We start from the raw sequence: 72,089 nt of genomic DNA, 5'->3' as shown, positions 1-72,089 counted from the left end.
GCAGAACAGTTAACACAAGAAAAGCCGTGTGTCGGCTCTCAACATATATCGCGCTGTTAAGATTGTTCTGAGTCCTTCCATTCCATCGTTAATTGATTCTTTCATATTTATAGTTATGCTGAGTACGATTCTGTTGCGATTCCCCTCTGGCGGCGTGTCTTGTACTATCGATCTTCGAGTCGTTGCTTCCTATTAGCCTTGTGTAAGGGAATAAGATCTTTGGGGGGATGGCCGGTTGGTTGCCTAGCGGCGACGAGTCGGTCGGTCGGTTTTTAAAATCGGGAATTGGAGAATGACGTACAATGACACCGCGGCGTGGCGTGGCAGTGGAGAGTTGGCTGTTGTTCCGAGAAGCTGCGTGGTCCATCCTGGCAGTGCGAGACGTGTGGGACGAGTTGCGAGACAAGTCTGTAAGCTCTTCCTGTGAACACCCGGGGGCCACGGCTGTGGTTTCGAGTCACTACTAGGTGGGAGCGGCAACGGGTGTATTTAAATTTTCCGTGTGGAGCCTGGAATGATGGACTAGTAACTCGCCTAACCTGAGGAGTGGTATTTCGGCGCCGTGAGTGCAGAGAAGACGAGGGCTCGGGTGACAGAGCGCGTGGCTGCGTGACTATGCCCAGTTGGGTACGCTGGCGACATGTACACGGTCGGGTGTGAGGAACCTTTGCATCGGAGTTCACCTGCTGTTACTCTGATAAACTGCAGGTTAAGTTGGTTAAAGGTTTAGATGTTAATTGAGGAATTTTGGTTTGTGCCACCAGCGTCTTTTCTGCCTTGTGGCCTCCTGCGTTCGGGTTTCCTGTCCCTGTCGCCGGTGTATTTATAGACAGTGATATTTTCCGCTTCTTATTAGTACTGCCCGGTAGGAAGTGTATTTTTGGGCAGGGATTATTGTTTTAGATTACATTTTTTCTGCCTTGTGGCCTCCTGCGTTCGGGTTTCCTGTCCCTGTCTCCGGTGTATTTATAGACAGTGATCTGCCTGAGAGGAAGTGTATTTTGGGCAGGTATTATGGTTCCTGATTTGATTCCTCCTCCTCCCATGGCGTCGCGTGAGGTCGATGTGATTGCTGAATGTGAGGCGTTGTGGGTCTGTTAGTCCGCTTCTAGCCTGAGCATCCTTCGGGAGACAATTGTGGCCGCCCTTACACCCGGTCGGTTAATTATTTCTATCCCAGGACAATTTGGTGGCAGGACATGGTATTAAAGTTGTTAGTTATTGTAAAATGTTAAATGGTTGTAATTTACTCTATTTGATTAAAAAGGTTAAGTTTGCCTTTCATTGGTGGTTTTTTAAAAATTACGTGGCTTTAAAATTGTTAGTCATTGTAAAAGGTTGTAACCTCCCCGCAATATTTTAATAAATGTTTATTTGAAATGGAGCCATGTGTAACCTCCCAACAAAAATAATATTTAAAAATAATGCAAAATGGAGCCAAGTGTAACCTCTCCACACGTAATTTTGTTAAATAAATATTGTGAAATGGAGCCAAGCTTAAACTCCCCACAAAAATTAAGGAATGAAAATTGTCCATGAACCACACAATAATATTAATTGAATAATGAACCATGAACGAAATGTAACCTCCTAATAGAAATAATAACATCTGGTAAATTTTATAAGGACAGCAGCGCTGACCTTCGGCCCTGTATTCTGAACAACAAAAGCAAAAATTCTTAGCTCAATAAAAACTGCAACTATATCTGCTCTTATTTATCGACACAGCTTCGTGCAATGCTGGCTTATATATACATATATTTTTTGTTCTTGGAAGGAATGCATAGGAAAAATTCTTTAAATTGAAATGATTACTTTTCTTTAAAAGAGTTACTTTATAAAAAAAATTATTATTGGGACATTTTTTCTGAACAAATTAAATTACAATTAACATACATTATTAAATATGCGCAAGGCTGCTTCTTTACCTTCTACAAAAATACTCATCCTCCAGAACCCTGACCTGAGTCGCGCGCAGAGCACACAGCCGACGCATGCCGACTCCCGCCGACTACTCCTGTCCACTCGCTACTAAAGCCGACCGACTACTACCACTGACTACCACTGCAGACTCGCGCAGAGAAGCGCAGACAGACTACAAGCGACAACTAACAATAAACTACTCTCTGGTCAGAGATTCTGTCATGCCTCGCCCATCGCCGGCGAAGCATACACCTTACAAGGTGAATGACTGTATCTTTACTTTTATTCTTTTAATATACTTGGCATCCTTTGAAAATGATAGTTCTGCCTCCCTGTTAGCGAGCCATTGTAATTTAATATCTTGCTGTGGCAAAATTTTAAAGAAGTGGCTCCCTACATGTTCGGTAGCGAAATTGTATGAAAATTGGTGTTTTTGTTTCATTACTTGGAAAGTTTTAATTTTGTTATTAAATGCTTTATCAAAGCGGGTTTTAAGTAAAATGGCTAGGCCGTTAACTGTAAAGTAAATTGTTTTGAAAAGGCACTCATGGCTGCTAGCTTTTTTGGATCTGTCCCTGGTCAAGTGGTAAAGAAATGACTTTTAATGGTTGAAGTAATCAATAAAGAAACTGTAAATTGCAACTCGACAGTAAACAAATAATTTTGGCCCCGTTTCCCAACTGGGAGTTTTCCTTGATTAATCGTAACACCCGTCTCAGTCGAAGCTGCTGAACAGTTGACACTTCAAAATACCCAACATTAGAATGTGTCAAGAACGTTACAAGTATGCCGAGGAAGGCGGAAGTAAAACGTGATTGAGAACAAGGCGACATCAGAAGGTTTATATTTGCCGCCCTCCTGTCACATACTTTCCTCTCGACAAGGGCAGTTCCTGTAATCGGCTCCTCAAATGGCTGCTCACGGAAGGCAGCCGGCCAGCCAGCCGCTGCCCACCGCCACCCTCAGCCCTAATCGCGCAGCCGTCAGCCGCTGAGACAACTGGCGGCGCCGGAAGGCGGCAGGTAACCTCGTTTGCCCGCCACCCGAATTAGCGAAGTCTCCTCGAGGAGCGCTTGGGCCCCGTAATTTGACAACAGGAAGCTTTGACACGCGCCGCCGAACTTTGACCCGCTTTATTGAATCCAGCGCAGCACCTGTTAGGTGGAGTTGGGAAGCAGGCAGGCAGGCATCTGGTCGCTGCCCAGGGCCCGTCCGTCAGCTCCGCAGGAAGCGTTCAGGAGAACTGGCGCGGATGGGCTCCGCGACGGGAAGACAGCTGGGCCCGGCTGTCTGTCCCTCGATCAGCTCCTAATTGGCCTGTTCGTGGCACGGGAAGCGAAGGGAAGGCGTGCGTGCTCCTCCGTTAGGAAGGACCGCTGTTGTCTCTCTGTTCAAGACAGCAGTTTCTTTGGGTCTTTCTTGAAAGTTCGTAACTCTTGATGGTGACGTTACACGACATCTTTTGTCACATGGTTCATATGGCTCTGAGCAGTATTTAAACCTAACTAACCAAGGACATCACACACATCCATGCCGGAGGCAGGATTCGAACCTGCGACCGTAGCGGTCGCGCGGTTCCAGATGAAGCGCCTAGAACCGCTCGGCCACTCCTGCCGGCAGCTTTTGTCAAAACTGCCACGTACCGCAGTCATACTCCATTAAATTAATACACTCTGCCACTCTAAATTAATTTCCAGCTAGAAATGAGAGTACAAGCATGGTTCCAGTTAACGTCAGTGACTGACGTATGTAACTAGCAAATTTTCCTACTAATTACTTACTGTGGAAGATAATTGAACTTCACAATTGGGAATCCTACCGACTGCATGTTGAGCAGAGGCAAGCCGAACGGCGAAGAGTGAGTCAGTGTCTGGCTATCAGGGGGCCCCGCTTTGCCCTTCAAAGGACAGACACCGCCCCTACGGCATTGGAAGGAGAATCCACATACAAGTTGGGAGCAGTATCTTTTTCAGATAAAACTTCTAGTTAATAGGTCGGGGAAGATGTATAAAACTACTACCTGGTGTTTCGTCTCGAACTGCAGTAGCCATTACACTTCAGAAGATGTCTCCTGCAGTTAGAGACGAAACGCCAGGAATCAGTTCAATACATCGACCATGGGGTCTCAGTAGCAGTTTTATACATCGACCATGGCCTCTCAGTAGCAGTTCTATACATGGGCCATGGCCTCTCAGTAGCCGTTTCACTTCGGAAGACGTGTCCCGCAGTTGGGGAGGAAACGCCAGGAAAGCAGTTTTTAAACATCGACCACGGCCTCTCAGTAGCAGTTTATACGTCGACCACGGCCTCTCAGTAGCCGTTTTACATCGGAAGATGCCTCCCACAGTTGGAGAGGAAACGCCACAGAGCAGTTTTATACACTGAACATGGCCTTTCAGTAGCAGTTTCATACATCGATCATGGGCTCCCAAGAGCCATTTTGCATCGAAAGCTGTCTGCTGCAGTCGGAGACGAAGCACCAGAAAGCAGTTTTATACATCGACCACGGCCTCTCAGCCCGGAAGTTTTAACTGAAGACGACGACCGTGAAAGTCTACATAGTGTGATTGGTACAAATATACTATATGCAGGTCAAGCTCCGCTGCGAAGGGGCCATCCTTTTTTGCACCCAAAATGACAGAATCCGACTGTGCACTGTTTTCAAAGTGGGAAGTCCATTGACACCAAGGAGACACCTCGCGAGCTAACAGCGAAGGGCAGCGCAGTAGCGCAATGCCCCGTCCCCTGTGGTAAGTCTGCCTTCTGGAAACTGCTAGGCTCAGGATGCTGCAAAAATGAGGTCTCTGAAGTGAGACAAGATCATCTGGCTCTTGTGCGCTTAGGAGCACGGCACCTTTAGCCGCCACATTCTACATCTACAACTACATGATTACTCCACAAGTCACAATTAAGTGCCAGGCTGAGGATTCACCTAACCACCGTCACAATAATTCTCTTTTATTCCACTCTCGTATCCGATTTCCCTTTTTTGTTATGATGGTCGTTTCTCCCTTTGTAGGTCGACCTCAACACAATATTTTCGCATTCGGGGGAGAAAGTTGGTGATTGAAATTTCGTGAGAAGATCCCGTTGCAACGAAAAACACCTCAAATCTGTATCATATTCTTGACACACTCTTCCCTGTTTCTCGGTAATACAAACGTTTGCTCATCTTTGAACTTTCTCGACGTAATCCGTTAATCCTATCTCGCAAGGATCCCATACCGCGCAGCAGTACTCGAAAAGAGGACAGACAAGTTCAGTGTAGGCGGTCTCTTTAGTAGATCTGTTGCTTCTTCTAAGTGTTCTGCCAGTAGAACACAGTCTTTGGATCGCCTTCTCCACAACATTTTCTGTGTCTTCTTTCCAATCTGAGTTGTTCGTTATCGTGATTATAAGGTGTTTAGTTGAATTTATGGCCTTCAAATTTTATTGATTTATCGTGTAACCGAAGTTTAACGTATTCCTTTTAGCACTCATATGGATGACCTCACATTTTTCATTTTTTAGGGTCAACTGCCAGTTTGAGCACCATGCAGGTATCTTATTTAAATTGTTTTGCAAATGATTTTGAGCTTTTGATGACTTTACTAAATGATAAACGACAGCGTCATCTGCAAATAACCTAAGATGTCAGCTCAGAATGTCTCCTAAATCGTTTATATACATAAACAACAGCTGACGCCTTATAACAGTAACTTAGGGAACGCCAGATATCACTTCTGCTTTACTCGATGACTTTCCGTCAAGTACTACGAAACTGTGACGTCACTGTATACAGGGTGGTCCATTGGTCGTGACCGGGTCTAATATCTCACGAAATAAGCCTCAAACGAAAAAACTACAAAGAACGAAACTTGTCTAGCTTGAAGGGGGAAACCAGGTGGCGCTGTGGTTGGCCCGCTAGGTGGCGCTGCCATTGATCAAACGGATATCAACTGCGTTTTTTTTTTAGATAGGATCCCCCATTTTTATTACATATTCGTGTAGTACGTAAAGAAATATGAATGTTTTAGTTGGACCACTTTTTCGCTTTGTGATAGATGGTGCTGTAATAGTCACAAACATATGGCTCACAATTTTAGACAAACATTTGGTAACAGGTTGTTGTTGTTGTGGTCTTCAGTCCTGAGACTGATTTGATGCAGCAATTTCTTCGTCATCTGCAGAGCTAGTTGGTATATAAACTTGTACCACTGTAGTAGGTGCGGGCTTCGTATCTATCTTTGCCACAATAATGCGTTCACTATGCTGTTTGTAGTAGCTTACCCGCATTCCTATTTTCCTATTCATTATTAAATCTACTCCTGCATTACTCCTATTTGATTTTGTGTTTATAACCCTGTAGTCACCTGACCAGAAGTCTTGTTCCTCCTGCCACCGAACTTCACTAATTCCCACTATATCTAACTTTAACCTATTAATTTCCCTTTTTAAATTTTCTAACCTACCTGCCCGATTAAGGGATCTGACATTCCACGCTCCGATCCGTAAAACGCCAGTTTTCTTTCTCCTGATAACGACATCCTCTTGAGTAGTCCCCGCCTGGAGATCCGAATGGGGGACTATTTTACCTCCGGAATATTTTACCCAAGAGGACGCCATCATCATTTAATCATACAGTAAAGCTGCATGCCCTCGGGAAAAATTACGGCCGTAGTTTCCCCTTGCTTTCAGCCGTTCGCAGTACCAGCACAGCAAGGCCATTTTGGTTATTGTTACAAGGCCAGATCAGTCAATCATCTGGACTGTTGCCCTTGCAACTACTGAAAAGGCTGCTGCCCCTCTTCAGGAACCACACGTTATTCTTGCCTCTCAACAGATACCCCTCCGTTGTGGTTGCACCTACGGTACAGCCATCTGTATCGCTGAGGCACGCAAGCCTCCCCACCAACGGTAAGGTCCATGGTTCATGGGGGGGGGGGGGGGGGGGGGGTAACAGGTAGGTTTTTTAAATTAAAATACAGAAGGTAGATACGTTTGAACATTTTATTTCGGTTGCGATACATGTACCTTTGTGAACTTATCTTTTCTGAGAACGCATGCTGTTACCTGTGAATACCACATTAACGCAATAAATTCTCAACCTCAATGCATTTGGCAATATGTGTAACGACATTCCTCTCAACAGCGAGTAGTTCGCCATCCGTAATGTTCGCACATGCATTGACAATGCGCTGACGCATGTTGTCAGGCGTTGTCGGTGGATCACGACAGCAAATATCCTTCAACTTTCACCACAGAAAGAAATCCGGGGACGTCAGGTCCGGTGGACGTGCGGGCCATGGTATGGTGCTTAGACGACCAATCCACCTGTCATAAAATATGTTATTCGATACCGCTTCATATGCTTCAAATGGCTCTGAGCACTATGGGACTTAACATCTATGGTCATCAGTTCCCTGGAACGTAGAACTACTTAAACCTAACTAACCTAAGGACAGCACACAACACCCAGTCATCACGAGGCAGAGAAAATCCCTGACCCCGCCGGAATATCGCTTCAACAATTTTGAAGTGAATGCCACGAAGTGGTTCCTTCATCTTCGGAATCAAATAAAAGTCACAGTGACTTAAGTCCGGGGAGTATGGTGGATGGTACAGTACTTCCCAGTCCCATCGACAGAACAGAGCAGCCACACCTTGTGCTGCATGGCCCGCTCACTGTCGTGCAAAATGATGGGTGGGTTGCGCAAAAAGTGTCACCGCTTCTTTCGCAAAGCTGGTCGCAGGTGATGCTCCAAAAACGAACGGTAATACTGTGCACTGACTGTGGCATTCGCTTCAGAGCTGTTCCAGAGATTCGGCAGGCAGCAGACCGCTCCATCCGCACCATCAACAGAACAGGCTCGGCTAACGGTATACTACGCCTTCCACATCGCTGGCAACAAGTTCTACACAACCCTGGTGAGTACTTTGTAGGACAATAACAGATGCAAGCACGTAACTTTTTAGTATCGGTTGTGAATAAATAGTTGCCACTATTTCAGTTCCAACCCTCTTATAACTTCAGTGTATACTCTGAAAAACATCTGTAAAGTTGATGGGCCTCGTAATTCTCATCAAATAATATGGTCTGACGCGACCAGTATCATTGCGTCAGTCAGATACTGATGGAATTCAAAGACTGACGTACACACAGTTTAGAACACATGTCATTTACTCAACTACAACGGTCTCCGACGTCCTTTTCTGGCTGTCCGATTGTCGAGTTGCCATCTGTCCTCAAGCTGTCTCCAACCCTTTTCAAACCTACACTATATTATTCCTACTTCATTCCTTACCTGCTAACATAAAGTTATAAGTTTTTCTTAGACTATGCTTCCCAAGTATGTCCATAAACCTCTCGACAGGTATCTGATATGTCAGTAGGTCTGGAGAATTGAAACTTCTACTTCTGAGACAAAAGTACAGTATGCAGAATGCTATCAGAAACACAGCAAGACTTGTGGCTGGAACGTCTACAGTTGCCAATGTTGACACCACTTCTCTTGGTACTGTTGACTGCGTCAGTACATTTGTCAAATGGAAATTTTCCGCTGCTGAGTTGCTGTTAGTGTTTCCAAAGAGTATATGAGGCCAGGAATTAGGGTAGCGTTAAAATGGGTTAGATTTTGTGCTCGCAGTAATTTCAACATCTTCTCGACCAATACAACGCCATGAGTGTAGCTGGGAGGTAGAAGATCGTTCCAGCTATCTCACCGGTTGTGCTGTTCACCAAAATACTACTATTACATGACTCGATCTTCGCCACGCCCTTAAGTTTCTTATTCTGAAAGCAATTGGTGATCAGAGTTCCCAGTTCAAAAACTGAGTAGATTCAGTGTGGTCTTACCTTATGAAAATGAAATTATTTGGTCAATATTTCCTTCTGACATTCCATTGCTTCTGCTTTCCCTAGAAACTGTTGCGCTTACCAAATCTGCTTATCAGTCTGCTTTCTCTGGCTGGACGAATGGTGATGTTTTTCTTCAGACACTCCTATAGGTAACCTAGTAACATAAGAGTGTGTGTGTCTCCACGCTCAGCAGTTATTAATACCTCTCGTGTCTGCCGGCCGCGGTGGTCTAGCGGTTCTAGGCGCTCAGTCCGGAGCCGCGCGACTGCTACGGTCGCAGGTTCGAATCCTGCCTCGGGCATGGATGTGTGTGATGTCCTTAGGTTAGTTAGGTTTAAGTAGTTCTACGTTCTAGGGGACTGATGACCATAGATGTTAAGTCCCATAGTGCTCAGAGCCATTTGAACCATTTTGAACCTCTCGTGTCTTCAGTTGTACCCGTTTACCCATTGGCTACTGTTGTTGTTGTTGTTGCTGTGGTCTTCAGTCCTGAGACTGGTTTGATGCAGCTCTCCATGCTACTCGATCCTGTGCAAGCTTCTTCATCTCCCAGTACCTACTGCAACCTACATCCTTCTGAATCTGCTTAGTGTATTGATCTCTTGGTCTCCCTCTACGATTTTTACCCTCCACGCTGCCCTCCAATGCTAAATTTGTGATCCCTTGATGCCTCAAAACATGTCCTACCAACCGATCCCTTCTTCTAGTCAAGTTGTGCCACAAACTTCTCTTCTCCCCAATCCTATTCAATACGTCCTCATTAGTTACATGATCTACCCACCTTATCTTCAGCATTCTTCTGTAGCACCACATTTCGAAAGCTTCTATTCTCTTCTTGTCCAAACTGGTTATCGTCCATGTTTCACTTCCATACATGGCTACACTCCATACAAATACTTTCAGAAACGACTTCCTGACACTTAAATCTATACTCGATGTTAACAAATTTCTCTTCTTCAGAAACGATTTCCTTGCCATTGCCTGTCTACATTTTATATCCTCTCTACTTCGACCATCATCAGTTATTTTACTCCCTAAATAGCAAAACTCCTTTACTACTTTAAGTATCTCATTTCCTAATCTAATCCCCTCAGCATCACCCGATTTAATTTGACTACAATCCATTATCCTCGTTTTGCTTTTGTTGATGTTCATCTTATATCCTCCTTTCAAGACACTGTCCATTCCGTTCAACTGCTCTTCCAAGTCCTTTGCTGTCTCTGACAGAATTACAATATCATTGGCGAACCTCAAAGTTTTTACTTCTTCTCCATGAATTTTAATACCTACTCCGAATTTTTCTTTTGTTTCCTTTACTGCTTGCTCAATATACAGATTGAATAACATCGGGGAGAGGCTACAACCCTGTCTCACTCCTTTCCCAACCCCCGCTTCCCTTTCATGCCCCTCGACTCTTATAACTGCCATCTGGTTTCTGTACAAATTGTAAATAGCCTTTCGCTCCCTGTATTTTATCCCTGCCACCTTCAGAATTTGAAAGAGAGTATTCTAGTTAACGTTGTCAAAAGCTTTCTCTAAGTCTACAAATGCTAGAAACGTAGGTTTGGCTTTTCTTAATCTTTCTTCTAAGATAAGTCGTAAGGTTAGTATTGCCTCACGTGTTCCAACATTTCTACGGAATCCAAACTGATCTTCCCCGACGTCCGCTTCAACCAGTTTTTCCATTCGTCTGTAAAGAATTCGCGTTAGTACTTTGCAGCTGTGACTTATTAAACTGATAGTACGGTAATTTTCACATCTGTCAACACCTGCTTTCTTTGGGATTGGAATTATTATATTCTTCTTGAAGTCTGTGGGTATTTCGCCTGTCTCATACATCTTGCTCACCAGATGGTAGAGTTTTGTCATGACTGGCTCTCCCAAGGCCATCAGTAGTTCTAATGGAATGTTGTCTACTCCCGGGGCCTTGTTTGGACTCAGGTCTTTCAGTGCTCTGTCAAACTCTTCACGCAGTATCTTATCTCCCATTTCTTCTTCATCTACATCCTCTTCCATTTCCATAATATTGTCCTCAAGTACATCGCCCTTGTATAAACCCTCTATATAGTCCTTCCACCTTTCTGCCTTCACTTCTTGGCTTGGAACTGGTTTGCCATCTGAGCTCTTGATATTCATACAAGTGGTTCTCTTTTCTCCAAAGATCTCTTTAATTTTCCTGTAGGCAGTATCTAACTTACCCCTAGTGAGATAAGCCTCTACATCCTTACATTTGTCCTCTAGCCATCCCTGCTTAGCCATTTTGCACTTCCTGTCGATCTCATATTTGAGACGTTTGTATTCCTTTTTGCCTGCTTCATTTACTGCATTTATATATTTTCTCCTTTCGTCAATTAAATTCAATATTTCCTCTGTTACCCAAGTATTTCTATTAGCCCTCATCTTTTTACCTACTTGATCCTCTGCTGCCTTCACTACTTCATCCCTCAAAGCTACCCATTCTTCTTCTACTGTATTTCTTTTCCCCATTCCTGTCAATTGTTCCCTTATGCTCTCCCTGAAACTCTCTATAACCTCTGGTTCTTTCAGTTTATCCAGGTCCCATCTCCTTAAATTCCCGCCTTTTTGCAGTTTCTTCAGTTTCAATCTGCAGTTCATAACCAATAGATTGTGGTCAGAATCCACATCTGTCCCTGGAAATGTCTTACAATTTAAAACCTGGTTCCTAAATCTCTGTCTTACCATTATGTAATCTATCAGATACCTTTTAGTATCTCCAGGATTCTTCCAGGTGTACAACCTCCTTTCATGATTCTTGAACCAAGTGTTAGCTATGATTAAGTTATGCTCTGTGCAAAATTCTACAAGGCGGCTTCCTCTTTCATTTCTTCCCCCCAATCCATATTCAGCTACTATGTTTCCTTCTCTCCCTTTTCCTACTGACGAATTCCAGCCGCCCATGACTATTAAATTTTCGTCTCCCTTCACTACCCGAATAATTTCTTTTATCTCGTCATACATTTCATCAATTTCTTCATCATCTGCAGAGCTAGTTGGCATATAAACTTGTACTACTGTAGTAGGCATGGGCTTTGTGTCTATCTTGGCCACAATAATGCGTTCACTATGCTGTTTTTAGTAGCTTACCCGCACTCCTATTTTTTTATTCATTATTAAACCTACTCCTGCATTACCCCTATTTGATTTTGTATTTATAACCCTGTAATCACCTGACCAAAAGTCTTGTTCCTCCTGCCACCGAACTTCACTAATTCCCACTATATCTAACTTTAACCTATCCATTTCCCTTTTTAAATTTTCTAACCTACCTGCCCGATTAAGGGATCTGACATTCCACGCTCCGATCCGTAGAATGCCAATTTTCTTTCTCCTGATAACGACGTCCTCTTGAGTAGTCCCTGCCCGGAGATCCGAATGGGGGACTATTTTACCTCCGGAATATTTTACCCAAGAGGACGCCATCATCATTTAATCATACAGTAAAGCTGCATGTCCTCGGGAAAAATTACGGCTGTAGTTTCCCCTTGCTTTCAGCCGTTCGCAGTACCAGCACAGCAAGGCCGTTTTGGTTAATGTTACAAGGCCAGATCAGTCAATTATCCAGACTGTTGCCCCTGCAACTACTGGAAAGGCTGCTGCCCCTCTTCAGGAACCACATGTTTGTCTGGCCTCTCAACAGATACCCCTCCGTTGTGGTTGCACCTACGGTACGGCCATCTGTATCGCTGAGGCACGCAAGCCTCCTCAGCAACGGCAAGGTCCATGGTTCATGGGGGGAGGCTCCTATCTTACTGGAAAAGGGCGGATCAACTAACACCGGTGCTGCATTCATTCCTTCAACTACACTCCTGGAAATGGAAAAAAGAACACATTGACACCGGTGTGTCAGACCCACCATACTTGCTCCGGACACTGCGAGAGGGCTGTACAAGCAATGATCACACGCACGGCACAGCGGACACACCAGGAACCGCGGTGTTGGCCGTCGAATGGCGCTAGCTGCGCAGCATTTGTGCACCGCCGCCGTCAGTGTCAGCCAGTTTGCCGTGGCATACGGAGCTCCATCGCAGTCTTTAACACTGGTAGCATGCCGCGACAGCGTGGACGTGAACCGTATGTGCAGTTGACGGACTTTGAGCGAGGGCGTATAGTGGGCATGCGGAAGTCCGGGTGGACGTACCGCCGAATTGCTCAACACGTGGGGCGTGAGGTCTCCACAGTACATCGATGTTGTCACCAGTGGTCGGCGGAAGGTGCACGTGCCCGTCGACCTGGGACCGGACCGCAGCGACGCATGGATGCACGCCAAGACCGTAGGATCCTACGCAGTGCCGTAGGGGACCGCACCGCCACTTCCCAGCTAATTAGGGACACTGTTGCTCCTGGGGTATCGGCGAGGACCATTCGCAACCGTCTCCATGAAGCTGGGCTACGGACCCGCACACCGTTAGGCCGTCTTCCGCTCACGCCCCAACATCGTGCAGCCCGCCTCCAGTGGTGTCGCGACAGACGTGAATGGAGGGACGAATGGAGACGTGTCGTCTTCAGCGATGAGAGTCGCTTCTGCCTTGGTGCCAATGATGGTCGTATGCGTGTTTGGCGCCGTGCAGGTGAGCGCCACAATCAGGACTGCATACGACCGAGGCACACAGGGCCAACACCCGGCATCATGGTGTGGGGAGCGATCTCCTACACTGGCCGTACACCACTGGTGATCGTCGAGGGGACACTGAATAGTGCACGGTACATCCAAACCGTCATCGAACCCATCGTTCTACCATTCCTAGACCGGCAAGGGAACTTGCTGTTCCAACAGGACAATGCACGTCCGCATGTATCCCGTGCCACCCAACGTGCTCTAGAAGGTGTAAGTCAACTACCCTGGCCAGCAAGATCTCCGGATCTGTCCCCCATTGAGCATATTTGGGACTGGATGAAGCGTCGTCTCACGCGGTCTGCACGTCCAGCACGAACGCTGGTCCAACTGAGGCGCCAGGTGGAAATGGCATGGCAAGCCGTTCCACAGGACTATATCCAGCATCTCTACGATCGTCTCCATGGGAGAATAGCAGCCTGCATTGCTGCGAAAGGTGGATATACACTGTACTAGTGCCGACATTGTGCATGCTCTGTTGCCTGTGTCTATGTGCCTGTGGTTCTGTCAGTGTGATCATGTGATGTATCTGACCCCAGGAATGTGTCAATAAAGTTTCCCCATTCCTGGGACAATGAATTCACGGTGTTCTTATTTCAATTTCCAGGAGTGTAGTAGTCAGACCAATGTACACAATGTTGTTAGTACACATTTATTTCTAGTGGTTGTCCTACCGAATGCTCTAAAGACATCAATTCCAATCATCTGAAAGGCTTAGATGCGTCTGATATTCTTCGCAAATGGATTTTTTTATGACTAAGATCAGCACTTGGTACACAAGGTACACAGGCCTTCACGTACTGCTCGACACCACGCATTCTTGTTCTTCGCCAGAACCTTTCCACTATGTGACTGTCCATCTTTCTGCATCATCTGTGACTTGACAACCTGATCATGCACCTGTCACAATACTTTGACCCTGAGCGCCGTCAGAACCACAATGCATAGCCTGCAGTTCATCGTTCTGCAGGGTATGTCCTCTTGCATCACGAACTGTGGTTGTGACCTGAATGCCTGACAGCCTTTGTTGACCACTTGTGCTCTGTGCCACTAAATTACACTTTTCCCTAGCCTATTCAACACTGGAAACTTCCTACTCAATGTATCTGCATTTGTATGTTTCCTATCTGGTTTATGGGTCACTTCATATTCAGACTCACCGAATTTGACTCGCAGCTCAGTAAACTACTCAACGGGTCTTTCGATCGCAACGGCCATATTAAATATATGTGGTCTCTTACAAGTCGAAACTTCCAGCCCTATAAAAAACAACGAAAGCGTACAGTCCTATATATAACTGCTAGCGTTTCCTTACTTGTAGTGGAGTAAGCCTTGAGGCATATACTAGTGGATGTTCCTGCACATCGATATTCTTGTTCAAAATATAACCAATCACACCATTTCAGAAGTCACTTGAGAAGATAGATTCTTTCTTAAAATCTGAAAAATGAGCACTGGAACAGGTATTAATCCTGTCTTTTATGTTTCAAATGCTGTTTGAAATTCTGGCGACCATTGGAATTTCACATACTTTCTTAACAGTCAATTCAAAGTTTCTGCAATATGTGCAAAATTCTTTACAAATTTGTGATAATAATTTCATAAATCGAGAAAGGACTGTATTTGTTTTGTGGTTTGTGGCATTGTGAAGTTCCAGATTGGCTCTGGTAGGTGAGAACCGGTTTGGACACCTTTGCTGCTAATCCCATATCCATGATAGAATACCTGGGTCTATGAAAAGTGGCACTTATCTATGTTAAGCATTATATTTGCTGATTGTAGCCTGCTGAATATGTCATCCAAGTGTTTTACACTCTCTGGCTTATGCTTTGAGAATACGATGATTTTGTCCAAATACACCATGCAAGTGTCCAGCCTTTAACTTCGCGGCACGCTGTCTAATAACCTCTGAAACGTGGCTGGCGCGTTTCTAAACCTGAACAGCATCCTCCTACACTGGAAATGTCACCATGGGACCGTGAAAGAAACGTTTGGTCTATTTTCTGGGCCTACCTGTACTTTATGATATCCGCTTCTAAAAGCAATAGTTCTATAGTACTTGCACTGTCGTAAATAGTCTAACTTTTCTTTAATATTGGGAATGGAATACACAGCAGGGACAGTTTTAGCATTAAGGTAATGGTAATCACAACAGAATCTGTACTTCTTTCCATCTGCTAACTTTTACGGAAAATTAATGATGTTTGCTCTCATGATCTATCACTGTACTCTGTTATAACTTTTGCCAACTGGAGATAGATAAATTTCTCCATTGCGGGTTGCAGATGTTTCACTCAAAAATGGTTCAAATGGCTCTGAGCACTATGGGACTTAACATCTATGGTCATCAGTCCCCTAGAACTTAGAACTACTTAAACCTAACTAACCTAAGGACAGCACACAACACCCAGCCATCACGAGGCAGAGAAAATCCCTGACCCCGCCGGGAATCGAACCCGGGAACCCGGGCGTGGGAAGCAAGAACGCTACCGCACGACCACGAGATGCGGGGTAGATGTTTCACTGTGCGGTACGGCTTCTGTAATCGGGCGCTATATTACCTCTAGGCATGTGGTGCTGGGCCACAAGTCTTGCTGGTAAAGGACTCTTTGTGTTAAATAAATCCGTGAACCGTAGCAGCGAAGCTCCAATTGCCTGCCAATCACTCTAAAGTGGCAATCATTAAACCCTTCAAACGACTAATCGTGTCCATAATGAAGTAACCAAGCTTATAAAAATCACAAATTAACCATTAATACTACTCACAAGCACTACGCTTCTGGACACAAAACATGCATTTTGTCTAACTCTTCATTTTCTACCAATGGCTCTACCACTTATACTGCTTCTCCTGCTGAATCAGTATCAACGGAAACCCACACTTACTTCCAAGTACCTGCTGGTACCTTATAATTTGAACCAATCTTTGGCATACGTGTTCACAGTTTACTCGGAAACACCTTCATGGAGGGTGTGCCTTGCGAAGTTGTCTCGCTTGAAGCTATATCTCCCAAAGTAAACAAAGTCCCATTGAGTTCTATTGCGAAAGGTCGATCTTGGTACGATGGTCGTCGAGAAAATCTAGCTCAAGAATTGCTGAATATCCTTGACCCACTTAGATAACACTTTCATATGCTCACGAAAACTCTTATTTCTGATGCAAAACGGATTAGCACCTTACCTGACGACTCTATGGTATTGTCATTACCTCCTCGTAGATTGTAACCTGGAGACCAAGTCTCCTCCTGCCTATGACGTTCACACTGAAGAGTGACAAGTGCGCACCTGTGTCCACCAGACATTTTATGTCCCTCGCCTCCCACAAATCCTGCCAAGCAGTATTGCATCTGTGTACGTGTTTGAGCAGTGTTACATCCTATTAGGAATGCCTTCTGATGGTTGAAGCACTTCCGCTTGCATTTAATGGCTGTTTACAGTGGTGTTGTTTTCAATTCCTGTGATTACCACAATCCTGTGCTCATTGACCAGCTCGTCCACACTCATAGCATTCTGGTTGAAAACATTGCTTTATACCACATCTATAACATTTAACCGAAGAAGACAACGCGGTCCATACATACTCTTGTGGCAATGTCATATTTTTTCTGACTGCTTAGTGACCTGAAGAGCCACAGTCAAGTGGCCAAAATTTTCCATATTCTTCCAATGTGACATCATAGCAAGGATACTGCATGCAAAAACATTTAAACCCCATTTTCGGTGTCCTGTAGCAAAGCTCGATCAGCTTCTATATTTTGCGTCAGTTGGTATGTCTGTGCACTGATCTTCTCGATCCTATCTGGTAAAGTCTCCACTGACACCTTATGCTTCTGCGTTGTGGCACTCAATTTTTCTCAGAAGAACCTTGTGCTATTTTACTTCTGATAATGCTGTCGTAAACCGTCAGCTAACTGTTGGAATTCCTCCACTTCACCAGCTGCTTTGTGGTACATCACAGAAGTTTTAGCTTCACTCATCAGTCGTAAATTAATCAAGCAAAAAGAAGTCTCTTCTAACCAACCACTCATTGTCTTGGTACAATTAACATTGTCAGTGAATTCAGTTACGTCCTCTGTTGATTTGGCAGAGAAAGGCATTATCAAGGTAAACCTTCAAGGTGCTATTGATATCTCTGCGACTCACATGGGTCCAACTAGTTACACCCACGTACTAAAAAGGGCGAGAACAAAGTAAATGGTCACGCACCACACCACAAGTTGCTGGTATTACCAGATGATGGTTGATGCTGTAGACACGGTTCTACTGTCACCGACGTCCTGAGGTGAAGCCACTATTGATGCCATCGTTGCGACCCGTCGAGCTGGGATCGCCTTGTGCGCAGGAGGCCAAGCATAGAACGTTGGAGAGTAATCAGGAGCACGCCAGAAGGCATTTGTCTGGCACCAGTATCTGTAAAATCATTTATTTCCCAGAATGAGATTGCAGAGTTGTAGTGTGGGTCAGTGCGTCGGATGGCGGCCTTGCATCAGCATCAGGCATGACGAACGGTTGGTGTGGCTCGTGAGCGAGTTGTGATGCTGGAGTACAGGTCAATGACCGACGACGTGTATTGTGCAGCAATGGATACGGACAAGTGACACTCTCCCGCAAAGTTTCTGCAGCACAGGGTGGTCCTCACACCTCAGCACTCTGGTAGACAGCCCACTGCATGCCCATGTAAGGATAGTCAACTATGTGGTCCAGAGTCTGGTGTAGTGAAGACTAGGCCCTGGTTATTCACCATGGATTTCCCAAGACCGCAGCAGATGTTCACGAGTCAGCCGGGGGCTGGGGGACCACGCCACACCTGGGCGGTGTGAGGATAACAGCTTGCAACTCATTTGCGGCTGACCCTCAGTAGTGGAGGGTTGGCAGCACATCAATGTCCCCTCATCCGTGACGTCCCAGTAGGCAGCAATGGCAGACCACGGTCGTGGCTTGTTTCAGGTTGACTGCGTTTCGGCACTGAAATCAGCAAGCTGGTAGCAGGTGGACCACCATCTGTCAGCTTGTCACGGTTTCACTGAAACTCAACAGACAGTCTTTGTCACGGACAGAATAATGGAGTGACTCAATGTGTCTCAGAACTCCGAAACCCTCGACTTTTAAAGAGCTGAACCTGCGCCTATAACACACTGGCTCTGGGTGCATGATCGAATTTGCCCTCGTTTATTGTTGTCGTCAACACTCCTTGCCCTGCCATGGTTGTTCAATAATTATTCTGCGTCGATGAACTCGGTTCTTCCCTGAATGGTTGACTACTGAACTCTGACGCTTGAAGTTACAGAGTGTTTCTACACACTAACCTGTTATTTATCGCTGAAGTATTTGCACCTTTGCTTCTTTCACTCGGAGGCTGCGTGAAAATGCTCGCCTGACGCTTTGTCTTCCGCCACATCGGTGGTACATTGTGTTGACATTGCGAATGACGCACCGATCCTTACCTGGCCTCCTTGGATCTTAGCTCACAGCACACAACTGTAAAACATTTTTATTTATATTTGATGATAGTCTACAGTTTCAAATACTGAAATTCTCATCTGAAAAAAACTGTAATGGGTATAGATTAATAATTGATAATTAATAATCTGTGGAAAGAAATCGATAGATACGTGACAAATAGATGTCTGGGTCGCTTCGGGGAGTGTGCTCAGATAGCCTAAGTAATAAAGGAGCCACTGCCGATAAGTGGGAAACCCGGATTAGAGTCCCGGCCACTGCCGATAAGTGGGAAACCCGGATTAGAGTCCCGGTCTGGCACCAATATTCATGTGTTGCCTTAGGTAGTACATCTGTGCCAATTACAGTCAAGTTGAGTTTCCGGAATAAATTTCAGTATTAAGAAATTAAGGCACGAGAAGCGAAATTATCCTGCAGTGTAATCTATCTACAGAGATGACATTCCTTTATCATATAATGCTATTTTCATAAATTTGAGGTCGCCTGCAACCAGCTAAGTTACTCCATACTGCAAATCGATTACTTCGCATCAAAACTGCTTTGTTCATTATAACCTAAATTCTACTTAATAAAAGTTGGTTCTGATGTAACACAATATTCACTTCTGGTCACTACGCATAATTGTTTGAAACTGTCTGTCCCTTCCCATATCGATCGTTTCAAATGGTTCTGAGCACTATGGGACTTAACATCTATGGTCATCAGTCCCCTAGAACTTAGAACTACTTAAACCTAACTAACCTAAGGACATCACACAACACCCAGTCATCACGAGGCAGAGAAAATCCCTGGCCCCGCCGGGAATCGAACCCGGGAACCCGGGCGTGGGAAGCGAGAACGCTACCGCACGACCACGAGCTGCGAACCGATCGTTTCATTTGAATTTACTTAACCGTTTTGGGGCCTTGAGCTGAGTTTACAATACTTCCACTTACCTGTTGCAAGCAGCGTCTGTATTCCTTCCTGTATAGAAATTGCTTCTTTTCTGCATCCTAACTAAGCTCGCATAAGAAAAATTTTAATCACCATATCCCACAGTTACGGAAATACCGCAGTGTGAGTTTCGTATCGTTCGGTCAGTGTACGAAATTTATCCATGAAATTTTTCTGGCTTACGTTTTACTTATTGTTTAGGGTCCCCTTCGAAACACTTTTCTCCACAATTGATACACCATTCCGAACGCCGATTCCACTTCCGGAAGCATTTTTGGTATTCCTCTTGCTGGATCGCGCGAAGTGCCATCTGCCAATTTTCTTTTCTCTCGTTTATCGTTGCAAATCTTCGTCCGTTCATCGTGGTTTCAACTTTGGAAATTAAAAACAGGTCCACAGGTGCCAGATCTGTAGAACACGGAGGATGAGACAGCACAGTGATTTCGTTTCTCGTGCAGTAGTTACGCACCAACAAGGATGAATGTGCGGGTGCGTTATCGCGATTCAAGAGTCATTAACTGTCTCGCCACATTTCAGGCCGATTCCTTTTCACATTTTCTCACAGGCGTCACAACACGTCCAGATAGGACCATCGATTGTCTTTGTAGCACGAATTCATAATGAACTAATCCATCAAAGTAAAACTGTCAGCATGGCTCTGACATTTAGCCTGACCTGACGAGCTTTCTTTTGTGTTGAACAGTCTTTCCCGGCCCTGGTGTAAACATCATAACCGTAGACCCAAGTCTCATCACCAGTTATGATCCTCTTAAAGAACATCTCATTCTCATTTAGGCGATGCAACTTTTGAGGCGTGGGACGAATTTGGCGTCAGTACGATGCATTCCAAGAAGCTATTTCAGGAAAGTATTTGTATGGAGTGTAGCCATGTATGGAAGTGAAACATGGACGATAAATAGCTTAGATAAGAAGAGAATAGAAGCTTTCGAAATGTGGTGCTACAGAAGAATGCTGAAGATTAGATGGGTAGATCACATAACTAATGAGGAGGTGCTGAATAGGATTGGGGAGAAGAGAAGTTTGTGGCACAACTTGACTAGAAGAAGGGATTGGTTGGTAGGACATGTTCTGAGGCATCAAGGGATCACCAATTTAGTATTGGAGGGTAGCGTGGAGGGTAAAAATCGTAGAGGGAGACCAAGGGATGAATACACCAAGCAGATTCAGAAGGATGTAGGTTGCAGTAGGTACTGGGAGATGAAGAAGCTTGCACAGGATAGAGTAGCATGGAGAGCAGCACCAAACCAGTCTCAGGACTGAAGACCACAACAACAACAACTTGTCAGGATTTCATGACGTAATCCAACTGAATTGTTAGATTCTTCTTCAATCCTTCTGACAGTCAGTCTCCGATTGGCACGCACAATTTCGCTATCGTTAATGACATGCGCGTCGTCGATAGACGTCGAAAGGCGTCATGAAGGAGCGTCACATTTAACTTTCGTGCGACCACTTTTAAACGGTGTGAACCCTTCGTAACACCTAGAATGGCTTAAGCACTCATCACGGTAGACTTCCTGCATCACCTGGTGAGTCTCTGTAAAGGTTTTCTTGAGTTAAACACACAGCTTTGTGGAGAGGCGTTGCTCCTCTAACTCTGCCATCTTGAAATTCGCAAACTGTACGACACAACGTTCTACTCAACACAGCACTGCACAATAACTAACAGATATACAACAATGAAATTTCCGGCCATTACACGTTAAACACAGGCGTGTACAGGGATGCCCACCGCATTTCGCTCCAACGTTACCACTGGCGCGAAATTACGAATGAACAGCCCTCATATGTTTGGTGTAGCACTCTCCATTTCCGTCAGTTTAGTCCACCCAAGACAGACCAATTGTATTTCGTCTAGACTACCTGAAAAGTGCTCATAGTTGGGCGAGCAGCATGGGGCGCACCGGCGCGCAGGTTCCCACGGCTCCTCCGCCAGTGGACGCATTGTGCCCGGACGGTATTGTGGCGACCCGCCCGGCGCCAGGCGTCGTCGCACCGCCATCGCCGCCGCCGCCGCCGCCGCTGCCCATTTTCGGCTTCATTGCGTCCGTCCGTCCACTGTGGCCGCGGCTGTGAACCGCCGCGACACACAAAAACACTCGCCGCAGCGCTGCGCCGGATTCCGCCGCCGTTCTCCGACAAATAATCTAATTTCATGCCGGGTCAGATCTTCCGGCCGCACTCTCAAGACGTAATCCCTACGTTTTAATTACTTGCAGTATTTCCCGTCGCAACAAAAGAGTTTACCGAGTCGGTGGATTCCAGAGAGGAGCGGTATCCGACCAGTAGCTGGGAACACGTTTTCTCTTCACTTGCGCGTTACAGTCGACGAAGTCTCTCTGAAAATGGAGGAAAAATAAAAGACTGCTTGTCTTTAATCTTCTTTAACTTGGAGCTGATTGTATATGGTTTTGTGAGAGACTTAGCCAGAGGATTAATCTTAGTAATTACTTGGATTGTGTTCACCCGCAATAGAACACTGTGTTATGCGCTGTTGAAGCGTCGCTTTACGGCGTAATAGAAACTGGTGTGATTCCAAGTCACTTGCTACTAGCGAAGGAAGTGATAACGCGCAAAGTTGTGCTGCTTTAAGGCCGGCCGGTGCGGCCGTGCGGTTCTAGGCGCTTCAGTTTGGAACCGCGTGACCGCTACGGTCGCAGGTTCGAATCCTGCCTCGGGCATGGATGTGTGTGATGTCCTTAGGTTAGTTAAGTTTAAGTAGTTCAAAGTTCTAGGGGACTGATGACCTCAGATGTTGTCCCATAGTGCTCAGAGCCATTTGAACCATTTTGTTCTGCTTTAAAATTTTTCGCCGTCTTTGGCTATCAGCATCAGTACAGTCAGTAACATAAGGTGTTCGACATCCAAATAGTCCCTTTTGTTAAACTTAAATAGTTTCCAACTTTATTTGTATCTTTAAATTGTAAAATACGCACGAATATATGCTACTCGCTACCAGCGTTACGCACCATATTCTTACATACATTTTATACTGTGCAAGGTACGTAACCTTCTTACGTGAAATAATACGTTTCATTACTTTTGGCTAGTTTATTTTCACCTTCACAACTACAATGTTCGCCATTACAACTGCAGCACTATGAAGACGGCATGCAACATAAGAGTGGAATGAAGTGTATACTACATCCTTGAATATGCAAGTGAACAGCAAATCAGCACAATCGCGCGATTAATCCCATCTGCATTCTGTGTGTAAAGAAAGATGACACTATGGCATTCCCATTCAGAAATTGCATTTGAATGTGTATGGTTTGTGTGAAGATGGTGTTATGCCTCGCGTGGGAAGGAGAATTGTCTGACAGTGCCTGTCAGAGTTCCACTGCAGAAGGTTCACGGCCTCAAGACTGTGGTCCATCATTTCGTGATACTGTTGCGCGCACTGGGCAAGACCCCTTGACGTAATGCAAATGCGGAATCAGTGGGTTGAAGGGGGGTATATTCAACAACTTGCAGGATTTCAACAACCCCACACGTCTAGCGCCCGAGAGGACACATGTATTGTTCACTCGGCCATGCAGGATCGTATAGCCGTCCAAGACACGTATCTTGAGTTAGGGAATGAACTTGTTTACCTCTGCCCATCTCCCTTTTCTTCTTCTTCGTCTTCTTGCTCTTCTTTATTATTTTGTTCCTATCCCAGCATGTCTTTATCTTACTTTAACTTACTCTGTTTTCAGTATCTTCAAGTGTACTAATTTTTCTTCTCCCTTTCTCTCCATTTTTCCTATACTGCTGTATCAGTGCAGCTGAACTTACTCGGGAGGACAACGGTTGAAACCCGCATACGGCCATCCATGTTTATGTATTCTTTGACGTCGCTAAGTCGCTTATGACAAATTCCGGGATGGTTCCTTCGAATTGGTACGGAGGTCAGCCTTCTCCATCCTTCGCTAATCCGAGCTCGTGCTCCGTCTCTAATGACCTCGTTGTCGACGGGACGTTAAACACTAATCTCCTCTTCCTCCTGCCGATCTTACGCAGTGATTTGGTCTTCCATTGGCGTGAAGAAAGTCGACCCTCAGACTAAATCCAGAGTTGAAAGCATGCAGCTGACGTGTACTTCTTCGATGATCCCCTTCATCTAGTTGATAATGATTAATATTACGTTCAAGTAGAGTCTGGTGGCAACGGTTTACGGTAGTCGAGTGATGGTATGTTTGATTTTCAGGAATTTGCTTTCAGTTCTGTCTGATGCATCACACAGGCCAAAAGAAGGTAGGGATCTACGGCAGTAGGTGAGGGGGATCACTTGGAGCCACGAACGGCCCTCGGACAAACCATCGTACCCCAAGCGAGTGTTATAGACGTCTTTTCACCGAGTATTTAGCCTAAATTATGTAGTGGATAACGTCGGAAATTCCACAAGGTTTTTCGAGGACGATTATACAGAGGTCTTTGTTGATCCATTATGGACTGTGGGACAATGGCTGGTACGTATTTCTTGATGCAATAATTTACCAACAGCCATATGAATTGTAGAAATTTATTTTATGAACTTATGTGCTACCAGTTTCGGCATGACATTGATGCCATCTTCAGGCCCCACACGCCATAGTCGTAAAATCTCTATACACGAAAGGAGCCATATAACTGGATCCGTGAATCAAATTGCTATGGAACAGCTCTTGGTGGCCAGGCGACATAGCGATTTTACGACTATGACGTGTGGGGCCTGAAGATGGCATAAATGTCATGCTGAAACTGGTTACACATAAGAAGTTCATGAAATAAATTTCTACAATACATATGGCTGTTGGTAAATTACTGCATCAAGAAATTATACAGAGAAGTCGCAAGACTAGAAAATTGCATCGAAATCTATGAAGAACTGCATACGATTCACAATTGTAATGGATCATTTACAGACTGCGACCGTCGGTGAATGCTGGGCGCTCTTGCAAGTGACAGCGCCGGTTTCCGAGTGACCTGGTAACGGTGAGCATTCTCCAGCCAGAAGATAATGGGTTGCATTCCTCTAATCGGGCTGGCTGGAATAGATGGTCTTCAGAGGACAATGCGTTTCCCACCGAATGGTCGGCGTTTCCCGGTACTCGTTGGGGACCATACTGCTGAAAGTGTAGTCAGGCAACAATACTTTACGATAGTACGATGAGCGTTAACAGGATGTGACCAATCGCCTGCTCTCTGCCCTGGAGGCTGATTGGTCAAAGCGTCCGTCCGCATATGAAAAGAATGTTGTGCAGCTGTGAACAACCTCTCGAAATCGTGGAGCCGGTCAGTGGTGGCGGTAGGATGCAGGAGGCTATATAAGTCCTTTAGGACGGAGGTGGTGTGGGCGTACTTCAGAAGTTAGTAGTCGTGGAGTAGTAAGGTTATTCTCTAGATATGGAAAGTCCAGAAGTATTGAGAAGTGTGTTCTCTTTAGCTCGCGTTCCTGGTTGTTGAGGTGGGTATATATATTAGCAAGCATACTTGTACACGGACTGTTTAGGAAGAGGCCGCCTAGCAGATGTGGAGCCACTGGCTAGTTGGAGGCGTTGTGTGTTGTGTAATGAACGAAGTGGACTTGGCGAGGGTTATAAGAGTAAGAATCAATTGAGTTTTGGTCCAATAGACATTTGAAGTATGGAGTACTTGTGTATGTCGTTCCCCTGTTTGACTTTAGACTGTGTTCATGTGTTCCCGACAGAACAGGTGGGAGAAACTGGTTGGTGACGGTGTAGTGACTGATTGCAGTGTTAGTTGTCCACTCGAGTGATGGACCTGGGAGCTTTTGAAGGTAGTCAGTTGACTTCAGGGTACTGAATAGTGGTATAGAGAAAGGGACTGTTTTAAGCCCGTCTCGCTTGTCTAAGTGAGGCTGGCAGCCGTTATTCGGCTTTGTAGCGTAGGTTTACCAGAGCCTAGAAACCATCCAGGTCCGCCAACAAATGTTTGGGAGGGGGTCTACGGAACAATACGTGGCGTGATTTGCCTCGTGCAGCCCACGGCGGTAAGAGTTCTTGGACTCTGGCCACGGCCACAGTTGGACCTCATCAGACGTTATGGGAACTATGGGTTGAAGACATGTGAAGGAGACTTTCAGCTTGTAGGGATTGGCAGTTGACTCTGAAGATAAACAAATGAACAGTACTGCGCATAAATAGGCAGGAAGGCCGATTTTATACGATTATGCCATTGCAGAATATTCTCTGGAAGCAGTCATATCCGTTAAACATCTAGGAGCATGCGTACGGAGCGAACTGAAGTGGCAGGACCACATACAACGATTCGCAGGTAAGGCAGAGGGCAGGGTGAGACTCATTGGAGGAATCGCCTAGTAGTGTAGTTCACACACAGATCAGGTAGCCTGCAAAATCCTCGTTCTACAAATACTTGAATATAGCTTGTCATCTAGTAAACAAACCAGGTAGCGTTGATATAGGAAATACAGAATATGCAAAGAAGAGCAGCACCTTTCCTCAGAGTTTTATTTAGTAAGCGCGAAAGAGTCACGGAGATAGTGGCCCAATCTGGTGTTGTTTAATTTTAAGTCTCGAAGGCGTACTTTTCTACAAGAGTCAATCAATATATGGCTTCCTCCGCCGTACATCTCACGGAAAAGCCTATGGAAGAACATGAGAAGATGAGCTCACACTCAGGCTTACTAATATTTGCGACTGTGAGGGGAAAGGGGAGAACTGACAGTGGTACACGAAGTACCCTTTGCCACTTACCGTAAGGTGGCTTCCGTAGAAAGCCGTTTAGATGTATATGAAGATAACCCCGCAACATTTCAACCTAAAAATAGGTGGCCAGCTGGGTTTTCGTAGAGCTCCTGTCCTGAATGTGGACCAACTGTCTTAAGTAGCATGCCAATATAGTAGGTAAACTCAACAATGAGGTAGGCATATCAGGCCTGTGGTGTTTTCTAAGGAACCATCCTTGTATTGGACTAAAATTATTTATGGAAACAATCAGAACCAAAATCTGGACGGCTAGGAGAGTTTTTAGATGCCGCTGTTCCGAATGTTGGTCCAATGCCTTGTTCAGAGTTTGGCTGTAGCGTTTCGTAGAGAACCATCCCGTCATTTGGCTAAAATATTTTGTGGAGACCAGCAAAACCAAAATCTGTATGCACAGACGCGTTTCGGAGTGCTGCTGTCCCGAATGTGGGTCAAAGCCTTGAACATGGCATGACTGTGGTGTTTCCGAAGGAACCGTCCTGACATTTGGCTAAAATATTTTGTAGGCACCACCAAAAGCAAAATCTGGACAGCTAAGCGCGATTCGAGATGCCACTGACCTGCATGCGGGTCCTATGCCTTGTACTCAGCATGGCTGTGGTGTCTCCTAAGGAACCATCCCAGCATTCTGCTAAAGTGATTTGTGGAAACGGTCAAACTCAAAATCAGGATGGCTAGGTGCGGTTCGGGATGCCGTTGTCACGAATACTGGTCCAATGCCTTGTACGCGGTATGGCTGTGGTATTTGCGAAGGGACCATTTTTACATTTGGCTAAAATATTTTGTGGACGCCACCAAAACCAAAATCTGGGGCGGCTAGCCACGTTTGAGACGCCACTGTCCCGAATGTGGGTCCAGTACGCGGTATGCTTGTGGAGTTTCTGAAGGAACCATTCTAACATTTGCCTAAAATGTTTTCTGGAAGCGACCAAAACGACAATCTCGATGGCTAGGCGCGTTTCGGGACTCCACTGTCCCAAATTTTTGTCCAATGCTTTCTATGCAACATGGCTGTGATGTTTTCGAAGGAACCATTCTGAAATTTGGCTAAAGTATTTAGTATGAAGCACCAAAACCAAAATCTGGATGGCTAGGCACGTTAGAGGTCCAGCTGACCCAAATGTGGATGCTACGCTTTGTACGCAGTATGGCTGTGGTGTCTTCTAAGGAACCATCCCAGCATTTGGCTAAAGTGATTTATGGAAACGGTCAAACTCAGAATCTGTATGGCTAGACGCGGTTCGGGATGCTGCTGTCGTGAATATGCCTTGAACATGGCAAGGCTGTGCTGTTTCCGAAGGGACCATCCCGTCATTCGGCTAAAGTATATTCTAGACACTTTTTTTCACTAGCTGCTTGTTTTTTATGACCCACGGTCTAATTTCTTATGGTGGGTCGTATGTTGGCACTTAGCCGCTGTGACTGGGTCCGGGGTCCGGTGTGACTGAAGGTAACACCACCCTGGCCACCGTCCCCACTCACATCGTTGCCCGTGTCTCGCCACGTGGAGGCGGGCTCTGTTTGTTTACATCCATTTGATATCTTTTTTTTGCGCAGCATTAGAAAAACTTATAACTAATACAAAATCAAGTGAGATATTAATAAACAAAAACGGAATTAAATGTTTGGAAAGAAGGAAGGAAGAGAAATTAATAGAGTAGAGATAGGTATAATATTGCCCGTCACCTGGTTGTGGGCGGCGGCCCGGGTCTTCGAATGACCCTCAAGACGCTGGCCATCGCTCACCATGCCTTTAACATCAACCATCCTAAAAACTAACTTAACTAGAAGAGATTAGGGTACGTTAAAGCTACAAACTAAGACTAAGACCTCCATGTCCAGCCTGCTAAACTATTTACGATATACAATAGAGAGGTAACTGATTTTGTGCTTGGCTCAAAGTTGCTAATGAAAGGGTTCTTGTGGTAATAGTAATAAAGGTAATGTCGCTAACGGTAAGTGTTGAGCCTACAAGGCTCCTAGTAGAGTACATCAGGCGCAAGCACCTCCCGGCCCCGCCGACAACACGACCTGAACGGCGGTTTTCCCCGATCTACCATAGGTATCCGTCGGATTGGGCTCAAAAGAGAGGAACCACAAATAAGATCCTTCCATCCAGGCCGTGCGCCGCCTCTTACCAGGAGGCGTAGGTCCCTTAAAGAGGTGCCTAACTTTAAGCTTGCAGATCAGAAGTCACTAGTGTAGTGGAGGTTGAGGTATAGGCTGTGTATGTTGGTTGTACAAACAATTCATGCCGAGCCAATGAGACTTATAATGATACGTGGTAGGGCAGTTAGCGGCTTCCGGCCCCGCCAGCAACGTAGCCTGAACGGTGGTTTTCCCCGATCTACCATAGGTATCCGTCGGGTTGGGCTCAAAAGAGAGGGACCACAATTAAGATCCTTCCATCCAGACTGTGCGCTGCCTCTTAACGGAAGGCTTAGGTCCTTTGAGCTTTAAGCTCTTATTAGACGTGGAGGTACTGTTCACTATTTACATGTAAGGTGCAATCTGTTTTTAGGATTGTGTGTGACTTGTGCACCTCTTGTCGTTTGTTCCAGACCGTTCTTTGAAGTGGACTTGGTTGACACTATGGATCATCCGCGCTGGACGCTTCAATATCTGTGTTGGTGCCCTGGTCTGTATCTGTTTCTTCTTCATCACTCGTGGTGCTAATCAGATGCGTGTCCCCCTGGGCATCATGACGTCTGTTTGGGCCGACTTGACTTCGGTAGGGTTTGTTGCGCAAGTATTCTATTTGTTGGACCTTCGAGATTTCGTCAGTTAGTTTGTTGAGTTCAGTCCAACTTCCCGGTCGCGTATTATGGCATGTAGCTCGTTCTGTGTGTTCAGGCGACTTATGTGTACTGTGTGTCTTGTGTTCGTGCGTTGTCCGCAGAAGAAGACAGTGTGTTCAGGGGAACCTTCTTCCCCACATGTGCATCTATTAGTCTGCTGCAGACTCACGCGGTACAGACACCAGCAAAACGACTCACGCGGTACATACACTTTTTTTTCACTAGCTGCTTAATTTTTATGACCCACCGTCTAATTTCTTATGGTGTGTCATATGTTGCCACTTAGCCACTGTGACTGCGTCCGGGGTCTGGTGTGACTGAAGGTAACAAACACCACACCGCCTCCCGTCCCCACTCACACCGTTGCCTGTGTCCCGCCACGTGGAGGCGGGCTCTATTTGTTTACATCCATTTGATATCGAAACGAAAATCTGGAAAGGCTAGGCGCGTTTTGGAACGCCGCTGCACTGAATGTGCGTCCAATGCCTTGTACATGGCCAGCCGCTGTGACCGAGAGGTTTTAGGCAATTCAGTCCGGAACTGCACTGCTGCTACGGTCGCAGATTCGAATCTTGCCTCGGGCATGGATGTGTGTGATGTCCTTAGGTTGGCTAGGTGTAAGTAGTTCCAAGTGTAGGGTACTGATGACCTCAGATGTTAAGTCCCATAGTACTTTGAGTAATTTGTACCATTTGAACCTGAGAGGTGGCATGAGCCCTCTCTCATATTTCTATCTTACGATTCTCCTCTCTAATTGCATGCAGTGAAAAGTCGCTATTCCTTCACACGCGGACTTCCCACGCAGCATCTCTCGTCACCCGGGTGGTCCGGTAACAGGCGGGCTCTGCTTATCTGGAAAGGGTTAAGCCGACGGGTGTGAGGAAGTCGAGTGAATGCTTTGCAGACGCCGACATTGTCAAAAGACATGCCCGGAGGGGTCTGAAGTAGCGGCAGGGCTAGAGTTTCCGTTACTTCGCAGAAACTTAGCGAAAACACTTTCTGGCGGGCTACCAGCGAGGCGTGGGAATGACTTGTGTACCCAGGCAGTTGTGGCGGGAAAATTCCCGCGCTTTCTGCAAAATAGTAACTGTGATTGGCTTGCTCAGGGCATAGCTCCGTGACGTAGCAAAATCAGCGCAGAAATTGGCGCCAAGAATCTCCATTGGTGGAATGGTAGTGCTCCGGCAATAGAGTGGAATTTTCTGCCGGTTTTCGAGTTGCTGATTGGAACGTTTAACCAAGGCCACTGTCGTGGGGGCGGGAATGTTGTGTGTTCGGCCTGTACGGGTGCTCTAGGTAGTCGGCTCTCGCTTTTCGGTCGAGGACGTCGAAGCAACCAGCCATCGCCTCCGGTACGCCAAATCGTGTTCTTGCAGTTAAGAAGACAGATTGGTAAGGTATGTCTGCAGCACCGGCAGACAGGGACTTTCCTAGGTGATAATCAGAGCTCAGCAGAGTGCGCCTGTTCGTCTTTTATCTACATTGTTCTGTCTTGGGTAGCAGCAATTAATGTTGGGTTGGCTATGTGTTTTCGCTTAAGATTTGAGTTGCAAGGAATTGGCTCCACATACCACTTCGTCATAATCCTCACAATCTAGTTTAGGGACAACTTCACATTCACAGCGTTTGTTTGAGTATCCAATTTGAGCCAATTTGATGTATTGTAAATGTTTCAAGTGTTATTGTTTATTATTTTGTGTTTAGTCTTAATAAATCATATTGTTATTTTGGACAGAACTTTCATTCTGTTAATCGGTAGGTCAACCCTATCATTCCTCACTATGTGAATGAAACCTTCGTTTATTCAACTTATTTATCAAATTAAATTATTGCAGGTGCCAAACTCTCTTCTACTCCACTGGCAGGGTTGATTAGAGTCAGTTTGCGTATTTTTTTTAATCCTTGTGCAACAGCAAAAGTCGGAGTTAGAATAGGGGGGCTTAGAGCATCATTTACATATGTAGATTCTAGAAGAATTTAGTGTTAAATACACTGCTAGCCCCGGCACCTCGCAAACCTTGTACACGGCATGGCTGTGCTGTTTCCGTAGGAACCATCCTGACATTTAGATACAAGGTTTTGTGGAAACCAGCGCCGGCCGGAGTGGCCGAGCGGTTCTAGGCGCTACAGTCTGGAACCGCGCAACCGCTACGGTCGCAGGTTAGAATCCTGCCTCGGGCATGGATGTGTATGATGTCCTTAGGTTAGTTAGGTTTAAATAGTTCTACGTCGTAGGGGACTGATGTCCTCAGAAGTTGAGTCCCATAGAGCTCAGAGCCATTTGAACCATTTTTTTGGAAACCAGCTGTGGTGTGCGTACTGTAAGACCTTCGGTACACACACCATCAGATTATTTGACTTGTCGCTCTAACGAAGTAGGCGAGTGTCAGCAATATGTCTCGTGGTCTTATCGTGGCGTGTTTATCTTCTGCCGTTAAATCAGACGATAGAAATGCCACTTGCACGCTTAGAGTAGCAGATTGACGGTGACCAACTTTAAACAGAATTTGATTAATTTTCAAACACATTTATTAAAATAATAACAAGCATAAAAATAACTTAACTTGGTTCTGGATGCTATTTACAATTGACAATCTGAAGTTCGTTTGGTCTTGGTACGTTAATCTTATTCTCACATATCTCTCATACTTGACAAAGTGTCTATACATTTATTTTCATGGCTATGTACAGGAATATGATAATCTTATTAGGCGCAGACTGAAACTTGACTACAGACTAATGGAGACTAATGCAGACGGATGCAGACTGTCTAATCGGAGGTCTGTACACTCGTTACAATACCTCGAGAGTTCAGGTATCACTGCGCTAGTGTGATCCGTGAGGAGAAAAGGTTCTACGTTAGCAGGAATCTCACTGGCTGCATTACATATTAATACGCGGATCGGCGGAAGCAGAATTTGGTCCGTCTCTTAGGTAGCGCCATGCCGTAGTGTGGAGACGGACGAGCGCTGCACCTGCGCTGTTGTGCTTACCGGGGCGCGCTCTATTGGGAAAGTTGTGTACCCGCTGACTACGCGGAACTATGTACACAACACCAGCAAAACAAAAATCTGGATGGCTAGGCAATTTTCAAGACGCCCCTGTGACGAATGTGGGTCCGATGCGGAATGGCTGTGGCGTTTCTGAAGGGACGATCCTTACATTTGGCTAAAATAGTTTTTGGAAACCACCAAAGCAAAAATCTTGATGGACAGACGCGTTTCGGAGTGCCGTTGTCCCCGACTGGGGCTCCGGTGCCTCGCAGACGGCATCAGCTCGTTCGGTGCTAATGGCCAGCACGAGTGCGCTTTGTGTGTGCCGCACGGCGAAGACAGCCGGCAGGAGGCGGCCGGGCCGGGCGGCAGGTAGAGCGCGCCCGCCAGCGGACGTGCCGGCCCTGGGGAGTGTCCTCACGACGCCGCGCCGCGCCGCATATCGGCGCCCCCATCGAGTGATAGGGGCGGGCCGGCAGGATTCTCCACGCCGGCCGCGCCGCGGGCGCCGCACTTAGGCCGCGCCTCACGAGCCGCGGCCGCAGATAACGCGACGCCCGCCCGACGTCGACGCCGACGCCGGCAGCACGCGCGGGCGTTCCGCGCGCTCGTAACGCGCCGATCCCATCTCCGCGGCGGCGGCGACTCTCCGGAGCGACAGGGGGCGGCAGCCGGCACTGCCATTGTCGGCGGTCGTTACTTGCCACGCCCGTGGGCCCACTAAATGCCTCTTAATGCGACTCCTCTCTCTCTACCTCCGGCCGGAGACGTTTCGCCCGGGATGTCTTCATCCCGAGTGTCAGAAATTGCACCGGAAAATTCTTAAGAACCGTCCTTTCCCTGTTACTCCAGTGCGGCTGTTACGATGAGCGGCGTAGATACCGGACTGTGAAGTACTTTGGTAAACACTGCCTCGGAACCTCCTCGCGGCGAATGGCAATTTCGAACGTACGAGGTGCCGCAATGACGTGAGATGCCGGACGGTAACAGCAGTTTTCAGAGGCCATACGGTACGGGCTCTCGTGCGTGCGGCGGACTCGACGAGACTCTGACGGCTGATAAAGCCATTGGAGCCGCTGGCGGTGTTTCGCTGACAGGTAACAGGTGATGCAAGGCACAGCCGCCACCTCGGAGCTCCCCGTGTGGAGATTCTGCTCTTGACGAAACAATCCTTGATCCAGTAAGTTACAAACTTTTCTGTACTAAATACTTTACATGACCAAACAAATAAGAATTTATACTGTAATTTATAATCATCCTGATGATATCGGTTTCAAGGCGCTTAACGACAAGGCCATCAGCGTCCTTCAGAATGAGTAAATGCGTGGTCAGAAGAACAAAATCTGGCCTCTTCAGCAGTCTTTTTTGTACAGTGTCCCATGGGCTTTTACTAGACGCTTCAAAAACTATCTGGCAATTGAAACACAAACGACAGTTGCTTATCAACGTATTAAAAAGAACAAGAAAAATAGGAGTGAGGAAGTGTACACCACTTTCATGCCCTTTCCTAACGATTTAGCCGGCCGCTGTGACCGAGGGTTCTATGCGCTTCAGTCCGGAAACGCGCTGCTGCTACGGTGGCAGGTTCGAATCCTGCCTCGGGGATAGACGTGTGTGATGTCCTTAGGTAGGCTAGGTATAAGTAGTTCTAAGTCTAGGGGACTGATGACCTCAGATGTTAAGTCCCATAGTGCTTAGAGCCATTTGAACCATTTCTAACGATTTTATAAAACTGTAATAAACTCCTGACATAAAATACTAAATTAAACCAGAAATAGATGAAAGAACTGCTAAAAATTAATCCCTGCTACAGGTTGTTGGCTTTCCACAAATATAAACGGGGAAAGAGACAGCCACTGTGAGAACAAGTAAAATCTTGCTAATGGTTGCATACTTTGACCTCAAATATACTTCGTAAAAATTGGTGCTTCAGTTAAATATTCACTGGCTGACAAAAAAGTTAAGCACCCAGAACTCAAGGTTGGATTTCAATGTAACTACGTACACGTACATACCATCGGTCGGTATGTAAATGATTGTAGAGCAGCAATCCTCTGCGGCATTCAGAATGGCCACCAGAGTGCAGTTGTTCGTTTTCAGTGTCGTAACCAGGCCTGATATGATATACAAGGGACGCGATCAACGTCAGAATTTGAGTGATAACTATGAAGGATACCGAGATGCCATGTACTCGTGTTAGACAGAGTTATCAGCAACAGACAGAGTCTGAGTGGGGCCTCGTTGTGGGTCTCCACTTGGTCCACTGGTCGAGTCGTGCAATATCTACTCGTAAGGGGCATTTGGATATGACAGTGCCCGTTGTTGGACTGTGTGGGAACGTGGGGGCGGACATATTCGTCCCTAAGGTTCCAGTCTACCCCGTCTGGACATCACAATGGAAGATCGTCATATTGTGGACCAAGCACAGCGTAGCCCCGTCACAACCGTTCCCGTCATCCGAAAACAAGTAATGGAGTCCCTGCAACATTCTCCATCATCCCTCACCATTGGACGGAGCCTTGCAGCAGGCGAAATTAGGAAATACCATCCTTTACGAAGACTGCTATTAACACTGCAACACAAACTGAAACGTATCAGGTCCGTTCTGGGTTACCTCGTTGCATTTGATATTGTTTCCGGCTCTTTCATTCACTGACGCATCTGAGACATTTGGGTACCACTTAAATAATTCAATGCTGACTTTGAAGAGCCGTTACTTCTGGGTAGCCTTTGCATGCAGAAACATTCTGTAGCTGTGTGTTATGGGGCGTTATGAGCTGAAGAAAGGATAGGTGCGGTTCTATGACTCCAGTGTACTCTCTGGGGCGACTTCCATTCGGTTGTCAGAGGTGTGGCACCGACCGCCACAGATCGCAGTGTCTTTCACTGAACAGGTTCGCTAGCTCAGCACGAAGGTACACCGTGTCCACCTTAACACAAAAATGTAGCTCCTGTGCAGAAAACTCAGTTGTTACAAGCCAAAGCTATACAGTCACAGCATTGGTCTATAGAATTTGTTTGACGTGGGTGAGAGGCCTTTCTCGGAACTAAGAGACTGGAACGATGCCCTCAGATAAAGATTTCTGCCGTTTCTGTGGGAAAAGAATTAGATGAGCTCGTTGTACTGCAGGCGCCACCATCGGCTGTGGTGTCCACGCGAGATGACATCCTCTCGACTGGGATGGAACTTCACTGGTTGTCCTAAGAAGTTCGAGGTAGCAGGACACTTTTCTACAATTACAGTCGCGAGAGGATAAGCGAGTGATTAAAATTTTTACATCTGTTAAGGGTTCTTGTTTGATGTTTAACTTTTAGGAACTATCCTCGCAGAGGCACAAGCCAAGATCTGGCTGATAAACTTTTTCCTGAGAGACAAGTTTTAATAGCTTTGTGACGAACATTTTGGCTGGTTGGAATTTAAGGGAGTCCTGGCACTGGCAAATGTTTTATGAGAATCTAGAGAGAGCAAAGAGGCGAGGGAAAGCTGGCGGGGCACACTGGTTCGAGGGTTCGGAGGAGAGACTCTTCCTGTTTGGACTCAGCACTGCGAGCAGCGAGGATTTAGTTCCACCGAGGAACTCTGGCGCGACAGCTCTGGGAGGAACGTGGTGTCAGCCGCAAACCGGTCGACAGGGGCTCACAACACCCCAACTCTGAGGTTATATCATAGTCATAATCTGCATCACAGGCGACCGGAAATGAGAGTAAACAATCGTTCACTAGACGCGCGATTTCTAATAAGTTAGATTTTAGAGGCTTGAGGTTTTGGTTAGCCCACAACGGTTCATTAGCACCTCTGTTAGATATGGCAACTGCATGTGACATCCCGTCCCATGTGGAAAGTTGAACGCCGTGATCGTTTCTTTGATCTCTCCCTTATTCTCTGCGACCTTTGTTTTGTGCATTAAGTGTTATTTTAAACTGCCCATTATCTGTAAAGATCAGCTGTTTCACTTGCCATGTATATCGTTTTTTCGTTATGACCTATCTCAGTAGATTTGTAATGAATCAGGATGAAAGTGGACCTGTATTTTATTATAGTGGATAGATGCACCCCACTTTACTAAGATTATTCATGCTTTTTTAAAGAGGTAACACCCCGGGCCCATTTGTCAGGGGTCATCCTTCCGATGACATTATTCCACTGCGGAACAGTGTAGAATACGCCATCTGAGTTTAAGGGAAGTTACTTGCCTCTCGGGAGCTCTAGCCGACAGAGATCGTTGTGGCTTGCAGAAGACATGTCCAGTTCCGTTGGGGACTTCCAAAACGGCTGCTTTTGAAATGATGCTGGACTCTTGATGAATGAGGTTGCACTGTCTTCAGTGATGAACTACGGTTCTGCGTTATCCCAGATGACGACCTGGGCAGTGGTCCCTCGCTTCCGTTGTTTTGGAGAGGAACAGCGGTATTACTCCTCTAACAAGGGAACCTCCCCATCGCACCCCCTCAAATTTAGTTACAAGTTTGGCACAGTGGATAGGCCTTGAAAAACTGAACACAGATCAATCGAGAAAACAGGAAGAAGTTGTGTGGAACTATGAAAAATAAGCAAAATATGCAAACTGAGTAGTCCATGTGGATGATAGGCAACATCATGGATAACCTGAGCTCAGGAGCGCCATGGTCCCGTGGTTAGCGTGAGCAGCTGCGGAACAATTGGTCCGTGGTCAAATGAATATTTTAATTTTTTATTCTCAGACAATTATCAAAGTCCAGGCACTCACACATAATCAACTTCGCTCACACGTGAGCATTAAAACAAAACAGAATAAACAATGTTTAAACATCTTTACAAAGTAAATAACATATTGTTAGAAAAATTCTACAACATAAGTCTTATCAGATAAACACATAAAGACAGGAAGAACACAAATACGCAAGATACACAGACACATAGTGGAATAACACAAAAGGACAGGACAGGATTTGTTTCCAGTGTGACGTTTGGTACTGCAGTCCAACCCAAAACTTCATTTCACAGATGTTTCAACATTTGTTCCCACAAGAAAAAACATCCTTATGAAACGTCCCCTTAGAAAAATATATGAATTATTGTGCTGATAAACCTCTTACATTATTTGATCTTCAAACAGCTGAGTAGAACTGAACGTACTCAGACATTTCTCTCTTTACTTATTCTGATCAACACTTAACTGACACACAATATTTTTAGCGCAACGCAATCTGACTTTCAATAATCTCTACAAAAGAATGGTCCTGATTAACATTAAACTATACCTTTCACAAATACTTACCTCACAAAAATCTTCGTTACTCGAACTACTGCAATACAGCGAGCGCCACTACTGCCAGCTAAATAAAAGATTGAAACTACTGAAGGCACTAACTACTGACAGGCATAGTTAGCAAATGAAAGATTTTGATAGAGAACAAACAATGTATTTACCTTAACAGTGTTCAAAAGTCATAATATATAGCAGTTCATGACATCCAGTCTTACAAATTTACTCTCTCTAATGGACACACGTCCAGATCATCCGCCCTCAAAACTCCGCCATTTCTCTCCCCACGTCCACCACTGCTGGCGGCTCACCTCCAACTGCGCAACGCTATGCGCTGTTAACATCCCTGCCCAACACTACAATAGCAAATATTGCAACAATGCCGACCAGCCTCAGACTGTACACAGCACAGTCAATGATTTCCATACAGAGCGCTACGTGGCGTTACCAATATAAAAACCTAACCAGCCTACTTACTAAGTGTATTGCTATGTATCTACTCTTCCCTGCTGCTAAAAAGAATTCACCCACGTTGCTTCCTTGTGTTTATTTATTTGACCAGCCAATCGAATTATGTGTTAACTACTCTCGTTGATTTTCAAACTCGCCAAGAATGTTCATTTCTACGCTGAACGATGTCTGCGTTAGTGACAACTGTTAGAATATACAGTGAGTCCAAAAAGTATTCGTCTAGTCGTAATTTTTTTAAAAACTAAGTATATGCCACGTGAAAGGAAGGGAACATAAATGTGAACATCCAGTCATTTGCAGTGAACCTTGGTAAGTCTTTTTTATTGATGGACAAGGAAATAAATACATCCATAGTGATAACAAATTTGACAAAATTGAGAATTTATTGAAGGGCTACTTCAAAAAGTATTCGTCCACTCTTTTTTTTAATTTATAATCTGAAAATCTGATTTCAATTACAAAAATTAATATTTAGTGGGTTTCCATCTGCAGTTGTTACTGCTTTAGTCATCTGGGCATCGTCTTGACCAAGTTTGCCGTCAGAGAGGCTGGAATGTTGTCCCATTCGCCTTAAAGTGCTTCTTTTAGGTCTCCCTTGTTAGAAATGTGTCTTCTCCTGAAGCTGTCCGCTGTGGCCGAGTGGTTCTAGGCGCTTCAGTCCGGAACCACGCTGCTTCTACCGTCGCAGGTTCGAATCCCGCCTCGGGCATGGATGTGTGTGATGTCCTTAGGTTAGTTAGGTTTAAGTAGTTCTAAGTCTAGGGGACTGATGACCTCAGATGTTAAAGTCCCGTAGTGCTTAGAGCCATTTCTTCTCCTGATGCTATGTTCCAGTACTTTCCAAAGGTGTTTAATAGCATTAACGTCTGGGTTCTGAGGAGGGGTGTTAAGTTGTTTTGGGATATCGTACAGGAGCCACAGCCTTGTATTTAAAGCCGTATGCCTTAGGTCGTAATCTTGTTGAAAAATGTAATATCCTTGCAGACCTAATTTTTCAGCGCTAGGATTCAGATTGTCCTTTAAAATGTTGATATACATCCATTGCACCTTCTATGAAATGTAATTTTCCAACACCCGCAGCACTCATACAGCCCCACACCATCAGGGAGCCACCACTGTGTTTAACCGTTGACACAAGATTGCTTTCTGCATTCTTCTTACGCCACACCATTCGCCTGCCATCCGACCCGAATACGTTATGTTTACTCTCATCAGAAAATATTACTCTATGTCAGAAATCTTCCTTTTTGAATCTATGTTCCATCGCAAAATGAAAACGTTTCTTTCAATTCTGTTCACTGACCCAAAATTTCTTGCGCGCTACCCAGCCGTGATACCATACGCTTTGAAGGTACTTCTGACTCCCCAGCGAACTTAGGAGCGCTGATCTCAGGTTTCTTCTTCATTTCCCTCATGATGAATCTCACGTCTGCATCGGTCAAAGTGTGAGAGCTTCCGGTACGTGGTTGGTTCCTTAATGATTCTGTTGCGCAAAACCTATCTATTATCGACTGAACCGCCGATCTAGGTCTACCGAGTTTTTCACTCATTAAGTAGGCGCAGAATAGGTTTCCTTTCGATTAGCATCGTCTCACTACCCTTACGGCCCATGGCGCTAATTGCACTGTATCGGCGCCGTTCGGAACCACAACAGGCGATAGAGTGGGGCCGCGCACAGTTGACTCTAGTGTGTGCCGCGGGTCAGCGTTGTAGTTTAATCACTGCGCGCAGTCTTTCGGAGTGTTCAGATGGTGTACGAATACTTTATGAACTAGCTCTTGTATTACATTTTCTATTTTGTTAAACTTGCTGTCGGTTTTGATGTATGTCTTTCCTTGCCTTTCAACAAAAATGGCTTACCGAGGTACTTCTTACATGACTGGCTCTTTAGATTTTGTATACATTTTTTTCATTTTACACAAACTTTGTTTTCTGAAAGATATGCAGCTAGACGAATACTTTTTGGACTCACTGTAGAATTCTTTGTCCTTCTGAATCACAAATCGTTTTGTGTAGAGGCTCGTCTGTTCCTCAAATCCTGCAAGCCAACAACTCAGTGTCCCCGTCGGACATAAAATGACACTTGCGGTGATTCTGGAATGTCACTGTCTGTCGACCTACTCTTCTCTGTCTGAAAGCCTGCTCGTACTGTAACACAATGGTATTTTAAATGTAACTTTTGGTTTTACGCGGCAATGGAGTTTGGAACTAGGGAGCTTTATCATGTTTGTGATGTTACGAACATGGAGAGACTTGAGAGAGGGAGGATGTAATTCAATGCTACAAAACAGTCTACTCGTATCGAAAACTGATGAACTTAAATTCCCCAGATGAAAAGAAGAATCCATTTCCGTGTTATATATCCCCTCATTGCACAAGACTGCAGAGAAGTTTGGAATATAATACAAGATATTTCTGCAGAGTCTGTGAACCAGGAATCTGCTTATCCACTCATTTCCAGACAAATACTAGTGATGAAACTTTTTCCCACCACCAGAATTCGGGTGCTACCAAATTAACCTACATCTGTCTACCTCGATTAGTCGACGATTGAGTGATTCGTAAATCCAAATTAAAATTGCCCTTATTTTCCTTCATGCTCATGTTTCATTTCCAAAACTATTTGGCATCATTTACGATTTAATTTTATTAAGATAAAATTTTCAAAGCACATGTACTGATTAAGAACATACGTAACGCAGAACAGAAAACCTTCGTGTCTATTCTCACGTAGGAGAGTATCGCCACTTAGAATTTCACAAATCGTTACAAGGCGAATAACAGAAAAAGTTTACGAATGTTCTCCAAAGTCTAGGTATCCGAAACCCCTAGGGTAGTAGAGGATGCTTCATGATCTGTGAGTCCGTTGCTAATATTTGTCACATTATTCCCATTAAGTACAGAACAGTCTATGAAATCTGTATGTATGACTGTGCTGAAGTTTCCCTAAACTCTAGCTGAAAGTATATTGTCTATATTAGATTGCAAGATTCAAGTAAATACTTTTAGATTTTTTTTCTCTGGAGGATCAGTGAAATTTTTACATTGAAATCCTCTCACAAAATCCACATGTCTTTCTTAAGAAGCAAGCCTTCACAGCGTCAGGTCTGGGGAGGGAAACCCTGTAATTTGTGCTGTTGGATCTGTAGAAGGGTAAAATCAGAAGTTTTTGCACTGATAATGCAAACTCTCCTGCACAACCATAAAACATTTGTTTTTTACAATTTTTTGATATGTCAACTCTTCCGAACAAGATATTACATGTAGCATAAAAGGCCACTCCTCCTTTCTGTAATATGCTCCATGCATAGAAATCAGATAAAATGTGCCCCTCCAAAGAAAGCTTTAGTATTTCTTCGCTACGTAAATGGTGCTCTAATACACGAATAATTTCAGTATCGAGATCTATTAGCAATCCATCTACTTTGACTTTAATTCCCCTAATATTTTGATCAAATAAACGTACTACACTTTCTCTTGTACATTCCCTATTTACTGAGCTATTTTCCAGCTTTAAAGAAACCTGCCTCAAGCGGGAACACCTCCTGGTTGACATCATTCTAAAAAAAGTTTTATACCTTCTACACGTTTTCAACGGAATTTGGCAATGAGTCAGCCCACATCCATCTTGAGTGAATCAGGGGAAGATGATAACTAGGGTGTGGTGCCTCTTTGCACGTGTTACGTCACTCAGTTAAGAGAGCGCAGCACTCAATGGTCCACTGTTCCCTTGAGTCCAAGTCTGGAGCGCCAAGCGATAGGTACAGTTGTAAGAGACATTTTTCGCCTTCGGGGAGAAAAAGAAAAAAAATGTGGTATGAATGAAATTTACGTTATAAAATAATTGTACATGTATTCAGAAACAATAACTGTGATTTCTAAGATTTTTACCATTTATGTCCATTCGTTAATCGTGTACTCTGTTACCTTGAGTATGTGTCCTTCAGCCAGTTCCATTTGCCTGCCATAATGGAACACGGATTTCAGCTTGCGTCTCACTCTGCTATCTGGAGAAGACGCCTTATTTTATTTGGAGCGGTATGGACACTCGTAATAACTTTTGCTTACATTTCTTTTTCTGCAGACGATGCCTAGAAACTCCGTACGAACCACAAATAGAGGCCAGTGGAGTGAAGAAAGCCTGAGTCGACAACGGAGAACCTACAGCTGGTGACGCGAACTGTTTTCGAGCTTCTCGGGAATATGGGATTCCATATCGGACATGTGTAACGACTGTGGTGTAAGACAGTAATTATCAGCCATAGGAAGGTCAGTAATAACAGTACAAACTTTTATTTTCTAGTACCTGACAATATACCGTATAACAAAACTGCTGACGGTATGAAATTTATTTTGCTATTTTACCTCGTTCTTTGGGGTGAGTTGCCTAGTTGTCCAACCTGTACAAAAACAATTACTACTGAACATAAATGTTATAATTTTGTCATACACATAGGTTTTCACTTTCAAGGAATGTTGCCAGGCATGTGAGATTAGTCTCGTCTCAAAACTCTCAAAATATCCCGTCATAATTTGTGTCATGTCTGTCAAGGATTATTGCTGTAAGAGGTCATATTTTAGTAACATAAAAAGTGCCTCGGACGCAATAAAAATGGATACTTTACTAAGCAGTAAGGGATAGGTTTGGCGCTGGAGAGACACATTGCATAACACGACTAGCAGGAAGAAGAGCAAGCGAGAGCAACGGTTAGCTCATCCCAGGCGAAAGTGGTATGCCGCTCCAGACGCGGTCACCGCCAGGGGAAACTCCTCAAGACCCTGAAAAAGCACCATGGAAACTGCAGTCGGAGGCAGCCTCGGCAGTAACAATGAGTTAAGCAGTGAGAGAGTGAGTGAGTCACCGAGCAGGAGCTCTGACGATCCATTTGCGAGCACTCCCTCCCTGCTCAACACGTTGAGCAATGTAAGCATAAAAATACTGTTCCTATGGGTAGAGGGTAGGGGGGGGGGGGGGGTAAGGGGAGGGACAATAAAAAAAGAAACCATACTTACAAGAACTATCCCTGGGTGACGTGGTGATGATTTCCTCCCCTTGCTAAGAGAGAAAAATGTAATTCCCGTTGCGTGTGAGGCCAACGCATGGTTGACCTGTACGTGGTTTGCCTGTACAAATGGACAGTTCGATGATGCTGCAGCAATTTATGAGGAGATTGTACACATTCGAGGGAGACTCTGATATTCAGGTAAGTATCCAGCCACAGTTCTTACATTGTGTTCAGCACTTGCTAGAAAGGAACAAGCTCTGCAGAGCTCGTATCTAGAAGTAGAAAAAAGTAATAATAAACTTCATACAAGACTGGCGGTATGAAATATTTTATGTAGAAGCGAGAAGTCTATCATCTCCCCCGACGTACTATACAGTGTCAGTTATAAGCTTCAACAATCATCTTTTCGCAGTGCTATTTAGGTGAGGCCACGTCTAGATTAGATTAGATCTAGAATAGCTTAGTTTTTCATTCCATACGTCCGTGCTGAGGAGATCTTCGTGGATGTGGAACATGTCAATTATTTTAAGCTGAAATAACAATACAAATAGTATGAATATATACATCATTGGTTTCTATTAAAAAATTCGTCTCTGGAGTAGAAGGAGTTGGCCACTAGTAAGTCTTTCAGGCTTCTTTTAAACTGATCTTTATTTGTAACTAAATTTTTTATGTTTGCTGGCAAATTATTGAAGATGAGTGTTCCTGAGTAGTGGACCCCTTTTTGAACTAAAGTAAGTGCTTTTAAGTCCTTGTGCAGATCATTTTTGTTCCTGGTATTCTATGTATGAACTGAGCTGTTTGTTGGAAAAAGAGATATATTATTTGGGACAAATTTCATTATGAAGTAATATTGAGAGGCAGTTGTTAATATACCCAGTTCTCTGAAGAGGTTTCTACAGGACGTCCGTGAACTTACTCCACAAATAATACGTCTTACATGCTTTTGGACTCTGAAAACTTTTGTTTGACTTGAAGAGTTACCCCAAAATATTATATCATATGACATTATGGAATGAAAGTAGGCAAAGTATGCAAGCTTTTTCATTTTTATGTCGCCAATGTCCGCTAACCCTCGAATTGCAAATACAAATTTGTTAAGGCGTTTCTGCAGTTCTGTGGTGTGCTCCTCCCAACTGAATTTATTATCAAGTTGTAATCCTAGGAATTTAAGACTGTCAACCTCTTCTATCTGCTCTTCTTCATACTTTATGCATATGCTGGGTGGAAACCTCTTATAGGTTCTGAATTGCATATAGTGAGTCTTTTCGAAGTTTAATGTCAGTGAGTTGGCTTTAAACCATTTATTAATATCCATGAGAATATCATTAGCAGATCTTTCTAGAACTACACTCGACATACTATTTACTGCAATACTTGTGTCATCTGCAAACAAAACGAACTCTGCTGCTGGCAGTGTAGCTGATGAGAGATCATTAATGTACACAAGAAAAAGCAATGGCCCTAAGACAGGTCCTTGTGGGACACCACATGTAATTTCTTCCGATGATGACTGACGACTTAATTTACTATTCCCTTGCACTGACACCCTTTGTTTCCTATTAGCGAGGTATGACTTGAACCATTTTGCAGCACTGCCCGTGACACCATAGAGTTCTAATTTATTTAAAAGGATGTTGTGGTTCACACACTCAAATGCCTCTGACCAATCACAGAAAATACCTGCTGCTTGTAATTTGTTGTTTAATGAATTAAATACATTTTCACTGTAGGTGTAAATAGCCTTCTCGATATCAGAACCTTTCAGAAATCCCAACTGTGTTAATGTTATTTGTGGTCAGATGGTTGAGAAGCTGCCTGTACATTACTAGTATACCCTGCCCTGTGGTCAGTTACAGCCGGTACTACCGAAATGTGTGCCTCGTCAGAAGTCATCACCGTACTGTCAAATCCCATATTAACTCGCCTCACAGCACTGTCACGATGGGGCTGATCGTAACGCCTGAACAGCTATACAAAGCGAAATTTGTTGGTCCGAGTTTGAGTAGCAATCCTGTCCAAGTCACTGCATATATATCATAAGCCCCATCCCTACCAAGGCAATTCCGAACCTGTCCCGCTATCACTACCAGATCCTCTTTGGTAAAGTGCTACAACAAAGTCCCTAAGTCTTATGTCACCTTACTGAACCCAGCTATCGGTTTAAAAATGCTGTTAAGTTGGTATCCCTAACATAACGTCACCTGATACGGTGGGCCTACAGCGCGCCCATGAGAGCCATGTAGCAGTAGACTCCTGTTCTTCTTAGCTCTCCTACCTAGCTTCCGCTTGATCGTTGGTTGTCTGCTGCATCTTACCTGCTCCTATAACTACTGAAGGCTCGTACCCACATGACTCTGACAGTCGAATAGACATTCTGAAGTGAAACTCTTGGAGTACGTTCCCATCGTAGTGATCTTGTTGCCAGCTACGAGTTCCACTACTCCACTCTCTTCCTCCAGAGCCTCTTCAGTTCCTGTTTAGCAGCGTCTGAGGCAACAGGAGGTACAGTCTGCAATAAATGTGGCAGTACATCTCGTATGGACGCCAGATGATGAGCACCACTGGGGCGACTGGCAACTCATACGGTCCTGTTGGTTGGTTAGTTGAAAAAGTAGTGGCGGAAATAAATTTTAAGGTTCAAGAGTGGGAGTAAAACTCACGGTGAAACGATATAAATGATAAAATTTGCTGATGACATTGCCATCCTCGGTGAAATTTAAGAAGAATTACAGGTCCGTTGAATGGAGTTAACGGTCTAATAAGTACAGAAAATGGAATGAGAATAAACCGGGAAAAGTCTAAAGTTATGAGAGGTAGCAGGAATGAGAATGGCGAGAAACGTAAAATCTAAATTAGTGTTCATGAAATGGACGAAGTTGAGGAATTCTGATATCTGGGGAGAAAAAAAAAAAAAACTCATGGCAGACCAAGCAAGGAGGACATAACAAGCAGGATGTCTGGCATGGAGGGCATTCCGATCAAGAGAAGTTTGCCGTTGTCAGGTATAAAGCTTAATTTGAGGAATACATTTCTGAGAATTTACGTTTGGAGCACAGCATTGTGTGGTAATGAAACGTGGACTGTGAGAAAACCGGAACAGAGGAGAATCGAAGGGTTTGAAATGTAGCGCTACAGAAGAATGTTGAAAATCTGTTGGACTGACCAAGTAAGGAGTAAGAAGGTTCTCCGCAGAATCGGGGAAGAAAGAAACATATGAGAAAACGCTGACAAGAAGAAGAGACAGGTTGACAGGAAATGTGTTAAGGCACCAGGGAATAACCTCCTTGATACCAGAGGGAAGTGTAGAGTGTAAAAACTACAGGGAAACACAGAGACTGGAATGTTGTTGTTGTTGTTGTTGTTGTTGTGGTCTTCAGTCCAGAGACTGGTTTGATGCAGCTCTCCATGCTACTCTATCCTGTGCAAGCTTCTTACCTAGTGCAAAATACATCCTTCTGAATATGCTTATATAACACCCCCCTGCTTCCCGGGATTAGCGAAATAACAAGTTAACAATGACTGTGAATTATGAATTTTGACCTGTGTCGGGATAAGGCATCCCAATCCGAAGTAAATAATGATTATTCCGCGGGAAACAGGAGACGCTATAACTTGATCGTTATTGAATGAGTAATTTCATTCAATAATGATCAGTAAATGAAATAATCGAAATAATTTGGAAATAAATTTTCCCAGTGGAAATTTTGCCGAAAGAAATGATTAAGTTGTAAAAGCAATTAAAAAAATCGGTCGTCAGCTAAACTGATGAGCGACAGTACTGTTACGTACATGAATAATTGTGTCAAAAATAAAGCTTACCTGTTTGTAGTGCAGCAGGTGGAACGGGAACTTTTACGTAAGTGCTGTGTCAGACTCAGTAGTCGTATAAAATAATGTCATAACAATCTAACTACACTTAAACATTAATGGTTAACTCTAACTACACTTAAACATTAATGGTTAACTTTCAATAAGTATTTTGATAAATATATTGTTCATAATTTGTCGGCTAAGTGAAATGCCGACAACACAGATAATTAGATATCGAGATTTTGAGTAATGGACTGTCATTCTGTCTTTAAAATTACGTACTTTGCACAGTTTAATCTACTGATAGAGAAATACACTCCTGGAAATTGAAATAAGAACACCGTGAATTCATTGTCCCAGGAAGGGGAAACTTTATTGACACATTCCTGGGGTCAGATACATCACATGACCACACTGACAGAACCACAGGCACATAGACACAGGCAACAGAGCATGCACAATGTCGGCACTAGTACAGTGTATATCCACCTTTCGCAGCAATGCAGGCTGCTATTCTCCCATGGAGACGATCGTAGAGATGCTGGATGTAGTCCTGTGGAACGGCTTGCCATGCCATTTCCACCTGGCGCCTCAGTTGGACCAGCGTTCGTGCTGGACGTGCAGACCGCGTGAGACGACGCTTCATCCAGTCCCAAACATGCTCAATGGGGGACAGATCCGGAGATCTTGCTGGCCAGGGTAGTTGACTTACACCTTCTAGAGCACGTTGGGTGGCACGGGATACATGCGGACGTGCATTGTCCTGTTGGAACAGCAAGTTCCCTTGCCGGTCTAGGAATGGTAGAACGATGGGTTCGATGACGGTTTGGATGTACCGTGCACTATTCAGTGTCCCCTCGACGATCACCAGTGGTGTACGGCCAGTGTAGGAGATCGCTCCCCACACCATGATGCCGGGTGTTGGCCCTGTGTGCCTCGGTCGTATGCAGTCCTGATTGTGGCGCTCACCTGCACGGCGCCAAACACGCATACGACCATCATTGGCACCAAGGCAGAAGCGACTCTCATCGCTGAAGACGACACGTCTCCATTCGTCCCTCCATTCACGCCTGTCGCGACACCACTGGAGGCGGGCTGCACGATGTTGGGGCGTGAGCGGAAGACGGCCTAACGGTGTGCGGGACCGTAGCCCAGCTTCATGGAGACGGTTGCGAATGGTCCTCGCCGATACCCCAGGAGCAACAGTGTCCCTAATTTGCTGGGAAGTGCCGGTGCGGTCCCCTACGGCACTGCGTAGGATCCTACGGTCTTGGCGTGCATCCGTGCGTCGCTGCGGTCCGGTCCCAGGTCGACGGCCACGTGCACCTTCCGCCGACCACTGGCGACAACATCGATGTACTGTGGAGACCTCACGCCCCACGTGTTGAGCAATTCGGCGGTACGTCCACCCGGCCTCCCGCATGCCCACTATACGCCCTCGCTCAAAGTCCGTCAACTGCACATACGGTTCACGTCCACGCTGTCGCGGCATGCTACCAGTGTTAAAGACTGCGATAGAGCTCCGTATGCCACGGCAAACTGGCTGACACCGACGGCGGCGGTGCACAAATGCTGCGCAGCTAGCGCCATTCGACGGCCAACACCGCGGTTCCTGATGTGTCCGCTGTGCCGTGCGTGTGATCATTGCTTGTACAGCCCTCTCGCAGTGTCCGGAGCAAGTATGGTGGGTCTGACACACCGGTGTCAATGTGTTCTTTTTTCTATTTCCAGGAGTGTATATTGCCAATAATTGATTAACTATGTTTTGAATGATTGTGCGGTTGTCAGGTGGAATAAGCTTTATAGTTTCATGAAATATCCTTCAACTAACTTCAGCTGAATATGCATTGGAATAAATCTTAATAATCAAATTTATTGCTTCAGTATATTATTAAGTTACTAAGGTTGGAGTAAGCTTATTAAGTGCAACAATTAACTACGATAACCAATCGTTGAAAACAGTCTGAAATTTACTCTTCACCGTCTATGCGAATAATTTGATAATTAACATATTTTCTCTTGATAATGGCGTGACACACTCGGTTCAGTAAGGTAATTAGCGGAAGAAACCTGCTTGATGTTATTGTCGGGTGAAATGTGACTGCAACACTTCCATTATAAAGTGCTTGTTATTAATTGTTCAACTTCAGAGAAAAGAACAGTCACTGGCAAGCCTTCTACAATTTTATCCTACGAAAATTATGTAGATCTTACTTCCCTCGTTGTCGGTGGATCGACGGAAGTCCACGGCAGCGACACAATGTGGCAGCGGGCTTTTACTGTTGCGACTTGGGCCCACAGTGCGCTTCCCATTTAAGTCCTCGTTTCTTCAGCACTGTGCCCATTAATCCGTAATAACTTGCCCGGCCATGCTGCCAGATATGCCGACCATTACTTTCCCGTCGTACTTAGATCCACACACTAGCCGTTAGATGTAACACAGCTAGGAATAGCAGCACTGTACTGTACGTCTTACTTCGTGCACGGCGTCACTGCTACTACTGCCCGTTGGCGCGCTTCCGCGCCCACCGGCACGACAAAGCAATCTCTCTGACTTCAACGTTAACTAAATATGCCCTGACTTGCCAGTGTTAAATATTAAATAATTTAAACATAGTATTTTCAATACATATTTACACTAGCCAATACATCGTATACAAACAGTTTCATATGTTAAGTAAGCGAAAAAATTCGTAGCAAGGACTTGCGTTGTAGCGTCACACTTAGTGAATTCATCTCTTGGTCTCCCTCTACGATTTTTACCCTCCAATACTAAATTGGTGATCCATTGATGCCTCAGAACATGTCCTATCAACCGATCCCTTCTTCTGGTCAAGCTGTGCCACAAATTTCTCTTCTCCCCAATTCTATTCAGTACTTCCTCATTAGTTATGTGATCTACCTTCTGATCTTCAGCAGTCTTCTGTAGCACCACATATCGAAATCTTCTATTCTCTTCTAGTCTAAACTATTTATCGTCCACGTTTCACTTCCATACATGGCTACAATCCATACAAATGCTTCCAGAAACGACTTCCTGACACTTAAACCTATGCTCGATGTTAACAAATTTCTCTTCTTGAGAAACGCTTTCCTTGCCATTGCCAGTCTACATTTTATGTCCTCTCTACTTCGACCATCATTAGTTATTTTGCTCCCCAAATAGCAAAACTCATTTACTACTTTAAGTGTCTCATTTCCTAATCAAATTCCATCAGCATCACCCGAGTTAACTGGCCTACATCCCATTACCCTAGTTTTGCTTTTGTTGATGTTCATCTTATATCCTCCATTCAAGGCACTGTCCATTCCATTTAGCTGCTCTTCCAAGTCCTTTGCTGTCTCTGTCAGGATTACAGTGTCATCGGCGAACCTCAAAGTTTTTATTTCTTCTCCATTGATTTTAATTCCTACTCCGAATTTGTCTTTTGTTTCCTTTACTGCTTGCTCAGTATACACATTGAATGACATCGGGGATAGGCTATAACCCTATCTCTCTCCCTTCCCAACCACTGCTTCCTTTTGATGCCCCTTGACTCTCATAACTGCCATCTGGTTTCTGTACAAATTGTAAAAGGCCTTTCGCTCCATGTATTTGATCCTGCCACCTTCAGAATTTGAAAGAGAGTATTCCCGTCAGTATTATCAAAAGCTTTCTCTAAGTCTACAAATGCTAGAAATGTAGGTTTGCCTTTCCTTAGTCTATCTTCTAAGTTAAGTCGTAGGGTCAGTATTGCCTCAGGTGTCCCAACATTTCTACGGAATCCAAAATGATCTTCCTGGAATACTTACAGTCTGGAACCGCGCGACCGCTACGGTCGTAGGTTCGAATCCTGCCTCGGGCATGGATGTGTGTGATGTCCTTAGATTAGTTAGGTTTAAGTAGTTTTAAGTTCTAGGGGGCTGATGATCTCAGAAGTTAAGTCCCATAGTGCTCAGAGCCATTTTGAATACCTACAGAAAATAAATGAGGACGTAGCGTGCAATTGCTACTCGGAAATGAAGAAGTTGTCGCAGGAGAAGAATTCGTGGCGGTCTGCAGTAAACCAGCCAGAGGACAAATAACTCAAAAATAAGTGGTTGGAGTGTAGCAAGTTTTACTTTGGAACGACTCAGTTTCACCTGCTACAACAACGTGTAATGCAGAGTGGGAGAGATTGAGGCTGAAGAGAGTCAGATGGTAGTGGTTGCAGCCCATCCTACTGACTGAGGCAGAGAGTTTTTTGTGTGACGTTTGAGATCCCAGCATAATAGGGACGAGGAGTGACAGCTGTCTATGTAGAACTCACACTTACGTCAATAATTTTTGCTTCGACCGTGAAGATGTTACAATTTTGAATCTGACTCAGCAACATAATTAAAATGTTTTGCTTCGGCCATGGATACGTTAAGATTTTCAATCTGACACAGCAACATAATTAAAATGAGGTCCGATAGCCAAAATATTGTTGAGCCTGAAGGAAAAGGCAATTTTTTTGGCCACTAACTCTTGGTGCATTTTAGGGTTACAGACATTCCAAGCGTTAGCAACCGTTATAGCTCGAGTGATCGCAACTAATCTCGGATTCAATAGAGTTATACCACAACATCTAAGACGATTGTGTATTGTTTTCTAGAGTAGCGCGCAAGAGACAATGTGTCAGACAGTTGTCTTTTTATGAAACACAAGAAGTATACAGAATTGAGTCTCACACGCAGAGATCAGCCAAGACCTTGTACAGCTTGAAATACAAATTTTTTATCATCGATTCTGTATTTCGAAACACTCAACCGACTTTTTCAATTTGGATCTACAGGTTTGAAATATCGTTTATAGAAGAGACTATACTTTCGGAAACAAAGTAAAAATGTTAGCAAAGCGAAACAGAAAATGGCAGTTGAACGTCACAGGCTCCGAATTCCGCTGCCTCGGTACATTGAGGATATGTCTTTGCCGCAGACGAAGTTACAACCCACAACATACAGGTGACATACGGGACAGATTAAAACTGTGTGGCGGACTGAAAATCTAATGATACAGAAAATTACAGGTATATTATTGTTGATGTAGTCCTCATTATGCGTAATTCACGCGATGTTCACTTCCGCATCGATTCTGACATTCTCGCCTCCCAGTAGTCTGAGCACATAAATGCCACTCTGGAAGAGGCATGATGAGTTATACGGGCGTCTGATATATTCAAAATTCATATACTATGAGGACGAGCATTGTCGTGTTGTAACGAAGTACCTGCGGTACGAAGATCTCGTTCTTTACCCCTGATCGCAGTGGGAAGGTGATTTCGCAGCAAATTTGAGTACGAATTACTAGTCACTTTTAATTACCTTTCCAGGTAATGCTTCAAAATTAAGCTCTTTACGTCCCAGAAGATAGAACGTGTTTCATACTAACGATAGATGAGTGCAAATTTTTTTCCGTTTTGGCGAAGACCTATGGCACTATTCTCTCCACCATCTGTTCGTTTCGGGTAGGTGACAGAGCACTCATTTTTGATCTCTTGTAAAAATTCTGCCGAAAAACCACTTGCCTTTGACCTGGTAACAACACAAAAGTTCTTCACAGGCTTTGATACAACGATTTCTCAAATCAGCAGTCACCTTTCGTGACACCCATCTTCCGCACACTTCATTGATGTAGCACATCGTGGACACTACTGTGTGATGATCTAACACCAACATCCGAAATAGTGGCTATATCGATTACAGAATCTGCTCGTTTTCCTTCTCAAGCTTTGCCACTGCGGCGATGTTATCATTCGTCTACACGCAGTGTGCGTGACCCGGTGTGAAGCGTCTTCCGTAGAGCACTCGACTCTTTTAAACTTTCTTTCTCATCCACCCACACACCACACACTTGATCCAGGAACCCACATGATAACGTACTTTCATTCTGCGATGTATTTCCAAAAGTTAACACCTTTACTACTCAAAAAACATATTACAGATCGCTGCTCCAACTTCGCACAAGTCGATAATTTCCTTTCCGTGTTGCAAACAAAAGGCTTAGAACCCTTGGTCCTTTATCTTCACACAAGTAGAACTCTTGTCAGGTGCCAAATCGATAGGACGAATTTCAGAATTTTTATTACAATTTAAGGTTTTCATTCGAAGCACGCTTGTAGTTATTCTCAGGCGAGGATCTTCAAAGTGAAGCTGTAAGACCTTCGGTACACACACCATCAGATTATTTGACTTGTCGCTCTATCGAAATAGGCGAGTGTCAGTAATATGTCTCGTGGTCTTATCGTGGCGTGTGTATCTTCTGCCGTGAGGTCAGACGATAGAAATGCCACTTGCACGATTAGAGTAGCAGATTGATGGTGACCAACTTTAAACAGAACTTGATTAATTTTCACACACATTTATTAAAACAATAACAAGCATAAAAATAACTTAACTTGGTTCTGGATGCTATTTACAATGAACAATCTGAAGTTCCTTTGGTCTTGGTACGTTAATCTTATTCTCACATATCTCTGATACTTGACAAAGTGTCTATACATTTCTCTTCATGGCTATGTACAGGAATATGGTAATCTTATTAGGCGCAGACTGAAACTTGACTGTAGACTGGTACAGACTAATGTAGACTGATACAGACAGGTGCAGACAAATGCAGACTAATGCAGACTGACTAACCGGAGGTCTGTACACTCGCTATAACACCTCGCGCGTTCAGGTATCACCGCGCGAGTGTGATCCGCGAGGAGAAAAGGTTCTACGTTAGCAGCAATCTCATTGGCTGCGTGACATATTAATACGCGGATCGGCGGAAGCAGAATTTGGTCCGTCTCTAAGACAGCGCCGTCTCGTAGTGCGGAGACGGACGAGCGCTGCGCCTGCGCTGTTGTGCTTAGCCGGGCGCTCTCTATTGGGAAAGTTGTGTACGCGCTGACTACGCGGAACTATGTACACAACAGAAGCATTCGTGTCCGAATCTCGAATCAGATCAGAGCCTCGTTTGTGACATCTCCTGAGTCTCAAACAGATGATCACTGCAGGCGAAAGGTGAGAGTGCATGTTTAGCAGGATTGTCACACAAAGTTCAAATTTGTCGTCACAGTCCATACTGGAATTTATGAAAACCCGCTAGAATGACTGAATCATCTGATAAGAGTTTGACCTGGTGGTAAACCGCATGCTTGGAAATCGATCGGTCGCTGGAACGAATCCCGGTCAAATCACGTATTTTAACTCTGCTTTTAACTTTGTCTTCACCTCTAAATGAGGTGAAGACTTACCAATAATGACAGATGGCTCAGATTCCACGTTAAACGGGAGATCCACTTTCACCGATGGAATTACTAGGGATCATTAGAGATACACTATCCGCCAAAACGGCCTCTGATGAAAGACGCATCAAGCGGTTAAAAACACAGTATTATTATCGGCATTTCATGTGATGAGAGGCCTAGTCTTAAAGCTATTTTCGTATTACGGTATTTCTGCTGCTACTGCTGCTGTTACGGCTACGTTGCTACTTGCCGTCATTCGATGACAGCTAATCAGATGGGACTGTCAGTTAACGTGCGATACGGGGCTTTGGTTCGATAACTGGCTAAACACAGGCAATTTGTCGACAGAATGAATTTTCGCTCTGCAATGGAGCATGCGTTGATATGAAAGTTTCTAGTCGATTAAAGCTGTGTGCCGGACAGGGACTCGAAACGAACCTGGCATCTTAGCCCTTCATCGGCAAGTGCTCCACCGACAGAGTTCTCTCACATTTTTACTTTCTCCAGTATCTCATCTCCCGCCTTCCATACTTCACAAAAGGTCTCCTGCATACCTTAAGGGACCCGAAAAGCGAAGGTCCCAGGTACGTATCGCGATCCGACACACAGTTTCAAACTGCCAAGAAGTTTCAATTTAAGAAGAGTGTAACATCTTGAAACGCTCAATGGATTAGGTAGTGCCCATTAGAAGCAGACACATATGTTGTTGTGGTCTTCAGTCCAGAGACTGGTTTGATGCAGGTCTCCATGCTGCTCTATCCTGTGCAAGCTTCTTCATCTCCCAGTACCTTACTGCAACCTACATCCTTCTGAATCTGTTTAGTGTACTCATCCCTTGGTCTCCCTCTACGATTTTTACCCTCCACGCTGTTATCCAATACTACATTGGTGATCCCTTGATGCCTCAGAATATTCCCTACCAACCAATCCCTTCTTCTACTCAAGTTGTGCCACAAATTTCTCTTCTCTCCAATTCTATTCAATACCTCCTCATTAGTTATGTGATCTACGCATCTAATCTTCAGCATTCTTCTGTAGCAACAGATTTCGAAATCTTATATCCTCTTCTTGTCTAAACTATTTATCGTCTATGTTTCACTTCCATGCATGGCTACACTCAACACAAATACTTACAGAAACGACTTCCTGACACTTAAATCTATACTCGATGTTAAGAAATTTCTCTTCTTCAGAAACGCTTTCCTTGCCATTGCCAGTCTACATTTCATATCCTGTCTACTTCGACCATCATCAGTTATTTTGCTTCCCAAGTAGCAAAACTCCATTACTACTTTAAGTGTCTCATTTCCTAATCTAATCCCGGCAGCATCACCCGATTTAATTTGACTACATTCCATTATCCTCGTTTCCCTTTTGTTGATGTTCATCTTATGTCCTTCTTTCAAGACATTGTTCATTCCGTTCAACTGCTCTTCCAGGTCCTTTGCTGTCTCTGACAGAATTACAATGTCATCGGCGAACCTCAAAGTTTTTATTTCTTCTCCATGGATTTTAATACCTACTCCGTATTTTTCTTTTGTTTCCTTTACTGCTTGCTCAATATACAGATTGAATAACATCGGGGATAGGCTACAACCCTGTCTCACACCCTTCCCAACCACTCCTTCCCTTTCATGCCCCTCGACTCTTATAACTGCCATCTGGTTTATCTACAAACTGTAAAAAACCTTTCGCTCCCTGTATTTTACCCCTGCCACCTTCAGAATTTGAAAGAGAGTATTCCACTCAACATTGTCAAAAGCTTTCTCTAAGTCTACAAATGCTAGAAAGGTAAGTTTGCCTTTCCTTAATCTATTTTGTAAAATAAGTCGTAGTGTCAGTATTGCCTTACGTGTTCCAACATTTCTGCGGAATCCAAACTGATCTTCCCCGAGGTCGGCTTCTACCAGTTTTTCCATTCGTCTGTGAAGAATTCGTGTTAGTATTTTGCAGCCGTGGCTTATTAAACTGATAATTAGGTAATTTTCACATCTGCTTTCTTTGGGATTGGAATTATTACATTCTTCTTGAAGTCTGAGGGTATTTCGCCTGTTTCACTATATGGTAAAGTTTTGATAGGCCTGGCTCTCCCAAGGCTGTCATTAGTTCTAATGGGATGTTGTCTACTCCCGGGGCCTTGTTTCGACTTAGATCTTTCAGTGCCAGACACATATAACATATTTGATAAACAGTTGCAACGGTAACGGCCCCTTCCTATAGCCCCACAGTTACGTTATTACACGTTATGAAAGCTGTCTGCGTTGCTTGTATGTACGGCAGTAGCTACTTATCCATCCCCTTAACCTTCATCAGACTCTTAGTACATCGCACGCTTACAGTAGGTGAAGTATATGTTCAGCCAATCCCAGTTACGATCGATATTCGTGAAGCAGGAAATTCTTTTGGCGTCAGACGCGTGCGATTCTTGGGTCGTCTTGTGCTTGGTTAGGGATGTGACAAAAACTGTATGTTGCGCGTAAACGCAGATGTAACTCACTGTTCGAGCGCACACTGTCCAGGTGACCGCGGGAGAGAGGGAGCTACTCCATACGGACGGCGTTGATTTGTGTTAGCAGTCAAAATTAAAAGCGCGTTCATCGCGCGTTATGATTGCAGAATTTCTACTAGCCGGTTTTCATGAGCGTCAAGCTACATAACGACCAATCGGTAATAGGAATTTTGTGTTCTGGGGCACATGAACGTTCTTGTTTCGCAAATTCTTTTATTTTTATTCTTATGCCTTTCCCCAGCGTGTTTTCCAACTTCCCTTTACAATTATAGCCAGGAATACCCTCTTCTTTCTCTCTCTCTCTCTCTCTCTAATACATACACACACACACACACACACACACACACACACACACACACAGAGAGAGAGAGAGAGAGAGAGAGAGAGAGAGAGAGAGAGAGAGAGAGAGAGAGTTCATTAGAGAATCGAACATCCATGTTCAAAACACCTTCAAATTTCTGATTAAGTGTTAAATTCTTCTTTACATTAAACACTTAAATCCTTTATGGTTCAAGACGCAAAACCCTAATTTTGTGGCATTAATTAGTTTCGGTTTATTCGCCCACCTACTTATGAAAATTTAGCTGCTTAGAAAGTTTTAAGAGAAGCTGGGTTTTCACGCCTCTGAATTTCATGACATCATATTTTCTGAACACTGTCGTACAACGGTATGATTCCGCAGGAATGTTCAGTAGTATACACGAATACCGTCTGCGAAGAATGTCGCGAATAGAGTTAGTAGTGAAGGAATAATAAATTGAAAAGGTATGCCTGATGTTGAAGGTTTACTACATGAACAGTGAAAATGTAAAGGCGATGATTTTTTTTTTTCGTTTCGAAATAGTTTGAAATAATGTATAAAGTTTGTTGGAAGTCAATAAGTGATATGATTCGCAAATACTAGATGAATATAATGTGCGTCATTTTCACGCCTTGAGTTAAACTATACTGAAGGAACCAACGTTTTGGCCACTGTTGTAGTCGCCTTTTTTTAACTATTGTGACGCTGTACGACACTCGGAAAAGTTTTGTGTCAACTGACTCTGGCCACGCAAGCCTACGCAATTATGCTGAAAATAAAAATTTTGTGTCTCCTGGGAATCACTGGATGGCAACTGCATATACTATTGAGTGATCGTTTTAGTCATGAAATAATATAGATTATTGAAAGAGTTTCCCAGGCTTGCATCTTTGGTAACACGTGGTCGTGCTTTGTGTGCCTTTAACATTTGGCCTCGAGTATGCTTAACTTTGTGATTGGAATCCTCGTAGTTGTCGCTGATTTCGACTCAGTATATACCGGGTGATGAAAAAGTCAGTATAAATTTGAAAACTTAATAAACCACGGAATAATGTAGATAGAGAGGTATACATTGACACACATGCTTGGAATGACATTGGGTTTTATTAGAACCAAAAAAAAGTAAAGTTCACAAAATGTCCGACAGATGGCGCTGGACAGCTAAACTGCTACCGTGACGGGTGAGAGGTACGCCGATGTGTTACAGAACCGCATCATGCCCAGCCTGGCTGATAAACACCTGCTGGAACGCACGATGTTTATGCACGATGGTGCTCCACCCCATATTGCTAGACGCGTGAAAGATCTCTTGCACGCGTTGTTTGGTGATGATCGTGTGCTCAGCCACCACTTTCGTCATGCTTGGCCTCCCACGTCCCCAGACATCAGTCCGTGCGATTATTGACTTTGGGGTTACCTGAAGTCGCAAGTGTACCGCGATCGACCGACATTTCTAGGGATGCTGAAAGACAACATCCGACGCCAATGCCACACCATAATTCCGGACATGCTTTACAGTGCTGTTGACAATATTATTCCTCGACTACACCTGTTGTTGAGGAATGATGGTGGACATATTGAGCATTTCCTGTAAAGAACCTCATCTTTGCTCTGTCTTACTTTGCTGTGCTAATTATTGCTATTCCGATCAGATGAAGCGCCATCTGTCGGACAGTTTTTGAACTTTTGTATTTTTTTGGTTCTAATAAAACCCCATGTCATTCCAAGCATGTGTGTCAATTTGTACCTCTCTATCTACATTATTCCGTGATTTATTCAGTTTTCAAATTTATACTGACTTTTTGGTCACCCGGTATATAATCGAAATCATTGGTTACATTTTACGCACCCTCTGCATAATCTGCCGTAATCCCCAGCCTCTTTTTCCGAAGGACACAGTTCCGCCTTTGTCTAACGGTTAAGGTGTGTACATTGCAAACGAGTACTTACATGTTTTCTTTCAGCGCATCAGATAAGTCTGTCGCTACATGAGAGAAGGAGATGTGGGACAGGTTCATAGAGATTCTATTGCGAAAATTGTTACAGACTGATGGTGTTCTTCATTTGAGGTGTACGATCAGTAACAAGGAATCTTGAAGCACATTAATTATGGGTCTCACTTACTAATAACAGGTATTGTATGTTTTCAAAAAGACGAGCTGCAGATTGTCAGTTACAAAATAAGCTCAAAACACCAACCATCCACACCTTATCGCCAAAGGTGAACGGCAGTGTCTGCCCTAGGTGAGCTCCCTCGGTTGGACAGGAGGCGGATTTGTCGTTTGCCCGGGTGCCGCGCCAGCTGCGGTCTGGGAGAAACAATTACGGTGTGCGGTGCCGCAGCAGTCCGCGCGATGTCATTAGGCGGCGGCGGGCACCTGCCCCGTGGCCTGCTCTTGCTCTCTGCTCCTTAACAAATGACGGCGGCAGCGGCAAAAAGCGGCAGGTCGCGTAGTGTGTGCTTAGGTGATGGCAGCCATTCAGCCGGCCTGCACGCTTCTGCCACACCTGTCGCCCGCCCACCACTTTACGCCGTCCCCGCTCTGGTTTCCTGTGCCCGACATCCTGCTGGAAAGTAACGTACTGCCTTGAAAGCTTGGTCGAAATGGAAAAGAAAACAGACTCTGTTAGACGAAGATAAGTTTTTCTTTCAGACAGGTATGGGGACCAGAGACGCAGTGCTGACGTTGCGAATGATAATGGCAGCAAGGCTTTAATAAAATCAGTACACCGTCGCAGGATGTGTCGACCTATAAAGAGCATTCGACAATGTAAAATAGTGCAAGATGTTCAAAATCCTGAGGAAAATAGTAAGCCTTAGGGAGAGAAAAGTAATATCGAATGCATACAGGAACGAAGAGGGAACAACAGTGGGATACAGCGGAGCTACTCCGCTCACGAGGCTAATCCGCCTGGAATAAGAAATATTGCGATAGTGCACTAGTTTCTCACAAAGTCAAGATCGTTTTGCGCTCAGTGTGTGCCAGTATCTCTGTGTCGAGGCATGTGATTGTAGTAAGGGTGTTTGCTACTACATTACTGACAGGACAGAAGAAAACAACCAACTCTATAGGCAAGCCTACTGTGATTATTGCCGTAGTTAAAGAATACAAACTAACAAAGTAATGTGTTACACACACAATAACGTGAAATTTTAAACTCTCACTGTTACTTGTATAAGAACGCAGGTTATAGAGTGTGTGGATCAACAAATATTGCTTCCTTTTTCCACAATGGTCTGTTTTGCTACGTCTTTCCGAACGTCTGCACATGAGTCTATCTCGCCCCGAACACTTCGAGCTATTTCCGCTGACTCAGATTATTAGTTTAATTGGTGTTATAATGCGAAATTCTAGAGAATACATTTTCTGGTTTCTTTCGCAAGCTCCGTAGATACAAAATTTAAAAAAAACGAAATGCTTCATTGTCCAAGGAAGATTTGAAACAAGCAGGAACAAGTGTTATAGGCAGCTTCTCTGGATAAGAGTGTAGTACTTGGTTTCACGAAGTGTGCGTGGATGCAAAAGGACGAAAATGTTTACTTGTGGTAAATGCTTCTAATTTTGACAGTGAAACACGCTGGGCAGAATAGCCTTGTTACTGCTTGGAATAGTCCCACCATTTTTATGTATTGTGATTTCCGCCTTATCTCAGATGTTTGTTTAACACTTTGATCGTCTAAAAGAATTCCGAGCTTTTATATGCTGGAAAGTATTCTCGATTAACATATCATAATTGTATCACATTGACAGATTTTTAAAGTTTTTCATATAGAGGCGGAGCCCCTCCACGCCCACACTGGCATGATGGCCAACAGGAAAGGTTTACTGCCATCTCTACATAAGGGTTAGTATTCACTAAAGTGAGGTGTCGCAGGATGTGGGTACTGCGATGTTTGCGTACGTCTGGATAAGGTTAACCATTAATACGCGCTCATCTGGAGATAGATTGGGTCGAAATCGAACGAAGGGTAGCGGTTTGAAGGGCAGAGGAAAAAAAGTGCCAAGGCAAGAGCCAAGGGAAAAAAACTCTGCGATAGTTAGGTCGGGTGGTAAGAGCAGAAGCGGATGTCTTGCTGCCTGCGATAGGTCATGCAAGGATAGGCTTTGTTAGTAGTAGGTATCACGCATGTCGATACCTTGACGTTGTGCGGTTGTGTTGCTCGGAGGCTGACGCTGGATGCTGGTGTAGAGTCCTCGTTCAGCCTCGGCAGCCTGCAAAAGTTAGGTTTATTATCGTTTTTGTGTCCGATAGGTCATATATCGGAAGCACAGTGTAAGGTAATGTTGGCGGTTTGTTTGTGCGTCAGTGGGCGAGCTCGTCGGTGTCCCTGCTGTGACCTGTTGGTCGGCTCTAATAGCAGGTGGTAATTACCAGTCAGTGTTGCTGATATGCAGAGGCTTGCCGACGTTTGTCGCTTGTTTGCGAATGTTAGTTTACCATAGGTGGCTATGCCCTAGCTAGCTTTTAAAAAAATTTCTTCTCCTATTATATTACGCTTACAGCTGAAATAGGCGGAATATCCCTGTTGTACCCTCTTGGGAGGCCAACCTATACATCAGAGAAGCAATGACGGAAATAAAGGAATGCTTGAGAGTCTTAGTCTTGGGTTTTGCTTTCGAATACGTAGGTAGTCAACGAGAACAGTTAATTAAATGATGAGTGCAATAACAGAATACTTTATCTAAAGAAATAAACACACTTATTTCTCGCTCTCCACGGTTGCAGCGAACACAGGTGGAATTACGTGTGCGTTTCGTTGTCTTGTGTTGTCCAAATACAAGTAGCAGCCAATGATTCTGAGCTGTGTGAAATCATAAATCTGTAGAAAACCAACTTCGAACGTTTACTTTAGTTGCTATAAACGCATGTCCATTGAGGCCGCTAACATTCGGTGCATTAGAGGCTGCCAGTTGCACGGCGGCGTGATGGTACGACGACTGTCAACTGGAGGCGGAGTGGGTCTTCAACCCGTGACGGTGGTCAAAACACAACTTCCGCTGGCGTCCCGTCGGGTAGACCGTTCGCCTGGTCCAGGTCTTTCGAGTTGACGCCACTTCGGCGACCTGCGCGTCGATGGGGATGAAATGATGATGATTAGGACAACACAACACCCAGTCCCTGAGCGGAGAAAATCTCCGATCCAGCCGGGAACCGAACCCGGGCCTTTAGAATTGACAGTCTGTCACGCTGGCCACTCAGCTACCGGGGGCGGACTACCCTCGTGAGGCGTCGCGATTTCCTCTTCGTGACTGAGCGCTGCGATGCTGCGTGGACATGGTCGACAGCTGATGTGTCGTTATCGATTGTCGGCGACACGGCACTTACTAAAATACAGGATGAAAGCATGTTTCTAACCTCAGTGAAGGGTTGAATGGAATGAACAGCCTAATTACCGCGAAGAGAGTAATGAGAAGTAGCAGTAATGAGAGTAACTGCAAACTGAACATCAAAATTAGGAAGCACTAAGTAGGCAAAACTAAGTAATTCTGCTCACTTGGAAGCAAAATAACACATGACTGACAAAGTAAGTAGAACCTAAGAAATAGAGTAGCACAGACAAAGACGGCATTACCAGCCAAGGAAAGTCGGATCGTGTCAAACTTCGGCCGTAGTTTGAGGAAGGAATTTCTGAGAATGTACTTCTGGAGCACATCATCATATGGTAGCGAATTGTGGACTGCGGGAAAACCGGAACAAAACAGACATATGGTGCTACAAAAATACGCTTAAAATTAGGTGGACTGATGAGATAAGAAATAAGGAAGTGGTAGAACATAGTATGCTATACCCCACTCTCCATTGATGCCAGATTTATTCAAGATGGAGGATCCAAGATGGTGGCAACAGATACAGCAAAGTGGCAATGAAATCATGTCGGGAAGTTCAGATTCCGGCACATTACCACCACCAGAGGGCTCTGTCGCCCCTCCCCTGACATAATCCCAGATGGCGGTCTGGAGTAGAGAGAAACGGTGGCAAAAGGACTCAGCCTGTTCTGGGCTGCTGAAAAGAGGAAGGAATGTATATGTTTTGGAACAATTTATTTAGGGACGGATTTGACATAGTATGTTTATTAAAATTATACAAAACATTCACCATGACATGTTTGAGGTCACAGTAAATAGTCTACAGACCTGCAAACTACTCGTAAATAATGCAGTACACTGATGTACAAACACACAAACAACTCGGAAATTACCGAAATAAAACAGTACACAGCATACAGAAGTGCAAACTACATGTAGATCACCGAAATGCATGTGTATTGGTATGCAAACACATGCACAACACATAAACACCCGAAAATAATGAATGTACACAAACAATCGGTGCATGTAAAAAATGCGACTTCTATGCAAACTCTTCCAATGTGCGCAAGTGCATGGCAGGGCCAGCAGGATGCAAGCCAGCGCTGGAACGCGAGCCATCACTGTCATGCCGCTGCCGAGGGCACGTGAAAGCCGCATCTACCGTTAAAGTTCTTTAAGTGGTATACTGACGTCACATGTCTATGTAAATAAGCAACAAGTCACCCTCTGGGTCACGCAAGTATGTTTACCACTGCTGGCGCGAAATCTCTCTACCTATGGATATTGACATCATAGGTCACGCTATAGAAATCTGTTCCAGAATAACATCGACTGCTTTCTCCCTCACAATACTAGCAGGACACATGAGATACCTCCAGCCACATACGTGCTTACCCAGCCACCATGTGTACCTGCCAGTCCAGCACAGGCCTAATTAAGAAGCGAGACATGTCTCCATCTCGACTAACCAGCACAAGCGCAGTTAAATGCTCTCAGAGTTATACTGATGTCTCATGTCTATCTAAATAACAGCCAAACACCCCTCTGGATGCACTATAGAAATCTTCAGCAATTCTTTCAGAAACTGTTAACGAAAATAGTCGAGAATAACACCGAATGCATTCTTCCTGATGCTCCTAATGGCAGAGCCCATCCATCATATATCAGCGACTCACAGAAATCGTAACATGTCCCACAAATAGTAAACAGTCGCTTTTGTAGGAGCTTTCGAAATGTCTCAACTTACCTTCATGCAAATTCTTGCCCTAACACGAGCTGTTTACGAAAATAGCCCAGAATAACGCCGAATGCATTCCTCCTGATGGTTCTAACGTGCCCCCCCCCCCCCCCCACCTCATAAATCACGTTTTACCCTTCCTAGAAATCGTTAAGTCCTGCTTTCAACATACTTCTCCAAAATGCAAACGTTCTCACCGCTATGTACATGCTCCTATGTCGAGGCACAAAGATTTTCTTGTGAATGAATGGAGCATTTTCATTGGCTCTTAGTGAATTTACCCGCCAAATTACAGATTTATGATTATGGAAGCAATCTCCGCCTTTTTGTTTCTGCAGACGAGACTTCCAGCAGAAAAACCAATTTAGTACAGATCGCAATATTGCACTGACAGTTAAACCCTGCAAGGTGGCCTACAGATCGTCATATGTATCCCACGTACTCACTGTGGCACAGTGCAGTGCCGACAGAGGAAATTACCACCACAAATGGGGCCCATGACGACACTACAGAAGCGTGTGTCAGCCAGAGAGAGGCCAGCTGGCTGTGGATGATCCCTTACCCAGGAAGATCTGAGTAGTAGGTGTTCGAACTCTGTCAATACTCCCAGAGCAAACACTCATCGTATTGAATCTTCTCAAATTTCCGCAGAGTATACTAGCGACACATGCTGTCCCGAAGGCAACTCAGTGCAAACTGGGTTTTAGTTCACTATTTACCTGTCCAGGGGGAGCCACGAGCCAAATCATCATTAGTCAAAAGCTTTCTTGGACTCTCTGAATTGGTGTACAAGAATGGCATGCTTGCTTGCTGCTACACTTTCTATGGCCATCTCCAGACTCACAAGAATATTGGGAACCAGACATGTATTTATCAGTGTAACTATAATTAAATGTTAGGATTGCTGCCACAGTCTGACACCAAGCAATGTCCTGGATATGTTTCCTCTTTACGACCATGGCTCTGGAACCAAGCTCAGTATTTATAGAGCACATAATCTTCCATGTAATTTTTTTTCAGTCTGCTTATGCCTATCAATGTGCTGAATCTATGCCTTCCTCACGATAGGACACACAGTAGCGACCACCAGACACTCGCACATATACCACGAAGACTGTTGTACAAGGGCTGGGTCGGTTCCCCTCACTGTTTCTGACCCCAACCTATTTGCTTGCTTGCTTTCTACACACATCTCCAGACTCTGGGAGTATAAGGACACATGGATTTTTACATGGTTTGTCAGAATATGATACCATTTAATAAAATTGCTCACAACTATCATCTGTGATGTATATTATTGGAGTACATCAATAGTGTCTTTTCCACCCCATCTACCCACTGGTACATTGTTGGTTACCACATAATGATTGACTGACATTGCTTGTTTCAGATGGAGAAAGAGTTTTGGTGGAGGGGCAACAGCTTCTGGGGATGACTAGCACTGAACACAGTAATCGCATACGTGACTGCAGTAAGAGGAATCAGTCAAAATGGAATGCAGAGCCATCAGCTATTCAGTCACAGTGACAGATTAGTTTAAATGTAGAGATCATCAACTACCTTTGGGCTACAGTTTCGAAATCCTCCACAACACTACCAAACTCTTCCAGTTTCTGTATGTTGTAAGTGACTTTTATTTAAAATCATCCAGCGTGTGTGTGGTGTGTTACGGTAGCAGCAGTAACAACATGATTTACACTGTGTAGCATCTAGTCTTCTGCGAGAGGCAATCGATCAGAACATGTTAATGTCATTTTAGAACCTGACACAGGCATCAAACTCATGGGGGAGAAACAAAATGTATGGCAGTGTACAAAGCATGTTATAGCAGAAAAAACAATGTTTTAAACAATGACACAGGGTCACAGGGAGCGTCTCTAGCGACTGACAGTATAGTCTGTGGGGTACGGTCATCGTCATACAGTGCAGGTGATGCAACTTTAAACTGGTCTGTGCAGTGGATCAGTACCTGTATATCTAATAGGATCGTCACATGTGCTCAATGCTTGCACACATGCGGTATTTGTTTTCGATATATGGGAGGAGAGAGATGTGGAAAAAATCTTATTGAGTTCTCTACTAGATGATGTTAGTGGAGCTTTTATAGTTCGTAATTTTTCTCACTTGGATGGTACAGAATAACGATGATAGAATGTTGGGATGATAGGCGTGAATGGGCCCTGAGGGACTTGGATCTGTAGTACCTTTTTGTAGTTTGGAGAAGCACCACAATGCAGTTGCAAAATCCAATTCCCGTTCCTGTACTCTCTTTTGTACTACCTCACGTTGCAGGAGCATGCTTCGCTCTGCGCTGACCTTACATATCATGCATAGATGACACTGCTGCGACAACATGTTCCCATTTCCATCGAAATGTCAAAACACAGTCCTGGCGCAGTAACTCAGCTTAACCTGTTTCTACACTGGTTGCAGAAGGTGGAAGATATAGCTATCTCCTACTTCTACTCAGTTCTGACTTACACTGGAACAATCACGTGTGCAAAGCTGCAGGGATGATAGTGCTGAATTTGAGAGGCGGTGCCGGAGGCGGTGGCCGTGCGGTTCTAGGCGCTGCAGTCCGGAACTGCGGGACTGCTACGGTCGCAGGGCATGGTTGTGTGTGATGTCCTTAGGCTAGTTAGGTTTAAGTAGTTCTAAGTTCTAGGGGAATGATGACCTAAGATGTTAAGTCCCATAGTGCTCAGAGCCATTTGAACCATTTGAGAGGCGGTTGCAAGATGCATAGGGACTACCTAAAACCACGTTGGAATTTTACTGTCGCAGATAGGTCGAGAAAGGTGACTCGTTTCTAGATATGAGAGTGCCAGAAATATGATTCACTAGTGGCTGTAATCATTAAAGGAATTCTCCCTCTGATACAATACAGGCATGTGGCTGAATGGAAAGACTTGATTCCAAATCACAGACGTCATTTCTATGGATAGTGTAATACTAGAGATCTGACTTCAATCAGCACACCATCTACTACTGTTTGTGATCCTTCTCAACCATCGCCAATGACCCAGTCAATATAACACCAAACCTCCGACACGGCATTGAGACACAATGTGTTACAAATGCTGGAGAAATATCTAGTGGCGGCATGATGGATTTGCAAATACCAGTTTCATACCAAGTTCCTTAGCCAGATCACTTTGTAAATTCGGTAATTTTACTATGAGGATTCATCATGGCCTACGTGTAACCATACTGTTGGTCTGATAATGTACAGTCCGGCTATCACTGTCTATATTCAGTGTCACAGTATTTGTCTGGAAAAACCAATTCATTGTTAGGTAATGCCATAAGTCGATTTATAAAGCAGGTATAGCTTTTAAAATGGATACTTGTATGCATCTGTAGAATCAAGACCGACTGTGACAGTAATATGGTCGGATTTTTTAATACCTGGCAGTTTGTAACACGATTACACCTCTCTTTCTAAGAGACAGTGGTAGCACTTGCAAGAAAAACTTATGAGACATCTCCACCCATCGCTGATTTTCTCTCAGTATTATTTCCTTTCGTCAACCATCATCTGTTGGCGAAGTATTATACTTAGCAGTAGGGGATGCATTGTAGGTCTGCCTTCAGCATCAGGCTAATAAAGTATGTGTATGTGTTCTGACACGGGCAAATTGAATGACTATGTCCAGTCTTGAGGATGGTATAGATTTGACGTGGAATACTGTGACAGAAAAGGGAAAAGTATGTCAAGTCATAAGAATGGAACGGGTATTTCTATCTCCACGTCTGCAGCCGTCAGCAGGGTGTATTTACGATACTTCGCTCACTGTTGAATGTCGTTCAGCTGAGACCGCAATCATAACATTTGATTGTAAGTATAGGGATCAAATATGTTCCTAGGACGATACTGTCTAGGGGTGCGTGGCGCACCAGCGGTGGCCTCTGGCGGGAATGATTTATGTTTCCAGCTAACGGTAGGAGCTTTCTGAATGGAGAGGCCTTTTGTGATGCAGGAATGTAGCTGACTTAACCGTGTCGTCCTCTAGACGGCCGAATAGCGAACTAAAACTTCGTATGTGTTGAACAGCTCTCGAGATCAGGTGGAAATTTGAGAAAATTCAATATGGACATGTGTTTGCGCTGGACCAGTATTCCCTCGCATGTAAATTGTCAGGTTGACTGCTTCTGCACATATCGCGCCTTCATTTAGTTGAGGGAAAATCATTTGTGGTGTGTGCATCTAGCATGTGAGAGACGGGTTGAAGACACTTTTGCTGTTTCACTAGACATGAGAAACAGCTTTGTAAATAATAGGGATGATTTCGAGTCTGTTATATCACTGTCATCGGTTTTCACGAGTGGAAATATCAGTTTCCTCTACTTTCTTCAAGTTTTCACATAAAGGTCTTCGTAGACTGAATAAGTTTCCAGTTACTCAACGGTTTACAGCACACTCCACCTCGCCAAGTTTCTGGTTTCTAGAGAAATAATTTGCAGTCAATATCTTCGGAATTATGTTGCGCGAGAGATACTGCTAAGCAAGCGATATTGCTATGTACTTGATATCGAGAAGAATCGCGTAAATGGTATAATATTCTGACAAACCATGTGAAAATACATGTATTCTTATACTCCCAGAGTCTGAAGATGTGTGTAAAAAAGCAAGCAATCAAATAGGTCGGGGTCAGAAACAGTGAGGGGAACAGACCCAGCCTTTGTACCACAGTCTTCGTGATATATGTGCGAGTGTCTGGTGGTCGCTATTCCGTGTCCTACCGTGAGGGAGGTATAGATTCAACACCTCTGCGGCGATTTGAGAAGATTCAATACGACGAGCGTTTGCATTGGCATTCGAACTCCTACTACTCAGATCCTCTTGGGGTAAGGGATCATCCACGACCGCCTGGCCTCTCACAAGCTGGCACATGCTTCAGCAGCTTTGGTCATGGGCTGCGTTTACGATGGCAATTTCCTCCATTGGCGCTGCACTGTGGTACGTGGGATGTATTTGACGATCTGCAGGCCACTTTGAGGTTTAACTGTCAGTGGAACAACGCGATCAGCACAAAATAGTTTTGTCACTGAAAGCCTCATCTGCAGAAAGAAAAAGGTGGACAGTGCTTCTGTACAGGCAACGTCACTAATTTGTAGGGTAAATTCACTGAGAGCCAATCAAAATGCTCCATACCTTCACAAGACAATCTTTGTGCCTGGACGTAGGAGCCTCTACATAATGGTGAGAACGTTTGAACTTCGCAGTTTGCACTCTATGTTGAAAGCAGGACTTAAAGATTTCTAGGAAGGGTAACCTGTGATGGACGGAGGGGTGCCACGTTAGGAACATCAGGAGGAATGCATTTGGCATTATTCTGGGCTATCTTCGTGAACAGCTCATGTTAGGGCAAGAATTTCCATGCAGATAAGTTGAGACATTACGAAAGCTCCTACAAAAGCTAATTGTGGGACACTTTACGATTTCTGTGAGTGGCTGATATGTAATGGATGGACTCTGTCGTTAAGAGCATCAGGAAGAATGCACTCAGCTTTGGTGTCGACTATTTTCATTAACAATTTCTGAAAGCTTTGCAGAAGATTTCTATAGCACATCCTGAGGGGGACTTGGCTGTTATTTAGATAGACATTAGACATAAGTATGATACTGAAACATTAACTGCGCCTGTATGGGTGAGTCACTATGCTGACATCTCTTGCTTGGCAATTAGGCCTGTGCTGGACTGGCAGGTATGTGTGGTGGCTGGGTAATCACGTATGCAGCTGTAGGCATTTCACATGTCCTGTTAAGATCACAAGGGAGAAAGTAGTCGACGTTATTCTGGAACAGATTTCTGTAGTGTGACCTGTGACGTGAGATGTGCTCGCAGCAGCATCGACGTGTACGTACGTTGGAACAGTTCGCTGATACTTTGCGATTGATGAGAGTTCGAATGCGTTTTTACGTGCACTGAGTGTTTGTGCACTGCATTATTTCCGGCTATTTAAACACTGTGAGCGTGTTTGAGTAGCATTAAACATGCATTATTTCGGTGATCTACGAGTAGTTTTCACTTCTGTATGCTGTGTACTGTATTATTTCGGTAATTTACGAGTTGTTTGGGTGTCTTTGCATCAGTGTAGTGCCTTATTTATGAGTAGTCTGCAGGTCTGTAGACTATTTACTGTGACCTGAAGCACATCATGTTGTTTTTTATGAGTGTAATAAATATACTATGTCAGATCCATCCCTAAATAAATTATTCCAAGATAAATAAAGTACACGCCTTCCTCTCTCCAGCAGCCCAGAACAGGCTGGATCCTTTTCCCATCATTGTCCCCCACCCCAAACCACCATCTGGGTTACATCCATGGAGGGGTTGACAGTGTGCTCTGGTGGTGGTATTGTATACTATGTCAGTTGGACTGTGGACCTCGTGGTTAACACATTGGATGGACGTACTCCCTCTAATTTGTTTAAATAAGGACCGCCTGCAAAATAGAGACTTAAATCCATCCTATCCAGCACAGACTGAGTCCTTTTCCTGCCAATTCCTAGGAAGAGGTGGCAATCGGATGACTCAAGTTAGTGGAGGAAGCCAAAGTGACCTTTTTTCCCGCCATTTTCTTAGGTTACTGGAGGTAACTGTGGTGCGTTGCATTGTCCTGCTGGAATTTGAACTTCCCACCATTTCCTGGGGGAGTGGGGGGGGGGAGGGGGTTTGGTTAGTGGCGGTAGCCCAATTGACTTATCTTCCCGCCAAAAGATGAACTTCCTGCCATGATTTCATTGTGTCATTGACATATCTATCGCCACCATTTGGGTTCCGCCATCTTGAATAAATTTAGTAGAAGTGGAGAGTGGGGTAGAACATATTTTGCACTACTACTTAAGGAGGCTCACTGCAGAATTAGTGAAGAAGTGGATATATGGGAAACACTGACAGAAAGAAGGGACAGGATGGTAGCATACGCAATAAGATATAAGGAAATGTCTTTCATGCTACGAGAGGGAGCTGTAGAGCATATAAAATGTAAGGGAATACAGCCAACAAATTAATGTGGACGTTGGATGCAAGTGCTACTCTGAGATGTAAAGATTAACAAGAGTGGAATCTGTGACAGGCCTCAAGAATCATTCAGAAGACTGATGACTCATGTTACAAAAAGGTATGGCCAAACTTTCAGGAAACATTCCTCACACACAAAGAAAGAAAATATGTTAAGTGGACATGTGTCCGGAAACGCTTACTATCCATGTTAGAGCTCATTTTATTACTTCTCTTCAAATCACATTAATCATGGAATGGAAACACACAGCAACAGAACGTACCAGCGTGACTTCATAACACTTTGTTACAGGAAATGTTCAAAATGTCCTCCGTTAGCGAGGATACATGCATCCACCCTCCGTCGCATGGAATCCCTGATGCGCTGATGCAGCCCTGGAGAAAGGCGTATTGTATCACAGCCGTCCACAATACGAGCACGAAGAGTCTCTACATTTGGTACCGGGGTTGCGTAGACAAGAGCTTTCAAATGCCCCCATAAATGAAAGTCAAGAGGGTTGAGGTCAGGAGAGCGTGCACGCCATGGAATTGGTCCGCCTCTACCAATCCATCGGTCACCGAATCTGTTGTTGAGAAGCGTACGAACACTTCGACTGAAATGTGCAGGAGCTCCATCGTGCATGAACCACATGCTGTGTCGTACTTGTAAAGGCACATGTTCTAGCAGCACAGGTAGAGTATCCCGTATGAAATCATGATAACGTGCTCCATTGAGCGTAGGTGGACGAAACTAAAATGAGCTCTAACATGGAAATTAAGCGTTTCCGGACACATGTCCACATAACATCTTTTCTTTATTTGTGTGTGAGGAATGTTTCCTGAAAGTTTGGCCGTACCTTTTTGTAACACCCTATATATATATATATATATATATATATATATATATATATATATATATATATATATATATATATATATGTGTGTGTGTGTGTGTGTACACACATTCCTCATACTAAGTACTAACATTCAGCACTCTCCTAGTACATCATCAGCCTTCATCAGACGACATATCTGCTGTAGCAAAGATAGCATATCATTATCACTATCATTAAGAAGGAAGCTCTTTGGGCATGACACACAAGCGTTACTTTGTTTCCTTAAGTGGGTCTGGGAAAATGAAGATA

Source organism: Schistocerca piceifrons, chromosome 7 (assembly GCF_021461385.2).
Source record: "Schistocerca piceifrons isolate TAMUIC-IGC-003096 chromosome 7, iqSchPice1.1, whole genome shotgun sequence".
Lineage (NCBI taxonomy): Eukaryota > Metazoa > Arthropoda > Insecta > Orthoptera > Acrididae > Schistocerca > Schistocerca piceifrons.
This window is presented reverse-complemented; position numbering follows the sequence as displayed.